The 72089-nt window shown below is 34.6% G+C and overlaps 3 protein-coding genes across 5 annotated transcripts in view; 2 read left to right on the top strand and 1 right to left on the bottom strand.

The window, feature by feature from the left end:
* LOC139690219 (inositol polyphosphate 5-phosphatase K-like) overlaps positions 1-4114 on the bottom strand; it is an 18200-nt gene extending 14086 nt beyond the window's left edge. Inside the window, exons 1-5 of the mRNA XM_071587529.1 lie at positions 3770-4114; positions 1622-1738; positions 1449-1526; positions 1073-1220; positions 770-945 (exon numbers count right to left, since the gene is read on the bottom strand). Of these exons, the coding sequence (XP_071443630.1) occupies positions 770-945; positions 1073-1220; positions 1449-1526; positions 1622-1738; positions 3770-3783 (533 nt within the window). The 5' untranslated portion in view covers positions 3784-4114. The remainder of the gene's footprint in view (positions 1-769; positions 946-1072; positions 1221-1448; positions 1527-1621; positions 1739-3769) is intronic.
* A 2384-nt stretch (positions 4115-6498) lies between these two features.
* LOC139690852 (mitochondrial sodium/calcium exchanger protein-like) lies at positions 6499-33827 on the top strand. 3 transcript variants are annotated; one of them, XM_071588456.1, is made up of 15 exons: positions 6499-6944; positions 15749-15907; positions 16033-16085; positions 21165-21325; positions 21428-21595; positions 21760-21834; positions 23403-23501; positions 24288-24419; positions 24610-24728; positions 24808-24940; positions 25226-25362; positions 27327-27480; positions 28484-28564; positions 32854-32921; positions 33085-33827. In XM_071588456.1, the coding sequence occupies exons 1-15, from the start codon at positions 6891-6893 to the stop codon at positions 33295-33297; spliced, it is 1806 nt and encodes a 601-aa protein (XP_071444557.1). In that variant the 5' UTR covers positions 6499-6890; the 3' UTR covers positions 33298-33827. The 3 variants fall into 3 exon arrangements, with proteins under 3 accessions (XP_071444557.1, XP_071444556.1, XP_071444558.1); XM_071588455.1 differs by having other exon boundaries at positions 24607-24728; XM_071588457.1 differs by lacking the exons at positions 6499-6944; positions 15749-15907; positions 16033-16085 and adding an exon at positions 19435-19547 and having other exon boundaries at positions 24607-24728.
* Positions 33828-37034: 3207 nt separating this feature from the next.
* LOC139690984 (NCK-interacting protein with SH3 domain) lies at positions 37035-67462 on the top strand. Its single transcript, XM_071588678.1, has 13 exons — positions 37035-37129; positions 37706-37895; positions 37995-38236; positions 41974-42047; positions 43433-43577; positions 44813-45097; positions 45925-46117; positions 46320-46522; positions 48605-48708; positions 53253-53537; positions 53899-54080; positions 56791-56976; positions 57673-67462. The coding sequence occupies exons 1-13, from the start codon at positions 37116-37118 to the stop codon at positions 57703-57705; spliced, it is 2136 nt and encodes a 711-aa protein (XP_071444779.1). The 5' UTR covers positions 37035-37115; the 3' UTR covers positions 57706-67462.
* Positions 67463-72089: the final 4627 nt, after the last annotated feature.

The raw sequence follows: 72089 nt of genomic DNA, 5'->3' as shown, positions 1-72089 counted from the left end.
ATTAGCAATCCACCAGCAGAGAGAATTTAAGCACTTGATTTAAAAAAATATATATGTATAACCGCATATAATGACAGGCACTAAAGCATGGTTCTGCATTACAGAATTCATCAGTGATAGGTGTTTCAGATTTGATCAACTAATACTATAACATTTTTAGCCACGGGACAAAAGAATTTCCCTCTGAAAATGAATCACAAAATGATATTCTTAACTTAGCACTTGCTACACACGAATTAACGCACAAGTTCTTCAACACAATTTTGAGACAAAATATAAACATTTAATTGTTTCTATCATGTATTTTCATTCTATTTTAACAAGGTATGTACTCTTGTCAAGCATCCAATTGAATGTTTACATTTCTAACCCCATTTCAAATTGAAAATATGGTCTTAAATAATTGTTTAATTACAGTAATTATGGTTATTCAAAAATCTGGATTAGAAAACCATAGAAAAAGAAAAAAATAATACGTGAATTATTACAGAGATGCTACTCGATAGTTTATACTAGATAGATACTATTATGATTTTATATTCTCCAAATGCAAATTTTTTAATGTTTTTACCCATTTTAGTGATTTATACAACACCAGTACTTGGCTGTAAGATTGACATTTTCAAAGTGATATAATATTTACATAAAAAATATTATAAAATTAATATTATTGTGCATTTATCAATAGCTTTATCAAAACAAGAAAATTCAAAATGCATTTCTCTGCCTTCACCTTCCACAAAAAAGTAAAAGCAATTAAAGAACTCACTCATGAAAGAAGATATTTGCAGTTTCTTGATTAGAAAACACTTGCTCATCTAGGATATTGTTATAATCAGAGATCCTATCAGCAAGTAGGTGATCATGAGGGGTTAAGTGGCAGTTGATAAGACAGAGTGACACTCCACTTACACTTAACCTTATGCTAACAGCACCCTTGTTGCCCTATAAAATACCAAAAGGAACAATTTAAGCTGCATACTGACTGATGTTGATGTGATACTCTTCATTTTAACACATGAACTCCAAGGACTTCTGATAATAAGCATGTTTAGATTAAATATAAACTCACCCACATTCCACCAAAGCCTGTTTTAGTGTAGAGAGTCTCTATGTCACGTATCCTCAAAATATGTTCTCTTAAAATAAATACTGTGAGAACAATTCCTTGAAGGCGAATAGTTCGGGCAACTATATAACCACACTTAGAGAGGGGATCCCTGAAATAGAAAATTGTACAAATACAATACCTTTAGACTGAAATTATTCCTGATATATTGTGTTTCCCAAGGGAAAGAATTTGAATATCCCTTCCCTTATCACTGAAGTTCCTAAGAACCAAGCAACTGCACCCATTTCTGAGTTAAAATTGCAACAGGTGGTCTTTAGGTCAGTAGCATTGAGATTAAGGACATTTTAGCTTTGCTAATTATGTTACCTAGCCTTACCTGAAAGTATGAGTCCACGGATTACCCATTAATGCATCCATTAGCATATTTTGAGGCTGCGACTTCACTTCCTGGAGGCTAGAAAATTTTTTAAATGTAAATTCATAAAAAAGAAGTGTCTAGGTATAGTTTTACATCATTCAAAGTAAGTACAGGATAGATGTTAAACTCACCCAATGACATATACATCAGGTAGTTTAAAGTTGCCAGTCTGTTCTCCAAGACCAAGCATAGCAGTGACATCCTCCTCAGGGGGCCTAGTTGCAACATTCCATGTGAGCATGTATAGTCTATAAATCAAAATAGGTAAATTAAAATGGGGTCATTTGAAATCCATTACCAAAAGCAATTTGGCTCCATTAACTCCAAACAAATGAATTAAAATACACTTCCAAATGCCGGACAGGATTTCAAATTTTAGTATGAAGCCAGTGATTTTACCATGCTGCTAACACAGCTACCAAACACAATTGAAAATTTTCAGTCCCATATTTGGCAATGCATATTGATATACAGTAGGCTGATTGATGGCAATTTAACTTCAAAAATTCACACTATCCTAATTTCACTTGGTGAAATAACTCTTCAATTGAATGTGTACTTACCACTCAATAGTTTAAAAAACCCAAACATGATTGGGAAAAACTACTACAATGAATTTTTTTATTTGGATTAATTTTTAAACTGGTAATTTTCAGGTACAATTTCATAACAAAATCATTGCATGATTTATAATCGATTGGTCATCTATTGTTTCACTACAAAAGCTATCATAAATGGCATATTTAATGTATTCATCCATGAGCAAAATTTTACAGATTTGTAACATGTATCTTTCTCATAGCCTTATCCCATGTCTCTGGAGTCACCATTCCCAACCTCAAATTCCTTGCAAACACACTGTTAACCAGATCAAAGAGAGATACTTCCCGGACATAATTATAGTCAACTGGTTTTCATGCTTAATTAGGTGATTATAAGCAAAAATTGTTTTAAACGATTAGGGGAAGAACTGAATAAATATATGTACCAACATGTGTATTTAATTGCCAGCACTTATGCATCTATTGAGAATCCGATGTTAGGAAAAGTTTCTGTGGCAAAATAGGACACGCAATAGCATAACAACCCTAAGGGACTAACTGAAAAAAATATTAACGAGAGCAGCTCAGTGTAACCATTGGCCATTAAAAGGAGATAAATAGAAAATAAAAACAAAATTTCTCCTCACGATGAATCAAATTCAAAACAGAAGTTGCTATATCACAATCAAACTAGACTGGCATAGTGATACTTAAGGCATGCAATGGGAAAACATTGCACTGCACTCTTCCAAGACAATTAACATGAACAGTTATATCTAACAGGGCATTCCAATATTGCCTTAAAAAATGAAGAATTCAGTAGTTTGACACAGTTGACATTAGCAAAGCCTTTTTATCAACAATAGATAAAACCCATTTGTATATACGCTTGTAGTTATCGCTTGTAAAAGAGGTACAAAAATGATAAGAAATTTTTGATGGGTAAGCAAACTCATTACGGTAGAGCGACAATGAACATGCCGTTTGCCAGTATATACCATGTTGTACAGTAGTAAAAAGTCTATTAAAGAGTAGTCTTGTCCATTAAGTTTATAATCTGGTCAACTACGAGAAGAATACGGAGGAGTAAATAATTAGGTATCATAGTTTAGTATGTGGTATGGTTAATCAGCATAACTATTCATAAAAGATAAATATGCTGATGGCTGAGGAAGCAGAATTGTTAGAATCGTTTCAATAGTTATAAGCACCGACAGTTAGTTGACACAGGGTGAAGTGTAAGTAAGACATCTTGGGACATTTGTTCCAAATAAAAACATTTAAGACACTTTGACTATGCTACAAACACAATATGGGTGTCTAATTTAAGTTACAATATTCTGCAGAATTCGCTTGATACGTAAACGCAGTGCAGGTTCGTCTGTCATTTGCTTATGGTTTTACTATTATGGGCGATTTATTTCATATTTTATCTTCGGTCTAATCGCAATGCAAAGGGAGACGTAAGTACTGAGGACACTTGGGTGAGTCCCAAGCATGAACAATATTGCTTCACATTCAATTGCGTGGTAAACACAATATAAAAATAAATCAAAATCAAGTCAGAGAAGAAACGGATGCTGGGAGTACAATAAAATATTAGAATACTTCTAACGTGCTGAACTATGTTTTAAGATCATATACAACTGCCAAAATGAAACTGATCAGTTGACGGTGGTTTACCAGCAAATCGTCAAGATATTTTGACCGTACAGTGAACGGGAATCAGTCTATTACCTAATGGTTTCCATCGTTGTGAATGATACAGGTCTTTCTCCACGTAGATATTACGACGATAACTTCACAGCCGTCAGAATAAAACAAAAAACGTCCTTGTACGTCTTTGGTATCATCTCCTATATTATCAATCTAGATATCTATGCAACTGGAAACCCCATTCGTTAAAATCACGATGAAAAGCTCATAATTGGGCACAGTAATGCAAAACGCACAGATAAAATTTGGCGTGACTCCAGCCGTAAACAATATGTACTCAGCAAACTTTGGCCATAACCGAATTAAAAATACAAACACCTATTGCACAAGCAGAATGATAACGCAACATAAATACAGAACAACTTTCCATTTCGTCTTGAATTACGATCCTCAGATGTTATTGATTTTGGCGGGAACAGAATGGAAACACGTCTTGTTAACAAGGCATATCATAAGTTAATTTTCAATCTTTAAGGGGTAATAACTTAGTTTCTCGATATTTTTGTTGAGATAGCACTTATTTTCAATTATATACACCTGAATTACCACCACATTATTCTTCTATTGGTAATTAAATAATTTTAATAATTCTTTTTTCAGCCAACTGATTAATAAAGGGGTGACCAAAGATGCAGGTTAATAAGAAAGTTGTGATCGATGCCATTAGACCTAAAGCTCGAGGAAAGGCTGGAAATATATTTCGAAGTTATCAGTGAGAAGTACGTGAGTATTGTTCTTCATTATTTACCTTCCGACTGTACTAAACATATATAGATTACACCAATTTATTTACGCTCAGATTATAGAAATTATCAATTCGTTATATGAATAATAATATGCGTTATTTCAAAATCATATACAATGTTTCTATTTTTTGCTTTTACATCTCAAGGACCTACAACTTTAGAATCAATCCGGCTTGGTTAGTCAGGCTTTAAACGAACATACCTACTCACTCGAATGTCATAACTGGTGGACTTAACAATAGAGCGAATTGAAAATCATTATGCCGAAGTAAAAATACTGCTACCGTTTAATCGCCTACTTATGAATATTTCGTGAAGATAAGAATAACCATATACTTAATTCGCTAGGTATTTCCTTATTTATCCATCTTTATGTACTCCAATCAGAACCTATAGAACACGGCATTAAAATTTTTAATTGATAAAATAGTAAATTATTTATTCAAGGAATGGTTTCTTGGTACTCCATGTCGTGTCCAGAAACGGAATTCGTTATTTTGGATGTCTGAATCTGGCCTGAACATCGGTATACCTTCTGTCTACATAAAAATTGCATTTAACGGAACTGTGGATATCGTTCATTAAATTAAATCACGAGCAGTTCTAAATGCAAATAGTTGAAGATTTGCAAGCCTTTCAATTTGTTACAATAACTGCTGAAGGTAGCAATGCAACAACTTTTATTTCTTGTTTTCTTTCTGCGTGCTTACAGTTATGAACCATACAATTAAAAATGAGTAAGAAGAATTCTTACATTGATGATTACTTGAAAACGTATGTATATGAATTTTCTATGTTAGATAAGCTGCGAATAATGAACACCCTCGCCAAATTTTTGAATTAATCGCAATTGAACTTTTTATATTAGTTGCAGTACGTGTCACCGAGTGAGTTCCAGTTTCAAGGCTTTTTTCGGATCCACATTTAGTGTAGTGTATATAGTCTACTTGCCTGCACCCTGGACCACCAGAAACGGAAAAATTTTTACCATTCCCTCATACCTATGTTGTGCGAATGAAATGGACATACAGTCCAAAAGTAATAGATTACTATACTTATACATGGTGATGAAGTCATTCTGTAGCATTGGATTTCAATTGCTTTCGTTCATTAGAGTGACGGATTAATGGCCAGCATTTAAGCATCCAAAGCACCTAGAGGTCGTCTTCATAGTACTATCTCCTGTCATCCAGTCTACTCTTATCTTCTGCACATAATTTATTACTTTAACTCAGTGCTCTCGGCACGCCTCAAAATCTAAGAAGCGTACAAATATTGGCTATACTCTATTTTCCTTTCAACTAATGACCTTGCTATTACTATGGCATCCCTCGTACTCATTCTCTTTCTTTATCTGATAATTTTACCCAAGTACTCATTTACTCTCTTCTCCATACTTTTATTGAAGATCTCAAGCAACATCTGAAATCAAACTTATAGTCCCATGCTCCTCAAACACTGCTGCTTTTCCCTTTTTTGTGATTGTACCAGCAGTGATCTGACAAAGTCTTCCGACCAAATTCCTCCCTTATAAATTTTAAACATTACCCCATAAAAACTGCCTTCCCCTTTTCCTGAAGTCCTAAGTTCTGTAGGATTTTTTCTGTTCTCATTGCCTTCTTCGATTACATATCCTTTTTTTCTTTTCTATCTCGCATTTCTCTTATTCCTGGTCCTAAGCTGACTTCATTGACATAATATTCCCTCTCTATATCCAAATCATTAGCCTATTATCTTTACCATATATTTTTTCTCTATATATTCTATCCATCTTGTTCAGAATACTTCCGCTTCGATTAATGCTTCATAAATATCTCCTTGCTAAGTTGTACAATTTAAATATGAAACTTTTCTAAGTCGTTCTCGCTTTTGCGTGGGTCATAGCACGCGCCTCGAGTGGCGAAGGCTACCATTGGCTGAACGAAACATGACTTTGCAGCAGATACAGCGCCGATCTTGCGACGTGAAAGAAGACCCATAACACCAGCGGTGCAGGCGATTCGACAGTGCCTGCGCGAAGTGCGATTAGAACGCGCGTGGAGTCAATTCACTTGTGAGAGGGACTTTTGAAAGAAAATAGTTTTCTTTTCCTAAGTTGTGATGTTGTTGTAACTGCCCGGTGTATCAATGTGCCATACCATTAGCCCAGTGTCTCTGGCCTGTTTCAGTTGCATTTTGGCTTCAAGAAATGTGATTCATCAATTCACCCCACCGCGATGCCCCAATATTCAGCTACAAATCTTCTTGCATGTGGATAGATACCAAATCTCGCATCGCAATTCATTGATGGAAGTGCCAGTTTCTTTTTAAACAATTGCTTTGGTGGTCTGTCCTAGTCTTTCCAAAAACATTGTATCCTATTCAGTTCATATCATATTAGTTTTATACCATCAAAAATGAACTCAACGCCAACGAATACTATTGGAATTAACGCTTCTGGTCTACTAACGGTAAGTTTTTTACATGTACTATCTCATTCAATCAATGGTTAAAAATACTATCACCAAAGAAATATTTTTTAAATTACCAGTAAGGGAATGTTGTCAGCAGGATTTCAAATGTCGAGTTTGGTTGATTTGAGAAACATTTGTTGCAGTATAATTTTGTGTGTATGATAGCATCACCGAAAAGTGAAAATCAGTAAGGCTATGCTGTCTTAACAAATAATCACATCGTGTTTTACTTATTTTAGGGCTCATTCCAATTCAAAATACAATAAAAGGATTAATGGTGAGAAATAAAATAGATTTTTACTTATTTGACATGCTCATATTGGACGAAACATATCTCTGAGAGGCAGTAGACTATGGACTTGGTTGAGTATTTTGACCGGGCAGAGATGGTCTGCCTCGAAGCCTACGATGCGCCTAATCTTTACCTAGAAATAACCAGTTACTGGTGGGTTGAGTTTGATTTTTGGGGATAACCATTCTACTGACAACAGTGTATGTTCACTGTAATGGGCCAGTCAATACGATGTTTGTGTTTCTTGCAAGATAACCACTTCAGTAGTTCTGACATGGCAAACTTATTTACTTCTCTGAAAAGCTATGCAAGCGTTACATTTTTGTAGCGACATCGATGTAAATTAACTAATTTCAAAATGTTTGGTTTTTAGCAGAGTTGCTTATCTACGAATTTAACTTGTCCAACAACACCTTAAGTATACTTAATGCGCATGACCTGGCGTTAAATTAAAAACACCGATATCTCACCTTGAAAGAACACAAAGTTCATCATTCCATACTTTACTTAACTTTAACTGATCGCGTTCTTTCTCTCAAAATATTTTTCCATGTGTAATTTAAAATAAACCCGAAGATACAAGAAGGAAATAAGTTTAAAATTAGGTAAATTCTAAATGAACCAATTCCTCGTAAATCCAGCCATTCCTATTATCGATAAATTATTCTCTGCAATTGTGGCGATGCATTTTCTTCAATGGACAGTAATGTTTTGGCTCTTATCTTGTTCTTTTTAATTTTAGGTTGGGAATTATTGTTTAGGCGTGAGGTGGGAAATATTTTTCCAGGTAGGTTTCCCGGAAGATACTTAGCTCTCTACCCATCTCATCTGTTCTATAAAAATCATGTTAGGTAATGCTATGTCAAATGGTCCAATAAGTTCAACATTTGTAATACCGACGACATTTTTATTTATACACTAATGTTTTTCAACATGAATTTCGATCTATATATCATTAAACTTAGTTTTTTTTTCAAATATGCAATTTTTAATTCTCTACGTGTGCCTGTGACCATTTTCTTTTTTCATGACAGTATGCCCTTTGGTTTTTATGGTTGGCGCAACTTTAACAAGATAAATATTTTAAAAATTTAGAGCGTTATAATTGCTGCACAGTTCGTTATATCCAATTCTTGATTTGTGTCACAATTCTTATCGTGATGTATCGTATCATACAAGAAAGCTCTTTTGAGCAACCGGCATGCCTACATATTTTCAGGATTATTAAATATAAATTTCATTGTAAGTTTATTAAATAAAGTTTTCATTTATTCAGGAGACCCATCAGCTAGGACTTTATTTGGAAACACTATATACATAGCATTATTGGTTTGTACCCGCCAAACCAATCAAGCCATCATCGTAAAAAGCGCAGGCATGTCTATGAATTTTATGGTAGAAGGAATACCCTAAGTGCCACAGAAAAATTATTGCCAATGAGACCACAATTACATCAAAGTTTGCGTCGAAGAAAATAGTTGAAAAACCTCACCACGAACGGGAATTCGTGCATAGCGCCGTCATATCGTGCTTGAGTCATGCTACAGGGACATATTCTGCAACGGATTTCTCTCTCCCGAAATCACGGCAATTTTTTGATAGGATTGTACTATGCCTGCTATTGTCACCACCCTTGCAACTCTTTTCCTTGATATCACTTCAGTGCTTGCCCACTGGGATGAAACAATTCAGCAGAAGTATTCATTTCCTCAGCATATAATGTGGGTTCTCCGACGGGCGGATTGATACATTTCCCTACCACGCCCCACTTCGGCACCAAGCCAAAATAGTGAAGAAAGAAGAGTCGGAAAGCCGTTGTGCAAAATATTTCGCCGATATTGAAGGGCTATACAGGACAAAATTTTTGACTGTCCCAGTTTATTTCATTTTTAAAGGTGCTCCAATTTCTAAGGTTATATGTATGAAATCGCGACTACGGCAGGCTAATGGGCAGAGCGTTCATCTCTTGACCAGGAGGACCCAGATTCGTTATCTGAGTGATAACTTGGGAAACTCCCAGCTAAACCCAACCTGTGTGATTTTATGGGCACTATACTATATTTGGTGGACGTGGTAGTACAGTGGGGATAACTCCGAGTTACTGACCGGAGGGCTCAGGTTCGATTCCCGGGGTCACCTACAGCTTCTCTAAAGCTGTGACATTTTTCGTGTGTCAGATCTTTCTGGGAGGTCACAGGTGGCGCCAGGAAAGTAACTGGCTCCACTGCTCTGGTGTGTGAATTTCTCACGTCATTAGGAATATAGTAGTATTGGGTGAACTCTACCCTCACCTATCAAACCGACCTTCGGATAGATAACTGGTTTTTCAATATATCTTTCATAAAATGCACTAGCGAAAAAGCGGGAAAGGCATCCGTTTGACTTCTCTACCATGATGCATTTCACCGAACGCTGGGGTTGGCTTGACATGAGGCTATCACGCCAATATTCGGGGTGATTATTGGGGCTGCTTCCAACCATTTGAAACAAATCACCGATTCTGGGAGGAAGATAATATCTACTCGCAGGGTCGAATTCGGACCCGATCGCATAATTTGCCGTTTCTACTTATATCACTGTATACCCCGCATGTTCTTTCAACGGTAAAAAAAAACCTCTTCATCGTAGGCTAATTTATAGTTAATGCCTATGTCAGGACATCATACATGAACCTTTCCTGTCTACGGAATTATTTCGATTTAAAAATCGAAAAGTATAGGTCAAATAAAGAATCATATTTGCTGGAAAGAATGCACTAGCCCATATCCCAGACCGAATCCTGCGGGCTGTAGAATAAATGTACGGACTTCCAGTTATCAATTGGATTTGTACAGCATGTGAGATCGATCTAGGGTGCCTGATTCGATCCGTTGAGTTGAGAAATTTGATCAGTAAGTTTTGTTGCGAGTGGGCCATTGTCAACCTTGTATTTATCTCTCTAACTCTCGCTCTCTTTTATGCCTATACTGACCTAGCCTAAATTTTACAAGTGGCCTTAACTTTCGGATTGATATTCATTGAACCCTACCAGTATTATGGGAAGGGTAGGCGTAGTGGGATTATCAGTTGCGTCTTTTTCTGAGAATGATGCCGATTATGCTCGATTTGAACAATACGGTGTCAAATAAGGAACTTTTAAATTCTACTCTTCGAGAGATATGTCATATTTCGTGGTCAATACCAACCTCATGGCCTTAAACTCGAGAAAGAGGATCTTTGCTTGCGTGTAAATGCGAATAAGGACGCCATTTCATGCTATGTTAATTCGCTGAAAGGATGAGTGGTGGTCGTCCAGATCCGGAAAATTGGTACCTATTTAGTGGAGTTACTTCTTTTTCAGGGGCACTGCCCAAAATGTTTTAATGGCAAAAGTATACTTGGGTAGGAGAGCTTTTTCCTAAAAGTTTAAATACCAATGTTATATCCACCTCGAACTGTTGTGATTTACGGTCCAAATTCTAACGATTAACACTCTGGGTCTTTCAAGCTGTATCAAAGCTATTAAATTTTATATAATTCATAAATAAGTATAAACAACATTTGAAACTGTAATAGAATTGAAATATTATACTGTACTTCCATGCGCAAATTTTCAATTCGTGGATTTCGCACGCCTTAGAACTACGAGTACTCGTAGTACCCTGTGAGGTCTATTCTCAACTTTCAAGTAAACTTTCTGGTTGAAGACGTATGGTAGACGAAGAGGTATAGTTTGTTTTGGTTAATGTATGTATAAAGTAAGCTGGCATGATGCTATAAAAATCAACCAGATATTTATTAAAACATAATTGCTTATGGAATATTGTATCATGATAATTTATTTTTTCTTAACCCCAAATAATTTTTCCTAATTCAGTATATAAATGACCTTCGTAAAATACAATCACAGTGGTCTTAGTTACTGATAAAGTATACGCATATTATGACGTGATATATCACTGAACTAAAAACGTCAATTGCGTATATTTATTCATTTTCGTACTATTATTTTCCATCTCTTTATTATTACTGCCCCACCGATTATCTACAGGACGCAGCTGACAAAAGATTGTCTGGAGGGTAAACGGTAGGTTATAGGCGATTTAGAGAAGTAATGCGTCAAAATTCCAATGAAGAATGAACATCACAGGCTCCAGATTTCTATGTTGTATAGAACAAATGGGGGACTAACTCGGGATCGCGTCAGATTGGTGCGCGATCCCTACTGCATCGGATTTCATATCCGAGAACCCGATTCCGATATTTTCGCTGTCTTTTACTCGAGTGTCATGTGTGGAGAGCGGTACACCTTTCTTCAAGGGCAGCGTATGGTGCGCCGCATGCGACCCGATAATCGAGGTTCTTTTCGTTAATCATTGTGAGGCCCATTCCGATGCCGGATTTCTCTAATCCTCTCTATATCTCTTATCATTGCCGTTCATATCATTATAACAGAGAAAATGACCTTACTCTCGATAGTATTCTACACCGACTAATTATTTCAAAGTAGAAGCGTTTGCCGATCGGAGGTAGGTTTTTGGGTGGTCTCAGTAAACATTTTATATAATTTTGTATTTCTGTAAGGACGTTCTTCTAACCGCTGTTAAATATTCTAATAATGTCTACTACTTCTAATAAATTCCTAAGCCATTGGTACAGTGTATCCATCGTTTCGTGCCATCAAAAAATCTTATTAGTTTCCTCCTCGTACTTCCTTTTACCATAGATTTATTTTCAGTAGCATTCCATTGCCTATCAATAATTCCTCCGTCTCCTTATTCACGTCACGCCTTCTTGGGGACTTCCACTCTGTCAAGGTCATGGTACATAAAAACGATGTTAAGAATAGGCCACAAAAGAATATGGGCATGAACTTTATGAAACTGCTTTTTTTACTGGTCCAATAAGATAGGCAGTTCTTCAAAAACAGTGAATGCCTTGACTTGTTGTGGACAAGACCACTCTCGCATATGTGTTTTGATTTCCTGGTGATTTGACTCCTTATCTCTTTCTAGAAATTTGTATCCACCCTACTTAACCCATGGCTATATCCAAATGCACGAATTTTTTCATCGATAATTGGTCGTACATGATTCATTTTATGTTTTCTTAATTTCTATATAGTAAGAGTCACTATTAGGAAAATCACTGTGCATCTTTTTTAAATGCATAATAATAATCGTTTTAATTTTTTCTACCATATATCTCGAGCTTGATTGAGCAATTGTATCGTGTTTTAGTTTGTTTTGAAACTCAATGCTACGATAATTACTGCCCCGAGAGAACTTTGTTGTGAAGTATCCGCCTAAATCCTTGAAAAATTATTCTGTTTTCTTATTTGCATTTAACTATGGCAGCTGATAGTTAACCTCGACGGCAGGACGTAAAACTGTCACGCTTGAACTGTCCCCCATTGGTAAGACTTCTGAGATGTGAATAAAAATATGCCTTTGTTCCCTTGGTGACCCCCTCTGTTCAGAAGGGATGAATAGGAATGCCGATGACGTTCAACATTTCTCGACCCTACGCACAGTGAGCAACATACCTAATGCGAGCGGCAGGGATATCGTTTTCATGAGTGCGATAATCCTCCAAGGGCGCGCGAAATGTTTTGCCTCCATCCCTTTCAATTGATCGTGTCCTTTTCATCAGTGAACAGTTGTTCTCATCCCGCAGGATGGGCGTGGATCGAAAGTAGAGATGATAAATGTTTGTGCCTCCGCCAGTTTTGCCAATCAAGGGGTCAAGGAGCCGACACTCCCTAAATTTGGCCATGCTGTTTTGGTTGTCTGAAGACATCCTTCGGAGAAACGGATCAAGCACTTCAAGGATATACTACGATAATAAATAATAAGTTAAAACTGAACTCATATTGTGCGGGGATGGGGATGCCGAAGGCAGGGTTTTTCGATGCGAGGAGGAAATTTAGAGGAATGTTTCATTTATTTTGCTAACAGCATAGCATAGGAACCCTATCAAGCACGTAGAAGCTCAAATTTTAAAGTTGTTTATGACGAAGGAGCAATTGCTGAGGTAAAATGAGTGACTTGCGTGAAGTGTCAACTCTTTGGGCTAGAGTAGTGGACTATGGAAAACGCAGGCCAGAGATAAAAAAAAGCATAGGTAGCCTGTACAATGTATGGCAGCTGAAGATCGAATCATTGATTAAGTAAATGAAAATAATGAAGTGTAAAAGAGAGAAAAAAATGTGCCCACACAGTATCATTAACAAAGACCGGACGTATCGAGCACTACCTTCGCTGGACCTAACTTTTTGAATTAGCTTAGATACAAAGATTATCTGCCCGTTTCTTGAAAAAATATTATGAACGTGGGGAAGCCTCACACGATGAAAGTCCTCGGTGTGAGTCAATTTAATCACGACGATTACATATTGGAACCAACTTTGTTGAGGTCAGTGCTGACGCAATCGTTAAATTATCACGTGAAATGGTACCCTCTATGCCACGGAAGGGTTTGTGGCACGGGGTGATTCCCACACCAAGCATGCATCATCAAAATTAAAGGTTATTTCAATGTTATTTGCCAATACTCAAGTAATTGGGATAATGTTTACGACTGCTAGATGCATCAATGTAGCCAGTGTAAAATGCTTCTCTGCGCGTAGGAAACGAGAGCTGCTTTGGATAGAAATAATTTTTCGAAACCTGAACAGCGACATAAATCAGTGAAAAAAATAATTTTTGGAAAAAGTTCTTTTCGTTTTCTTCCTATGCAACAACTTCAAAACGTAACCATGAAACAGTAAATCTTATACCTAACCGATTGTAACCCATCGTTCAATAAATTCCGGGATGATGCTTAATTTTTTCCGGGACTCGATATTTCTTCCTTTTTCTTTATTATCCCTCAACATCAATTTTCGAAGACTCTGTTTCCTTGAATGATGCTGAGTAATCCACTGTACTTGCTTTATATAAGCAACTGAGAAAGAAAATTACCTCCGAGTGTACAGCTTTGAAACTCATTAATAAATAATGCACATTGCCATTATACTCTTTACGGCATCGTAAAAAATGTATTATCATTTTAAACTTGATTGGTGGCGTCGCTTTTGAAATAGATTTACGGTGGCTAATTCTGAGACTTTCTATTCCTGAGTGTCATATCGAATCGGATTTAATAATTCTTATTTTTCTTTATTCAGAGTCGTAACAAATTTAATGTTTTGCTTAAATTGACGAAATCATATCGCATCCTAAGCACACGTTAACGCATCTACAGTGCAGTGCATCTCCAATGCTGTTGCCCTGATTTGTTATGAGTAAGATTTCATGGGCAATTGCCCATTTTAAATTAGAATGTCCCAATCACTAGTCAATCAATCGAAAGAGAGGATTTCGCTAATGGCGTAAAAATGAGTATGGCACAGTGAGCATCAAAATGAGATACTTTTATTTTTTCTTGCTTTATTAATATTCAAAGGCATTTTGACGAGTTCCAAGAATTTAATGAGTTGTTGAGCTCATAAAATGTGAGTTTTATTATACATGAATGTTTTTATTTACGAAGTTGTGAGTGCAAGCGGTGCTGACACCAAGGGAAATTTTGAGCATGTTAATACTCCTAAGTTCCTCTTTGGGGCCGGTTAGCTGTTTAGATCAAAGGCTATTTGTGATATCAGAGAGTCACATTATCTAGACAATTAATACACGTACATTTTTACTTGCTAAGAGAACATGACTTTCTTATTGACTGACGGTTAATTTAACCTCTTGAGAATGGCCTGCTCCCTCAAGTGGCTTCTTAAAGAGACTTTAATACGTATCATTATTCCAGTCTACTGATATTCAAGTGAGTGTATTGCTTTGATGAACGGTTAAGGTTAAATATGACCTGAATGGTAAGGAAAGTGTTGAATATTAGACAAATGTTTCAACGGTTATGTTCATTTAAGATGTAATTTAATGTCAGATAAAACTTAAATAGTAGTTCTTCTAGGAGGCCGACCAATACGTAGTGGTTGTATTTGAGAAGTAACTTTCCTTAATTGGTTTTGCTACTTTAATCTTTTCTGATACTGTAAGAGAAAAACGTTAGCTGTAACTGGTAAACAAGTAATGATGTACGGAAATCCAATTTACACCAGCGAAATCTCTACGAGTGGCTTGCCGTGTATCAAGATACGAATATATTTATTTATAAATTGATTTATTCATTGCTCATTATGCCACAAATATATGGTACCTATTTCATGGCATTGTGCTCATTTTTATATCATTTATATCTATGCATATTTCTGAGCCAGTGTAAATTTGGCAATGTTTGTAAACATTCAAGTACTATTTTTAATATTCCGAGTATATTTATTATCAATACTCCTGTATTTATACTTTCGTCCTATCGCATATATATATATATATATATATATATATATATATATATATATATATATATATATATATATATATATATATATATATATGTATATATATGTATATATATGTATGTATGTATATATCATCAGTTATCAAATAACGTCTTTTCTTTGTCGCTACCTTTCTTACAGGAGAAATGTTTATCCATCCAAAATGTGACACCAGAATTGCAGTGCGACTTTGTGAGGACAGCATACGACTGCACTTTTGGAGAGGCGTTCATTTCGTATATTACATTTATTTATTGCTCATTTGAACCACAAAACCAGCTCATTGGATTGTTTGCTATCGTACGTATGATGATATGTTTGCATATAAAATGCTATAAATGTAAATTTGCTAATTTCTCTGACCTTATATTTATATTATCAACCCTTTCAAAAGTAAACTATAATATATTTTCATTGTTTTGCAGTTGTTTTGGATGTTGATTCTTTTCATTGCACTGGGAACAACAGCTGATAGTCTGTAAGTATTCATATACTCTTGACGTCTCACGATGTTTTTGTTTGTTGGCCACTTCCGTAGGCTTTACAAGTTACCCATTTAGCGGGACACTTAAATTTTATGATGCAATAGAAGAGAATCCTGTGGAAATATTCCACTGTTGTGGTGAAATGTATCCAAAACATTTTTCTTTGGCCACTGAATGATAAGGTGGTCTCAATCGGGTGGTTTTTATTTACTTCGGAACACTTATACGCCTGAATTTGGACGACGTCAAGTTAATCGACGACATTATTTCTAGGTCGTTACAGAAAACACTTGAAGATGTTTGTCAAAATTTGAGGAAGCAAGGAATAAAGATCACCATTGGACAGATAAATTCTTCTCGATCCCTGTTGTTGAATGTTGTCTTAAATATTCGATGTTGTTTGTTATCTGCTGGGAGAGGTCAACGTCCAGATTGTACAACCCTTACGTTGAACAAAGGAAGGCGATGCCTATCTGTCACGTAGGACAACAGACATGGAAACAAGCCTGACCCCAATGGCTCCTTTCCCGTATGCATCAATTCCACCCGTAATCATTATGACGCGCCTACATTTTATTCGCTAGCAAAAAAGGAAGATGACGCATAAACGCTTCGGGAGCGGATTTTTTCCCGTCATCATCGTGATTCGAGTTTACTTCATTAGTATTTTCGGCACATTCCATTTCGTGCAATTTCTTGTCGGGGGAGGCTGGTATCACACAACGCGTGCGTAGTCATTCAGCAGAGATATGTCTTCTTCATTGTCATTGAAGGTGAGGAAAAGACAACGACACGGTCATCAGGTTCCCCATTACACATACGATGTGATGGTGGAAATTAGCCCTGACTTTTCCACTTACGCACTAACGTTCTTAGAGGATCGCAATGCCAACTGAGTTATGCAAATTTCAAATACCGGAATGCTTCCAACCTATACAATTAAACAATACATCAGTACAATTAAACGGGAGACTTTTCGTTCGTCCTATTCTCGGAAAGGGATGTGATTTCCGTGTACTTCATCAGGCCGGGGTGAACAGGACCCTTCGAGCGCTCAGTGGTGTGTGTGCTCCAAGGCGACTACAGCCGTAGAAGTCGGTCGTCGGGTATTTAAAGTTTATTTGTCACGGAGAATCCGTATTGCAAAAAAATGAGGGAAGTGCGTTCTGTAAATTTTGTGGACTTCATCACTGTTGGCGTGGCCTAAGGCACTGGGAGCCCTGGCCATCGCCTTTAAATGTGCATCATGGACGTGGGTCGCGTTCAATGCTCTATTAAAGCCGGCGCCTATGATCTCACAATCTCTGTGCCATCGTCATCAGATATTTACTGGCAATATTCATAAAAGGAGATAGGAATCAGTCACTCAAGTTTTTCCATATGATAATTTTTCCTCGCTAAATGGCACGAAAATGCCATCCCTTGTTAAATAGCAAGCTAAGGACGCAATTATCTGATTTGGCTCGCGTATAGCGGTCTATTAAGGTATTGGATCTAAATCCTAGATGTGGCGATTTTCCCATATTAATTCGAGGGACCGGTGTTAAGGGTATCACACTCCCCGTCCGTTGGATGGGGATGACTCGCGGTATATTTCCCTCAAGTCGTTCCCAGCGTCATCTCCTCTCACTTTAATAGAGAATTGTCGTCAATTACTTATAAAATATTTCTTTTCCTTATCCCTCAGTGGCATGCATCATCATTGGTTGGTCATAACCCACTTTCCCACCTCGACTACTGCACACTTTTCGCTGAAAACCCCTCTAGCCTTTGATTGTTCATATACTCTTAACCCCCCTTCCCCGACAATTCGAACTCAAAATCCTCTTGTTATTTTATCCACCAACGAAAAAGGTTCAGAATAAAATAACGTCTGTCCGACCGCGTTAGGAGGGGAATGTGTTTTGGATCAAGGGTAATCACCACACACCCTAGTGGTGGCTTGCAGGGTACTAAATAAAACTAAAACTATTATTACACTCACCTCGCAATCGAAATTTTAGGAATTTGGGATCTTGGTCATGTATTGTCAAATGGAAAATTTTATAGGTACCCAGTTGAACGTAATAGACGATGTCGGGTTGAAACAAGTAATGCCACTGCGTCGTTTACCACTTAGAAAAGGTAACGCACGATCTTATGAGGGACATTCTATATCTATGTTTCGTCGCCTATTATTTATTCACTCATCCTATACTGCTACACGTCGCAAATTCGTAAACCACCTACATTTGTTTATTTACTCCTGCCTATTTACTTACTAATAAGTTTAAAATTTGAAATGATTTTGTCAAGTGTTAGTTAGACTATTATATCGATACTTCAAGGGCCTGCAGTATGATTATAACAAATGTCCACTCGTCACGTTTAATATCCAAAAAATTGAATGGTTGTGTCTTGCTCCCTCGATGTCACATTATACAGGGCTCCTCTCATTCCGGCGGGGGTTTGGCAAAGTATATGGATCAATCCTAAGGAGTGAACCAAAGGGCGGCATTTACCCAACTACCGTGTGAGTAGAGCAATTCGAGGAGGAAAATTTTTTTATGATCAAACTCGTTGCTAATATTTAAAAATGAGTGTATTAGTGGGGCGTGGTAGTCCAGTGGGTAGGACACCGGGCTACTGACCGAAGGGCTCGGGTTCGGTTCCAGTTGAAGCATCTGGGGACTTAAAGCTTCACCCAGGCAGAGTGATATTTCGGTCACCATACATTGCTTGGAAACCACAGGCGGTACAGGAAATGGAACCAACCCCCTACCGCGACACACGAATTTCGCACGGACTTAGTACTGGGTGAGCTGAACGTGTATCCTCCCCTGTAAAACCAGCCTTGAGGTTTTCATACTGTGATTTCTGGTATGTATTAGTAGTAAAAGACACACTAGAAGCCTTGAAGGGACTAGGCATAGTTCTAATTTGTGCCCTTGACTTAAAGACCTCAGAATGTTTTTGGGTGCCAAATCTTAGGTGCCTTCAACAGAATGTTGTCCTGGGACCTTAAAAATAATATCTTCATTCTCTAGTAGTTTTCAACTCTCATAATATGTCCGGAGTTTTCATCTGTCCGATTCATTCAGCTCCAGTTAACAGCTCCCGAATCCTGTTTGTGACGTGCGAATAACGGGTCTTCCATGAGTGTAAATTATGCTTGAGAGGAATAGTTTCCCAACCGTCATGCTTCGCGTGCTCATGCCTCTTTGAAACGACTTCGCAACACCGAGAAGTATCGGTGTCTGTGTGAAGAATAAATGCAACACTGGCCGATGCCACCGCCAATATTTTCTTTTTTATAACGATTGAATGTATTAATTGGATTGTGTTAGGCGAGATGCGGTGGAACATCGCGTTAATGATGATAAAGTGAGTGTAGATAGAGTTGCCACGAGGCGTCATGCTGAGGCGCATAAGCGATGCAGGTAGCCACAGATTACACAAAGGCGTTGAAACACGAGGTGAGTACGAGTGAGATGGTGAGAGTAGAATACACTCAAATATTCAATTAAGAGTACAACCCACGGCCACAGCCAGCTGCAATCCGAATTCCAGCTACAAGAATACTTGCTCCATTATCAAAAAGAACCTCCTACTGTTGATCAGCTCTTGGTTATCTACTTGTGCCATATACTTTTTACAAGAATGACGTATCTTTAAAAAATTATCTAGATAATTTATTTATAATTCAATGTAACTGACATATCTACATAATACCCCGCAGGCCGCCGTATGGGTGCTAGGTCACCATCCGTAAAAGAGAATAAAACCACACGCAAAACCAAAAATTCATGCAAATCTACACCCACAGAGGCGTATAAATTCATGCGAAAACCTTTAACTTACACGCATGCAAATGCATATACTATCAACTGATATGCACATGCACATACAACTACGAATTAAGAAAAAATCTTTCAAATAAATGTTTCTGAACGAGGGTCTAAATCACCTCGCGTGAAATGGCTTTCATCAAGCTTAGAACACATAAAAAGCAATGTTTCTTGCGAGAAATAAGCAAAGCAGCTTAAGCAATATGTCTTTCTGTTATATATGCAAGGAAAAATCAGTTGGTAGAAGATAATCAATTAAACTGAATATATTAAAATTCTGTGAAAATGCGGAAATCGTGCTTCATGCGAATACATTTCTTGTAAAACAGTTCTTACTCTTTTTGTGTTCATTCATTGTATGGACATTTTAAGTGACTTTGAAATACAAGGATGTTTTTATCGTTCTTATGGAGATACAAGAATGCACTTAAGAGGCTGGGGTCATATTCTACCAAATTTGCAGTTCAGTGTATTCGATTGCATCGTATTTCATTTGTACAGAACGATACGCAGATGTTAATTTGTGGCTAGTGAGTTTGTCAAAAAGCTCCCCTCTCACAGAATCAGTGGTCAATCAATGGGGTAAAGCAGGCTAGGGGAAATATCCCAATGATGATCTTCGAGCAAATCTACGAGCCATTTTATCAAACTCTTACATGCCATTTTATTTTACCACAAATTACGCTTAGTTTGTACTCTAATTAACTGCATATATCCCTCACGTCGATCACTCTCTGAAAAGATAGTCAATGAAAGGTTACAGCTGATTATCAGTGATGAAGCTCTTTCTTATGTATTTCTAATTGCCCAATCCTTGCCTGCTTCTAGCCAGAAGTCTTGTGAATATATATCGTCGGGTTTTGCATTTTACTGCACCTACCCATTTAAAGGCTTCCTGAGATATTTTAATGTTTATACAAATAAAATTCAGAGATGTTGAACGAATTATTTTTCAATTGTAATGATAAGAATCCGATGTGATTAATAAAAGTATACTATGAAAGAGAGCATGAGCATTTTAGATGCTCTGTAAGCTTCTTTCTACTAAATATCCTTTTATAACCCATCGATGAGTAATTTTACCTCACCAATAATCATATTTTCAAGGAATTACTTCCTTTGTTAAAAGTATGGAATCAAGATCCAGAAAAAGTTATTTAGTACAATTCCTGCATTTGATGCTTTATGTCCACAAGTAAGACTATTTGGTAAAGTGTTTCTTTATTTGCTTCATATCTTTCATAGGTTTTGCCCTGCCCTGACTGTGATAGCCAAAATGCTAGGACTCTCCGAAAATCTTGCCGGGGTGACCGTTTTGGCCTTCGGTAACGGATCTCCTGATATATTTACTGCCGTGGCTGGAGCAGCCTCAGGACGCACTGAACTTGTCTATGGAGAATTATTTGGTTAGATCACTTAGCTTTTGCTGAATTATTTTGTCCTTTTTGGCACAATTTTTTGCTTGTCACGATAAGTTTTCTATCTAGCTTTTCTTTCACACGTTACAGGCTCAGGAATGTTTGTCACTACTGTGGTAGCAGGCTTGATATGTATAACTTGCCCTTTTGTGGCAATGGAACGCCCATTCCTTCGAGACACAATATTTTACATGGGAGCAGCGTTTTGGGCTTTTTATGTATTCTACAAGGGGAAAATCTCAATGTGGGAATCCATTGGTTAGTAGCCATTGATTTATTGCGTTTTTGACTAAATAATGTTTGCAACATATAATTTTTACGTAATAACTACCCAAAAAATTTCAATAATTTAATCTATGATATATTAGCTTTTTCACAAAGACATTTTCCAGGTACTATATTGAATTCTTTTTCTTTTACAGGTTTTGTTGCTCTTTATCTTTTCTACATTATCGTAGTTGTGGGAGGAAGAGCTTGTGAGCGCTGGAGGAGTAGAGGTAGGTTACTATCTATATATATAATATACACACACACATGTGGGTCGCAGTAGTCCAGGGGGTAGAACGTTGGAATACTGACCGGAGGGTCAGGTTCGATTCCCGGGTAAGTCTGAGCTCCACCAAAGCATCTGGGCACCTGCAGCTCCACCCAAGCTATGTGATTTTTCGGGTATTAGATTTTCCTGGAAAACCATAACCGGCGCAGAGAAAGAAACTGGCCCGCCTACTTTGATCTGTTAATTTCACACGCCGTCGGAGTTAGTACTGGGTGACCTTTACCATCACCTACCCAACCGACCTTCGGGTTGATTACTGTATTTTGGTTTTTATGTACAGATATAGTATAGTACAGAGATATATATATATATATATATATATATATATATATATATATATATATATATATATATATATATATATATATATATATATATATATATATATATATATATATATATATATATATATATATGTATGTATGTATAATCATTTCATTAGTCCCCTAAAACATTCGGCACACTATTGAAATCCCACTCAGTATTCATTCTAATGCTTTGCACAAATCTAAGTCATTTCTATTGTTTTCATTTTCGCAAGCAAAAATGAAACAATCTTTTATGGTTGGAAGTCTTAGATGGTATGATGAAACCGCCTACCAAATTTAAACTACTATTTAATAGTAACCGGTTACATTCCATTAACTCATGATAATTACCATTACGACATTTTCTAGAACTCAATTTCGTACAATCTATGGATTGGAGAAGTAGCATTTTGAAAATTATCATAAACCTTACACATGTCGTAAGAGTGATTAGTGATTGCTACTCTTATTCTGGGATCCTTGGTTTGACTCCAAATCCATCTGAAACCTCCCAGTCTTCTATTTTTTAATTCCCGTAAAAATACTCTCGTTCCACTTTTGAGCATTTTTCTTCGCCATATTCAACGTGACGTCTGAACTATTTTCGTTATAGCAATCTTTAGAAGTATGAGGGGCATAAGCGGAATCCATGTTTCATATACGCCACTCCATATTTCTATGCACTAGGCCACCCTCGATACGCGTGTTTCGTTTTAGAACGTGGATTCGTTCTAAATTCAGCCCGTTTCTCTGTGCAATATTTTTTTCTAATTTTAAAGATCCATTCAAAAATTCAATAATAACTACGAAAGTATCAGTAATTTATGTCATGCATTTCAAAGAATCTCACAGTTAGTTTAGTAATTATCATATTTTTATATTTGTCTTTCCATTCCAATTTTGGTTTTATTGGTTGGAAAAATGTATTAAATCCATAAACATAATGATTTACCCGGATAAATCAGCATGCACTTTGAGATATTACACGAAGATGGTTTTCAGCTTGCTTCAGGTAAAAATTGTGCTTACAACTGAAGTTGCATTGGATGGAAAAAGTGGAATTGCTGGAATGCATTTTGTTGAACCCTAAATCCAGTCTTTCTAAGTTCCTTTCATGTTTGTTTCTCTGCCATGATTTTTAGTGCATGTACATTCATACTGCTTGTTATTTAACCATGAGTGAATAGAAAATATTTTCCAGGAAGGTATTCTCTGGAGCAAGAATTGGAACAAGATAAGAAGAGAGCATCAGTGGATAGTATTGGAAACATACATCATTCCTCAAAGTCTTCAGTTTGTGGTAAGTTTGTTTCATAATAGTTTTGGTTGGTAAAAGATTAATGATGGAGGAATAGAACAGTTAGGTGCAGTCTACAGATTTTGAAGTGACACCATAAGGAAGAAGGAAGAGGTCTAGAATTCCACAGATTTGTGAATGGGTCAAAAATTAATGGAATGCTGTGAAATGTGAGATTTATAAAATCATTTAAGAAATGTGAAATTATCAATGAACTTAATGGTACAAAGGATTATTTGTTATCAAAGAATCAATTTCTCAGGTATGGGTTTGAATCCTGGAGACGGTAGATCTTTTTCAGAGGGATCCTGATCCCTACTTAGAGGTGCTTTGTGGAGGGCGCTTTAAGTGAGTATACCATCCATCAAATTGGATGTTAAACTGTGGATCCCTTGCTGCCTTTCGTTAAGAGTTAGCTAATGCCAATGCCAGGTTTCCTCTACCCTCCTCCTTTTCCATCCATCTCCAATTCCGATCCATCTCTAATCTCAGCTGTCAGTCACTTCCCCTAAATCTACTACTACTAGTACCACTCAATTTCTGAGGAAGAGTCTTTAATTGATTCTTCATTTAGCTTTGGAGATTAATTTCTGGGTTTAGAAATAGGCAAGTATAAGTATCAGGCACCTAGCTACAATATTTCCTAGTTACATTTTTATAGACATATATGTGTATAGCCATAAAATTACAACAATTAATCATTGTGGAAATTCATTAAAAAATGTATACTTTTAGGCATAGGTAATCCTTTATGAGCATAATTTTGGTGTTATATTTCTGTTTTTCCAGTGGATCTTGCACTGCAAGCGGAACAAATTTGTCAGTTAGCTTCAATTGCAAAGACACATGAAGGGGAGAAGCTGAGAACTGAAGTCGTGTTGAAAGCTGTTGAGTCTTGCACCACCCCTTTACTACAAAGACGTGAGTGAGCAAATTTTCTGATTTTATATTATCACTTAAATCTATTTTCAGAGAATAGATAAAGTACTTCTATTTTTTCATGCTTATACATTGTTTTAGCGTAATTGATATTAAATAGATATTACATAGACTTGCCGCATGATTTGTCAGAATAGTAATATGATAACTCATTCATTTTTATTTTAAGAAGAAGAAAGTGCTGAAAATTTCTGTTCTTTGGTAAAGGATGCAGTTAGGGAAATCAATCCACTCAACATGGAAACGTGGTATGACTCCAGATGGTATTCCCGTGTAATTTTAATTATAAAGGTAAGAGAAAACTTTTGAGTGATTTTTTTTTCCCCTAAAACAAATATGACATGATTCTTATGTTTTTTTTTAACTCTAGATGCCTGTTTTCTTCATTTTAAAACTAATTATTCCTGTGGTTAACTACACATCCGAAAGAGATGGATGGTGCAAGTTACTAAATGTATTCCATTGCATATCAACACCACTATTTTGTGCTTTTGCTACTGGCTGTAAGTATATAAATTAAAAACTTAAGTCGTCACTTGAGTTTTAAAATTATTTTACATATCACAATTTTAGTAGCAGACACACATTTATATATCTGCTATTAAATACATTTTTGAAAAATATCCTTTGCAGCCTTAGTTAATAATACATGCTTTGTCATATTACTTGATCATGTTCCACATATATATTTTAAAGTAAAAACTTACTTTATTTTCTTTAAATATATTTCTCCTTGAATCAACATTTGACTAATTTATTTTTCTATTTCATGGGTTCACCTTTTTTAGTTGCTCAATACAATCTCCTAGCAAGTGTTGAAGGTATCAATCTTCCATTTGCAGTATTGCTGCTCATAGTGTGCATGGGAATTGCAACTGCTGTCTTCTGCACATCTCAACAAAAACAACCGCCTAAGTATCATTCGGTAAATTGTAGAAATTAAATAATATGTCATTTATTCAATATTTGGAACGCTGCCGAGTAGTTAATGTGTCATTATAAACTGCAATCTTATTCTTGAAGTTAATGTCAACTTTTAAAAGTAAAACTCAGCAAACATAAAAATGAACTTTAATCTATTCATTTTTTTCTCATGATTTTCTAGTACTCTACTGGGTTTGTTCAATAAGTATCAGGACTGGTTCCACAAATCAAAATTTAGTGCAGTCATGATTACAATTACTTTATAATCTTCAAAATGCATTCCTCCTGCATCGATACACTTAGTTTGGTGCATCTGCCACTCCTCAGAAGCCCGCTGGAGGTTGGTTACTGGAATACTGTTGAGAGCCTTCGTTGTCGCCGCTTGAACTGCCTCGATGGAGTCGAACCGATATCCTTTGAGCTCCCTGTATTTGCGGAAACAAGAAAAAGTCAGGTGGAGCCAGTTCAGGGTTGTAGGGGGGGGGGGGGTGAGGCAACGTTGCCATGCCAAATTTCGTCAGCAGTTGCCACACAACAGTGACAGTTTTTGTTCCTTGCTCAAGACTTTCGGCACCAGCTTTGTGCACACTTTCCTCATCCCAAGATCCTCTGTTGCAATGGTGTAGATGGTTCCGACTGAAAGACCGGTCTCCTCACTGATATAGGCAATGGTTAAAAGCCTGTCAGAGTCTAAAACTTTTTTCACTTTGGCCACCTGAGCATCGCTTCGAGCGGTCGTCAGGTGTCCGACATGGTGCTCGTCTTCGACGAGCTCCCGGCCTTCCTTAAACATTTTTGCCCCTAAAAAACTCTTGTACAGCTTAAGGCATCCCTATAAGCGTGTATAATGAGTTCAAGGGTCTCCAATGCAGATTTCCCAAGTTTAACGCAAAACTTCACAGCGTAGCGTTGCTCGATGGTGTGCTCCATGCTGGCCCGATGACACCACAAACAATCACACGTCACAAAAATCCACCTCCTGTCTCGACACATGCCCAGAGATGATTGAACTAAAGTGCACCTGAGTGGTGGGGGACCCCTCTACCGAGCAGACCGGTTGGAACCCCATCCACAGCTCTGTTGGGGCTACAGCAAACCAGTCCCGATACCTATTGAACGGACCTGTATATTTTATCGGTGTATATTTAAGTTATGCATGGTAAAGTATACATATTAATTATAATTTATATCTTCAGTCTTGGATAATATTTGAAAAAAGAAATCCTAGAAAAATCTATGATATGTAACTATATTGGAAGGACATGATTCAAAAGAAATTTTTTAATTAAAATTCAAATTTTTTCACTACATTTCCTGTAAAATTAGGATTTTTTTCTTGAATAATTTTCCATGTTTATAAGAATATTTCCTAAAACCCATTAAAATCATGCCACATGGAAGGTATTGAATGTTTTTGTGGATCTTGTGGGTATGAATGGAGAATTTCATGTGGAAGTACCTGTGATAGCTAGTCGGTGGCAAATAATAGCATTGAGTTTTTGGTAGCGGAAGTTGACTTTAAATACAATGAACTGCTTTTCTTGCTTGGCTTTGGTTTGTTCATAACTACATTTTGTGTGAAATCGTTTGTAGAGCTTAGTCAAACAAGGCTGTTTGCACTAGCCAATGCATTTCATGTTATCACTCACTATTGGATGGCCTAGAAGTTTGCATACATTTATATCCATAATTTTTATTATTAGGTATTCATTGCTAGTGTCAAAGCTTCTCAGAGAATCTTAATTTTTATGATATTACTCATAATTAAAATAGATCCACTGCCAGGTCCAAATGTGAAATTGATATGCTATAGCCACAGTACTAATGAATTGATAGAAATCATTTGGATTTGGGAAATATCTGACTGAAGTACATCATTTTAAGATTATATTTAAAATTTATGGTGTAAAAAGTAATTGAAGTTAATTTTACTAATTCTAAACTTGATATTTTTTTCAAAATTAGGCTTTTGCATTCCTTGGTTTCATTGGATCTATCATTTTGATTTATATGGTGGCAAATGAAATCATCACCTTGCTTCGTGCAGTTGGTATTTTCTTTCAACTGAATGAAACTTCATTGGGTTTGACTGTTCTTGCCTGGGGCAACAGCATAGGAGGTAAGTTCCTATATATAAATATATTAATTTATGTGCACCAAAGCAAGAAACATACCACATATATGCCACTCAAAGTCATATGGATGTTACTTGAGGTATAGCATGCTAGTTTGGAGCAGGGAAGTAGAAGAAAGAGTTGAGCATCAACATTTTTATTTTGGTATTGATATTTACATACAATATGATGAGATATTAATATATATATATATATATATATATATATATATATATATATATATATATATATAAAATATTAATATAAATATGTATTATACCCATATACTACAGATGTACATCTAGATTATTTAAGGCAATAATATTTGGATGACATTAGACATTAATTCATTATGACCTACGGTTTTTAGTGAAGGTTTTGAAAAACTTGATTTTGAACCAGACATGATTTGAAAGCATTGAAACCTTTTGGACCCAGCCATAAAAATAGTGGTCAATAATGGCCATTCAATGGGATCACCTCTAGAAAGAGGTGGAGTTCTTTCTGGAAGAAGGATGAATCTAAGAAATAAATGGCTTTAAATGCTTGACTTTTTGTGACATGAGTATAAAATATTTTAGCTATTCATTTACATTTTTATTTCAATTCCATCCCATCCAGATAATTATTTTAAATGAAAACATTTTTCTGGTTTTACACTCAGAAAAACCAGGAGAAACGTTTTTCTTGCCTTGGATGAAGGTTCATGATACTATTAGCCATTGAAATCATTTAAAATTTTATAATTATTTCTACAAATAATAGTAAACTAAATAATGGAATAGATATTACTTTTCTGACAAAATGGGATTGGCCATTAGCTTCTAAATATGCTTGCTTGGTTGTATTAGAAATAAATTTGGCCCCAGACAAAGTGAGTACTTAGTGGGGGTTTAGGAGGAATTTTCACAGTATCCTGCCATCATTAATTTCTTTACTAGCAATTGTGCTCATTTTATATAAACTGTGTGTACACCATATGCTTCATAATTATTTTTCATATTTCAGATTTTGTTACTGATCTGACAATTGCTCGACAAGGTTATGAACGAATGGGCTTCTCAGCATGCTTTGGAGGGCCATTATTTAGTATCCTTCTTCTACATATATATTGTGGGAAAGCAGCAAAGGGAGGATTGTTAACATTTGGTTTGTTTCAAATCTCATGATTGACTCTTGAAAAGATAATAGCATTATTAAATCATGCATTAAGAACCGACCCATGTTAGTACTAGATATGGTAGCCTACCTGCCTAGGGCAGCTACCTTTTCTTTGTCTTCTCAGTATTTCATGAATGATTTTATTTTCACTCGTCCACTGATATTTAAATTCCGTGTTTCTGGAATTGACACTGGAAGCTGAGAAAATTATTTTTACGTCAAGTAGCAAGAATTTATTATGGTTTTTATTTAGTAAAACGTTGCTTTCCAGTGATCATGCTATTGAACAGCAGTATATTACTTTTTTCAACTGCATTAGTGAGCATTGTCTTGTATATTCATGATTCATTCATTATTTTCATAATATAGTAGCTTTAGACATTCTAGCACCTTTTTTATATGAATGAAAATTACTAGTGATGTTTCATTTCTTCTGAAAAAAATAGAATATTTTACTATTCAACAAATTAACTGCATATATATGTATGTTTATGTATGTATACATATTGTATGTATGTATACATATTGTATGTATGTATACATATTGTATGTATGTATACATATGTATATGTATGTATGCATATGTATATGTATGTATGCATATGTATATGTATGTATGCATATGTATATGTATGTATGCATATGTATATGTATGTATGCATATGTATATGTATGTATGCATATGTATATGTATGTATGCATATGTATATGTATGTATGCATATGTATATGTATGTATGCATATGTATATGTATGTATGCATATGTATATGTATGTATGCATATGTATATGTATGTATGCATGCATATGTATTTGTATGTATGCATGCATATGTATTTGTATGTATGCATGCATATGTATTTATGTATGAATATGTATGTATTCATGCATATGTATGTATTCATGCATATGTATGCATGCTTATGTCTCGTATATGTATGTATAAATGTTATTATTAAGTAATTTTCTGGTTAAGGTAGATTTTGGATGGACAAAACTACCAAATAAATATTTTGCGACTTCTAACAAAACAAAATCCAGCAACCTGCTCTACATCAAGTCCCTCTTCATCTCTGTGTACTTCCTTCCTCCCTTCATTCTGTCTAATATCCCTATACTGTTCCTGCCCTTTCTTCATTTGCCTATCATTCTCCTGTCTATCTGTCTTCAACACCCCACTGCTGATCAATAAGCCTTTCATCAAGTGTTCCTTTCTCCTCATGATTGTCACAATAATCCCCCCTCCTTGCCTACCATACACTAGCACCTAGCATTTCATTTATTTTCCTTTCCTTCCATTTTACCTCTTCCATCCTCCTCCACACCCACATTTCAAAAGTCTCCAATCTATGTCTATCCTCCTGCTTTAGTGACCATGTTTCTGCACCATATATATCTACGCTCCTTATCAAAGTTTTGATGAATATCTTCTTAGCAGCCTTACTCAACATCCCTGTTATCACCTCCCTCCTCCTTATGAAATCCTCTTTGCCTAGTGCAATTCTTCCCCTTATGGCCCTAATACTTTGACCATGTTGATCCAAAACACTTCCGAGATACGTAAACTGTTCTACCTACTCTAGTTTTTGCCCTCCTAATTTAAGGTTAACTTTGGCCTTTTTCTTTGTGGAGAATCGCATAACCTTTGTTTTACTAATATTAATTCTCATCCCATATATATCGCTCTGAATTTCCAATTCACTCAGCAATGCTTGCAACTCCTTGGCTGACTGACAAACTAAAGCTTGGTCATCAGCGAACCTAACTGATTTTACAAATTCCCCGCCAACTTTCATACCTATCACCAGCTCCTCGCAAGCCTCTTTTAACCATTTCCTCCACATAAACGTTGAACAGCACCGGTGATAATGGACAACCCTGCCTTACACCTCTTCCTAACACTGCCTGTCCAAACTCTCCATTCCATACTCTCACCTAAGCAGTCTGAGACATGTACAGGTTTCGGATTAGCCTTCTATCCCAATATACTATATCTATTTTCTGCAATATACTCATTAGTTTTCCCCAGTTCACTCTATCAAACACTGTTTTGAAATCTAAGAAATAGGCAAATACATCCTGATTGTATTCTATATTCCTCTCGATTAGTGAACCCATCACTGCAATGGCATCACGCACACCTCTCCCCTTCCTCAACCCCTACTGATCATCCCCTAAGTAATCATTTTCCCTACTTTCAATCCTTTTGCTGATGATCCTGAGAACAACTTTAGCCAAGTGGGAAATCAAACTTATTGTTCTGTAGTCCTCACATGATGCAGCCTTTACCTTTTTTGGAATAGGAACTAACACTGATTTCACAAAGTCTTCCGACCAGATTCCTTCCTCATAGATACTGCGAATCAGTCGATATAGACTCTTCCTCTCACATTTTCCTAAACCTTTCAGTAGTTCTGCAGGATTGTTGTCTATCCCCACAACCTTATTTGATTTCATCTACCTTAATGTCCTTTCTATCTCATCATCGAGTATGCCTGAACCTAAGCTATCTTCCTCTACGTCATGTTCCTTTTCTGTGCCTAATATTGGTGGCCTGAGTTCTTTACCATACAAGTCTTCCGTATATTCCTTCCATCTCTCTTGGATCAATTGTGTCAACTATTATCTTACCTGACTTATCTCTAACTGTTAGAAGAGAACTTTCATTCTTTCTTCCCGATATTGATTTAACCTTGCTGTATAGCGCATTAATTTCATCCTTCCTCTGCAAATTTTCCATATCTTCCACCATGCTTCTTTTGCTTTATTTGTTGGCTGCCTCAATTTATTATTTTAATCTTTGCACTTCCTTTTGCCCAGGTCTGTGTTTACATTCTTCCATTTTCTTCTCTCATCCATCTTTGTAATCATCTCATCCATGATCCATTGTTTCCTTGTCCTTTTCCCATTAACAGTTCCTATAGTTTCTTTTGCAGCTTTCGATTTCCCTTTCTTGATACATTTCCATTTTTCTTCAATAGTACTCAGCTCTTCACCCTCCATGATTTTCTCTACAACCTGCTGACTCTGCTTTGTTTTAAATCCATTTGATGCTTCTACATTCTATTTCCTAACCTACAACCCCTGTCTTATCTTTTTGAAATGGGCACTACCCTTCATAACAACTTAATTGTGGTCAGAGTCTGCATCCATGCAATTATTATTATCACATTATTCCTGAATCTGTGCCGAACCATAATATAATCTAACTGATACCATTCTGAGTCACCTGGCATTTTCCATGTATACCTACGCCGTTTTTGGTGTCTAAAACAAGTATTGGTGATGACTAACCCCTGTCTCCTGTGGAACTCAATTGCTTTCTCCCTGCAGTCATTCCTCGCACCTGAACAGTAGTCCCCTACCTCATCACCATCTCTTCCTTTGCCTATCATCGCATTCCAATTCCCCATCACTATCAAATGTTTCCCTGCAGGAACACACATGATTATGTCCTCTAACTGATCTTATATCCTATCAACTTCTTTCTCTTTATGATTGCTTGCTAGCATGTATACCTGAATAATGACCGAGTTCATTGGTTCTGCTTTTATCTCTACTAGTAATATTCTATCCATTGCTTATTCTATGTTTACTATGCTTCTTCCTACCTCTTTATTCAATGTTATGGCAACCCCTCATTGGCTCTCATTCCTGCCGCTGCATATTATTCTAGAACTATCACTCCAGTAATCTTTGCCATCCATCCATCTCACCTCACACAAACCCAAAAGATCTAAATTTTCTCTTCCCATCTCTTCCTTAATATTCACTAATTTTCATGTCCTCAACATTGTATGTATATGTAATCGAACTCAGACCCCTAATATATATATACATATTTGTGGGTTGTGGTAGTCCAGCGGATAGAGCGTTGTACTGCTGACCGGAGGGGCCCGAGTTCGATTCTTGGGCAAGGCCTGCAGCTCTACCCAAGCTATGTGATTTTTCAGTTACTGGATCTTCCTGGGAAACCATAACCGGCAGAGGGAAAGGAACTGGCTCCCCTACCCTGATGTGTGAATTTCACACGCCGTCGGGCGTAGTACTGGGTGAACTCTACCATCATCTACCAAACCGACCTTTGGGTTGATTACTGTTTTTATGGTTTTTAAATATGTTTATATATATGTTTATATATATGTTTATATATATGTTTATATATATGTACACATACATTTTATTTCATATAGCATTTCCTTAACTATGTGAATCTAGATTCTCTCTTAGGAATTGGCATTTCTTTTACCATTGCTAGTGCCCAGAATGATGGAAACCCAATACTGGTGAGTCTTGTAATTTATTAAATTCCCTTCACCAAGGTCTAACAAAACAAATCTTTTATAATGTCTGTAAAGTTAAATATGTTGATTTTGACATTGAGTTTAGTTAGTATAATGGAATATATTTATGTTACCTCTAATGCCATTATTGTTTTATATATTTTAGTTGACCTACGGAGGGCCTGCTCCAATTCTTACAGCATTCATATTCATTAGTTTGGCTAGCTCTTTTATTGCATTTCCTGCAATGGGATTTAGAGCAACTCGTTATTATGGATATTATTTAATTAGTATTTATGCTCTTTTTGTGACATTGACAGTGATTTTTGAATGTGGTTATCTACCTCTGCTCACCATGTTTAGTGATCCAGATGGTTAAATAGTTGCAAGCATTACTTTGTATGAGGTGATCTAATCATTCATTTAGTCTGTTATCCCAGTGCATCAATTCATGATGAATGGTCATGAAATATGCCTACCTCATTTCAAGGCAATACTGGTTGAGTAAAAATTTTTAGAGAGGTTTTATCGGGAAGAACTCGAAGAAAAGGCATCTGTGCCAAATTACAATGTTGATTGGCTTGTGGCAATGGTTATTAATTTTTGTGACTACTCTTATCTGTGTTTGCACAGTTAAATTATGCATTGACATACTATTTGATGGCTTGAAAAATGTTTGAATGCCTGCATTTAATGTATTTTATTCTCATGTAAATCATATTTACAAGGAATAAAATTAATGCAGGAGGTTGTAATTTCTTGAAATGTAATAAGCATTACCATCCCCAAGCCGAACAAATTGATTATTTATAGTTGAAAGGTAACCATTACAGATCAAATTCATTGTACATTGTAACATTAAATTATTTAAAGTTTATAAACTTTGAGGTCTGTTTTATCGTTTTATGAAAGATGTCTTAACTTTAATTGATTATGAAATAAATTATCTTCTAAACATTGTTTTAAAACCTACTTATTTATGCTAATGAAAATTTTTACTGAATAAGTGGATTTCCAATATCCTAACCATTTAAATTAGTAATCAGCCATTTGCAGTGGATAGGTACCTATACCCTGTTCAGGATAAACTGGCCAACTCTGCATTAAAGATTGAGTGGAGCAAAGGCGCAGCCTATTGTGCGAGTGAGTCTGGTCTATCTTGGCTATTATTAAAAGGGGATTTAAGACCCACTTGGAGAAGACACATGCAAAAATGGCGATTGGTAAAGAAAATAGTAAAGGGAAGGGGAGTTTCAAGAAGGCTGATTTCCTTCCCTCCATCTGTACAGGTTATCTTTTTTCCACTTGGTGTGCCTAAGAGAATGACCTCCCCTTGATGGCGAGTATCTGAAACTGAACTCAAATGAACCAAAATCAGCCCTTCCTCAAAATTTCTAGCTTGCTCATACCCCTGAAGCTAACCTATTCTCCTGCACAAAAAATACCCTCTCTCATGATGTTATCAGCCAGGTTAATACAAACACACTACTCCTCAATAAGATATTACATGAAAATATTGTTTTGAAAAATATTATTTATTGACATTGTGCCATGTTAACTCTATATACAGGATGCGGCGCTTAAATATGGACAAGCATGCGTTTTCTCAAATGAGATTTCCTCACCAGGTTAGCGAAACCTTTCCCAGACTCCTCCAAAGTATTAGACTTAGCCACAATGTCGTAAACAGTTGATCTGGGGTACCTGATGAATTAAACTATTTCACTGGGCGAATACCCAGCACGAACACTATCAATAATAGATTGATTGATCTCTTCGATTGCACTCTGCAGTTGTACGTAACATCTCGGCCATTTTGAGGTTACAACTGTTTGCTAGATGCCAATAACTTTCAAGAATACCAATCGCAACCTCCAGTGGAACTGCGATATGGTTGGAATATCAAGTTGAAATCATTCCAGATTTAAGTGCCACACCCTTTAGAATCTTATTCACAATACCTTATTTATAGAAGTAGTTTGGTTTGGTTGGGTAGTTTGAGGGTAGAGCCAACTTCATGATGCCATACCTTTGGTATGTGAAATTCATACATCACACACAGGAATGGGCATACTAGTTCCTTTTTTATGCTGCAATTGTCTTCTTATAAGAACTTATGTATTGTATATAGATTCTTTACCAGTTCATAACCATAGAAAATTATTAGGGTGGTGACTAGTGGCATTTATCTTAAATCAATACTTGAGGGTCACTTATGTTCATATTTGCAACAATGTTTGTTATATATTTCCAAAAAAGTAAGTTCAATGACTGGTGATTAATTATATATTAGTCCACAGTGAGTGTCCTGAAAAGGTATAAATATTATTACAATATTTCAGTTTCTCCTCCTTTTATTTGCTGATTGTATTATTACTGATATATCATTAATAAGGAGTACTTCAATATTTTCAAATAAAAAAGTATGTTCAACTTTTGTTAGGTACATTCAAGTAAGCCACCCACAAATACCTCTGGGCACATTTTGTGTTTGCCTAATTATAATGTTGGGGAAACACTGTTACATAAATAGTCTTGAACATAAATACGATATGTTCATCACAATGCTGAGATTATATCTGTTACAAGAGTGAGAGTCTTAGGTTAGGTAACTTAAAGCAAATACTAACTGAATATGTAGGTAATTATCCATGTAATATAATAATGCTGCCATTCTATTTGATCTCATATCATAAGTGATGCGGGAAGGGAAAAATATTAAACCACTGATTCTTATCAAAATCCACTCATCTTCTCATCAAGGAGTATTGACAGTGTAAATAGCAGGGGATGTAACAGGTTTACCAAGACATAGGTATATGGAATGAAGAACACAATGTATTTTTCCACTTCTTTATTTTGGTACTACTAGTTTCTACACTTAATCATCATCATCAGGTACAAATTCAATCAAGTTCAACACTGGGGAATAAGCAGTTTTACTCAATTGCATGTACTTTCACTAACCTCATGTGATATTTTGTCAAAACCCTTTGTGCATGACCGCATTAGAATGTCATTAAATAATGTAGTGCTCATTAAAGTATAGCTTGCTTTGCTTTGTCTGTTTTTAAAATTTCCCTTCACTCCCTCCTCTTTCTGTGGGGGGACCCTCTTGCTACCTGCAGTGTTGGGTCACATTTCCTACCTGTCCTCTTAGTGAAGTAACCTATTATATGTTGCATGTCCATGAGGTAGTGGAATTTTGCCTTCTTACTCGGCAAATTCTAGCTTGCACCTTATTGGATAAATATTTGCTACATTCCAAGGTGCAATTGTTTGTTAGTTGATAGTATACGTATTTGCATGCATGTTTGTTGAAAGAGTTTTTGCATGAATGCATATGCCACTGTTGGTGTAGGTTTGCATGGATGTGTTGATATAGTAAATGGTTTAGTTTTATTTTACAGGTGGTGACCTAACACCCCCCGCCACAGGCCCTTGCGGGTTTTGTATAGATGTAGATTTGTAGCCTGACTGGGATCATTCATAACTATTTTCTGTATCATCAGCATATCATCTTAGAGTACACAGTTCTGTAGTTGCTGTAGGTCGTTCATTGTTTAAAATAAGTTGCCCAATCACAGAGCCAGATCTCAGTGCACCTAAATTAAAATCAAGAAATTCCGTTTGCCATTAACATGTACAATGTATTTTCAATTGGACAAGAAAAATGTTATTTTATTGTAATTCTTGAAAATTATGCCTGAGAATTACATCGTTATATTCAATCAGATAAAGGCAATAAATCGCGAAGGGTGGGTGTCAGGCAAATTATTTTCAAAAGACTCTAGTACTTTTCCTTTTCAGTACTCGAGAACTTTCAGTAGTGTAGTCGTTGATACGCCTTCAATCTTCCGGTTTCTCACAATCAATCATTAATATATTGGAAAGTTGCTAGAAACTAATAAAGAGGCCAAAATGTAATTTAAACCGGCAAAATAATTCGAACATTAAAAACTTTGAATATACTATGACAAATTATCAGAACATTGATCGTTATTACACTCTAGACATCATAGAGAAGACATGACTGCTACAAATGTTTCTTTGAACTGGCGCATCGACCCGTATGCTGTGATATGACGGGTGTGAAACTTCTAATGTTTTAATTGAGCAAAAAATTGGCAAAAATGCATCCGTTCTTCGCATTAGCGTAAAAAATATTTTTAAAAATCACTGTGATGCAGAATTTGCATGCACATTGTACAGTAAGTTAACTGTGGTTTTATAATGTTGTTTGATTGTGATAGATTATTTATAGTCGGATTTTTAATCGAAAAATTCTCTTAATGGCTGATGTTAATCGGCTCCAAGATGTTTTAATTTAAGATACACTTCATTCTGTCGCATTACTTATTGACTTGTACTACGAAATAATATATTTCCACCGAACTGTTAATCAAACTTTCGCTGAGCTTAAAAGCAATGCTGTTCAATTGTAGTCCACTTTTAATTAGTCTTCTGCTCGATTGGGACATTCATCCTTAAATTTAGACAAGAATCTTTTTAAGGGCTCTGTGCATGATATTTATCATTCGGGTTTTAGTTAAGAAGGATAAACGGTTAATTTTTCGAAGTGACCGGTGCACCTCCACAAGTACTGCGTTGTTTCTAGAGAAGAGAGGCGACATTGTTTCAGAGAGAATTGGATCTTAATCGTTGCAGGAGAAAATAGCGATATTCATATTCTCTGTACAAAGCATTGTTCAAGGATCATGAAAAATAAAGAATTAACCTTGTTTAATGGCTTACTCACTGGAAGTAACCTTGTAAATTGATTTCAGGAAAATTTCTGTAGAAATGTTGAAAGCCTTATACGACTTCAAAGCATCGCTTCCAAAAACTTTAAGTTTTCGCGAAGGTGAATTGTTCGTCTTGCTGCAATCTAATGTGAAGCAGAAAAATTGGTGGCAAGTTGTCAATGCAAGTGGACATGTAGGCTACATTCCGTACAACTATGTTGCACCCATTGAGGTACATACCTTTGGAAATTGAGTATAGTTTAATTGTTATGATAATATTATGTAAGATCATCCAGCCCCATTGTTGTTTTAAAATAAAATCATATTACAGGTTACTCCCCAGTTCTTCAAAGAATTTATAGATAAGTGTTTAACCAATGTCGATCAAGAGCCTGATTCCAATGAGAAAGAAGCTGTTCAAGGAAATGAAAAGGTTGCCAATTCTGAGGGAGGATCTGGGGAAAGGAAAGAGGTAGCTCGCAAACTAAGAGAGCGACTTGAAGCTCTAGTTGTCGATGGTGATGGTGAACAGAGTGCAAAAAAGAAAAAAGCACCTGCACCACCTCCACCAAGGTATGCTTTATGAAAATCTATGATTTGACTATTTTTTATGTTGCTCCTGAAGCATTTATTAGACTTTGATAAACATATGATAAGGATACTTAAGTCATTGATCAATAATTATCAATTAGTGAACTCTTGTAGTTGTCATTCCAACAATTATGTTTAATATTTTGGGTGTCCCACTTGCCCAATTTTGAATGTTACTATTGTGATTTTTACTCTTATGGACCAAAGTTTACAATCTACCTGTTGGAGATATTGGTTGTTTAATGCCATTTTTCCAAATTGACAACATCATGAGAAAATGAGAGATAGATGTGGCAACTTATAAATTCAGAGAAAATTAGGGAAAACTGTTAAAATGGTCAAAATTTGGGAATACCATGGAAATAATAAAAGTCATGATTGGCTCTGTCCAATGAGTCAGTCATACCCAAGTGTTTCCCACAGTGATTTGTAAGCCCACTGTCTTGTTATTAAGTAGGGATTTTTGTTGATTTGTTTTGATTGCTACCCTATTAAAATTATTTTTGCCAATTTATGGTAAATTTATAGGTAAGGTGCTAAAATGTAATGTTGCATCCTGCCTTAATCATTTCTATCCCATTTTCTCCACTCCTTAAATGGCTCATTTACTGTGGAGCTTCTACCAACACTAGGGAGACTGAGGACAAAAAAATTTCATTTATTATTGATACGAAGATCAGCACTTAGAAATTCTGGGCAACATCTTATTCTTGCTTCCTTGGTACATGAATAAGAATTTATCCTTGATACCATCAATATGAAATGCCTCAATTAAGCTCTGTAACTTTCCTGGAAACTGGAATATTTTTATCTCCTTTGCTGGGGTGTAGCCAGGTATGAGCTCAAATAAACTCCAGGTAATGACTCAAAATGAGCAAACAACAAATCTACAGGATTAAACTTCTAATTAGATTTCATTACATTCATAATGACAAAGATGGAACTCATCAAAACTTAGATCTCAATCAAACTTTTTATCCTGGCGTTGATAAATGTAAATAACTACACCTTTTTGTACCTTGGTGTTTCAATGCCACAACACCATGCCTGAATCTTCTTCATTTGTTTAAGTTATTTATTTTATTTATTTCACATTAATCCAAAAACAGCTCTTTGACATTTACATCGGACAATTAACAATTTCATATCAATAGAAACAATTACAAACACCCAAGCCCTTGATGAAGAAAAACCCACCTAAGTGGGAATCAAACCGGTGACCTCTAGGTTGGCAGGCAAGGACGTTACCCCACTGCCACTGGGGCCGGCAGTTACACCCTAGAAGAGCTCTTATGCATCTTAAAAATTTTGGCTTTAATGCTTATAGAGAAAGGAATTTGAAATTTTGGGATGGTGTCAGAAAGGAACAAAATTTCTTCACAATTCCAAGTGGGGAGGAAGGAAACATTTTCATAATTATGATATGACTGTACTTGATGTTAATTTTGATTACATTTTGTGCATGGCCCAAGAATAAATTTCACTAATTAGGTAATACAAACAAATTTATTGGCACTCAAATACTTCCTCCAAAAGTGAATGGAAAGAGATAGAAAGAATCATTATTTCTGAAAGTTGAAGTTCTGTTAATTGAGGCTACATAAGATAACTTAGCATATTCAACATTTTTGGTGACTTAATTTGAATCTTGTGAAGGATGTTAGAAGCAAAAGAATCCATTTTCTCCAGTCTTATTTGCAGGTAAGACTTTTCTTGTTCTTAGGAAGACCAAAATGGTCAAGCTCAGCCTTCAATATCTGCTCATTCCTTGTTGTATGCCCCCAAATGCTAGTTGCCTAAATGGCCCCATTTCATTTGACAATTTTGAATGAAATTGAACAATAAAGATATTTTTAACTTGGCAATGCTTAAAAACAAGGTGCATGAAAAATTGAGTTGCAGAAGTTAAAAATGTTAAGTGATCATTGAGTGAGTGAAGATGATCATTTAGGGCAATTTCACTGCATAAATATTGTGTATTTATGTAGATATTCAGGTATTGATGTGAAAAAAGAGGATTAGGTAATCACTAATTCTGCTCAGGACTCATTGGCTCAGTCACCATGAATATAATGACTTAGACTCAGTGCTTCATGACTGGGTCCTGTTGAAGCATTGAGAATGATTCCTTTTCCATTTATTGATAAATATTTTGAAAGGACCTGCAAACTGTTAGCAGTAACAAATTTATGTCCTTTGAACAGAATAATGAATTATGCAAGTAAAAATCTTGTCAGATTATTGAAAAATTGGCTAGGAAAATAATTAAAGCTGGCATTTGGTATAACCCTTGCAGGGAAGAATGAATTGTAACCCAGAAAGGGATATGAAACCAACATTTTTTCAGTGATAATATCTTTGAAAATGTTATTGAATGTAAAATTCTTGTTTCAATTCTATTCATGCATGAGTTATAGATCATTATAAAAATTCTTGAGTCCTGAAAATATTCTATATCTTATTGAAGGGTTAAATGACCCCAGTTACAGTTCATAGATATGAAATGGAGGAGCAGTTTGTTTTGTCACATACATACTTCATACAGAAGGTATATCACGTCTGTGACTTCTTTGTTTTGATATACACCCCTCTGCAATTCTGTCACACCCCAGATGCAGAATTATGGTGACTCAACAAATAAAATTCCCTGTTTCACTGAAAATCCAGAACAAAGTTTTTTATGAGCGTTGATATTTTTGGAAAGAGGATCTCACAGGTATGAGTTAGAACAAATGGCTTTTTGATACTATATTGGCTCTAAAGAAATAGTACATCCTCATTCTGTGAGCTGTTTTTTAAGCACAAACATTATTGTTAACAGTTTCTTATAAATAGTTTGGTCTGTTGGAGTTTATTAATTTAAACACAGATGTGCCCTAATGTAAATTAAAATCATAGCAATGTTGCTTTACATGCAATACTAATTTGTTTACCCCAAAAATCACATATGTTCTTAACCTTCTTATAATTTCTTCAGAATAATTCAATATTCTATATTTTATGCTGAAATTACAGGTATATTTCATGGGGTGACATGAGAAATTTGGAACCACAGAATGTTCTAATTGCAGTAAACCTTAAAATCTACCTCAGGATAATTGAGCTCATGTGAAAACCTATGACCTTCAATTATGAGTAGCAATTGAGAGACTTGTCTTCGAGCATCTTTTTTTGCAAAACATGCAATTTGTTAAACAGGTCTGTTCAGGTTATCTGATGTCCATTAATGAAATGGAATTTGAAATGGAAGATGACCTTAACATTGGAGTATTTAAAGAAAATATCTACCAACAATTTCTTTCAAAGTTTAAAATCATAAATTTTATGGTACATACGTAGGTAAAATGAAATTTGCTTAAGAAAAACTATGTGAATAGGAAGAAACCTTAGTGACTCAGTCAAACCAAGGCCTGACAAATAACTGAAGGGAGGCCAAACATTATGCTTTACCGTAACTCTGGTTTTACATTGAATTGTATTTTTAAATGATTTTTGTCTCAAATTTTTATGCTGGTTATTAGTACTTTTATACTCCCCATTCTTGAATGTATGCCCTAAAAATTAAGATTCTCCATAGTGAAATAATTGTTAATTTGGAGTAAATTGCTTTTATTTTTTTTATATTTGTGTTATTGGTATTTACTTTCCTAATTATTAAAAATAATTCACTTCTTTTATCCGCAAATATTTGTACATTAACAATGTAAATTTTATTTCAGGTCGCCACTTAGCAGTTTAACTCAAAAGAGAACATCCTCCTCAACCTCACTTACAGTTACTTCTGTTCCTGATGGTAACTTAATTTGTTTTTTAATATGTATTTTATTACTGATTCATGCTTTTCATTCCTTCAGGCATCAGATAAAACATGAACTATGTACGTATGCATATTCACTTATAGGGTTAAAGAGTGAGGAAAATATTAAATAAGAATAAAATTTGACATGCATCACATACTAATCAGATCATTTTCATTCGTCATTTCATACTAATCATCAGATTTTATGCTCAAACTATCTCATTTTTTTTGCTGATATTTTACCTCTTAGAATTTTTAACTTCACAGCAAACAGAATAGTGGATAAAACTTGGTGATGCTGAATGCATTTTTGTTGAATTAAGCCAAAAAAATGAATTTCAAGTTAATATTTTTAGTGTCAAATGTGTTGATGAATACCCCCTAAGGTGCCATGGAAAATTTGGTAATGCTCTAAACAACTCTCCAGATATGCTTGGTAAATAGACAATCAGAGTTATAGCATTCATATTTGACAACCATTTCTAATATTCAACTATTCAGAAATGTTAATGGTCTGGAATGAATGCACCAATATCAAACTTATAATAATGTAATTATTTTGCATGAATAAATTTTCTCTAAAATGAGAGGTAATAGAATTTATTAGTATTGCGATGTAGAGCTTAATTTACATACTCTGGAAAAGTCATTAAAATTTAAGGAAGATGCTGTTTGAAGGAGGCTATATTTTCAAAATGTAATTTTAGGCCGGAGAAGAATTTTTTTTGATCAGTCAGATTCCAAATCTGAAATTTTTAATTTGTAGCCAGTCTGCTCTGTGGACATGAATTTGATAGTATCATTTTTAGTACTGACTTGTTGTTTTTAATTATAAATAGAGGATTGTCATTGAGAAAAAAATGATGTAAAATTAATGAACATGAATATCCAGATGAAATACCATGAAAAGAGATGAGATCTTGGGTAACCATGGTGTGAGCATTATGCTTAGATTTATTCTTTGACGGGACATATCAAACTACATCATTTTCTAAGTTTATTGTAGTTCTCAAACAGGTGTCTCTTATTTTCTTAATTATCAACAATTTGACTTCAATTCTATGATCCTATAAATTAATTATGTTGATTACATATAACTTTTTTGTTCGCTAGCAATATATGTTGAGTCTAATAAATACGTATCTACTCAGTATGTGTAAGTCATATGAATGTTGTACATTCCACCCTACTCTTAATGACTTTGGAAGTGGCACACATTTGATCTTCAATATCTTTCCTCATTCACAGAACCTTAGTTGGGTTGTTAGCAATAGAGAATTTTGGTTGATGTTGAATTTTTTATCTTTAGCTCTTTTTGTAGAAAGTTGAATAATGTTTATTAATACTAACAAATAATGTCTTATGTAAATACCTCTTAGGAAATTGCAACTCAGGAAGTGGTAATAGCCAAAATGAAAGTGAAGTTAAAAAAATTGAAGCAGTTAGCAGTGCGCCTCAGGCAGGCAAGATAGAGAATGATTCCAGTATTCTCAGTAGAGTTGATGTGCCAAAGATTACCTACAGGTAAGCAATCCTTTTTAAAAAGAAATTTTTGGTAATGAATTATATCAATTTTGTCTGCAGTATAGTTTTGACCATATGTTACCAAAGTAAAATGGAACCTGATGCATTTTTATATAAAAAGTTATAATTATCCGTTTATGGGCATTCCAACACATGTTATGTGCTACAATGGCTTAAGATAATTAAAATATGGTGCAGAATTTCTCTAAGAATATAGGCCCAATTTTTCTTTCATTTTCTGGCATGGTCTTTCATACTGGAAAGATGAAAATTTGGGTACAAAGCTGCATTGTCATTCACAAATTATGATAATTACCTGTTATCCCTGAACGTGTTAAACAAAGACATCCTCTGTTAGTCTCCCCTTCCTTCTTCCTAGATGAACTCCTTGATATTAATTCCTTACTCAAAAGTGCAAATGATATTAGGGACCATATAATGAAGTGCCTTGCATCTATTGAATTAAAACCTATATGAATAACTGTGTGCAGCAATAAATCACCCTGTACCAGAGTATTCAATGATACATGTGCTCTTAAAAAACACAAAAAAATGCGCTCCAGTCCATAAAAAAATTCAATCCAGTGATAAAGTATTAGAATAGTATTTAGTTTGTCCATTTTCATTTGAAATAGTTTTTGAGCATCATTTGACCTTCCCCATCCTGGCTTTCCTCTGCATGAAAATTAAGCTGCCTTTTGATGAGTTTCTAGTATGAAGACGAAAACCTTACAACTTTTCATTTCCTTTAAACAAAGAACACTATGCCAAAACATCAGTTTATATCAGAATTTCAAATGCCATTGGGTTCAGTATTAGGTGAGCTTTACCTCTGCCAAACTAACGCTTAGGTTGATTACTGTGGTTGTTTGGTGTCTGGTATAATAATTTTTTTCTCATTTTTAATTGCTACCAAGGAAAAGTGAGAACATATTTTTTTCACAGCATTTATAAATAATTGAGAATACATTATCCCTTATAATTGTGGAATGTATACATCATACTTTGAACTTAGGTATTCTTTGATAGTCATGCTGACCACATTGAATTCTCACATATTTTTGAAAATTCATTGAAATTTCTTTGAAGCTAATATACAAGAAATCCACCAACATTAACACACATTCTCTCTTCATTTAATTTTAATATTTAATGCCTATAATGTTTTTCAATAACTATATATTGTATAGTGTACCTCCAGATGCTAATGAATGTTATGCAATGATTTTATTTAGGCTTGTTGAGGAAGTGCGCCACCAGACACACCTCAGTCACAACTTTTCAAAAGTTGCTGTACAGGTTGTAGTTGAGGAATTGGAGCGTCAGCAAAACCTTTTGCAAGAATCAGCATCCCTAAGTCATTCTTCCCAATCATCGTCTTCCTCCATTTTGAGTGCTGTGCTGGATTTGCTTACAACTCCTCCTCCAGCCTCATTGTCCAATTTTGGCTCATCTGAAAGCACGACTGAAAGTGAAACTTCTAAGGATGCCCCTACTGTAAATGATGTTACGGGTCCTAGGTAAGCTAATTTTTCAGCTTGAACCTTTGTTCATGTATGCTGAATAAAGTGCTTAGGAAATTCTTGAAATAATGTTTAATTCTATCCAAAAGACACATTGTGTGTACAATTGATTTCAAAATTTTGCATTCAAAACATAGAAAGCTCTAGTGTGTTTTTGGTTAAATTGATAATATTTATTAATAGAACAGTTCATTTGTGTGAAGTTAACAGCAATTCTGTAAAGCAAATTCATGCATAAATAAGCCCCTCTTAAAGTGGTGTTAATTTTGAGTTCCTGAATTAACAGGAAATACTGTTATATTTGCATGAAAGTTTTTTTCACATCAAAATTAATTCAAGACAAAAATAGCAATCAAAGAGGCTCTAAACCTTAGTTCTACAGGTGATAAGCTTTTTCTTTTTGGGCACCAATGTTTTAGAAAAGCCCTTGCATTGATTCACACTACTCCAGAATATGTTTAGATAAGGATTCAGGAGGAAGTTAGAAAAAGGGGTCAAACACTTCTCATTCAAATTAAATTTTGCTTAAATGTTACTAGTATTTAGTATGGAGTACTTGATTTAGTCCACCAGAAATTATATAGATAGTGTTTTAGTAGTCCTGTGCTTCATACCAGAACTTCGTGATTCTAATGCCTCTGTTATTTTTATTGGTCCAATTGCTTGATTTTGTTTTTAAGAGCGTCAATTTAAATTATTAATTATTTTTTCACACTCCAAAAATTAAAATGGGTGTTGAATTCGTCATTGTACAACTTTTTTATTGGTTTTACTTTTTCAACTCAGGAAATGAAAGCCCTTTCATGTATCTTTCTTCTCTACAGTGATAAATCTACTACTGATGTTTGGTGGGGTCTGAGGCCTGATCTACTTTCTGAATCATACGATGCACATCGTTTGCGCCATCTATTGAGAGAATTAGCTGTTGTTCGTGAGGATGAGCAGCAGAGAAGTTGGGCTGTGCATGAAGATGAAATACCTATCATACAATGTGTGACTGAGCTCATCTCAATATTGGTAAATATCAACTCAGTATGCCTTTTTTTAAAACTTCAAATTATGTCTTTGGGTAACTTTTCATTGGGCTTTTTCCTATATATGCAATTATTATTATATATCTATGTGTTCTTCATCACATTATGTAAATCATTTAAGCTTCAGATAAATATCCTACCTGATGAGTGAAGAATTTCAGTGAGAATCTTTCATTAATTTCTAGGAAGATGCAGATGCAAATGTTTGCAGATTGGTTCTTTGTGAAGGAGGGTTGAGTAGAATATCATCTTTAATAGAGTACTTTCAAATGGAGACAAGGTGGTCAATTAGGAATTTGCTGTTGAAATCTTTTTCTATAATGTGTGACCTTCACAGGACACCAACTATACTAATGCTCAATTCAGTGCTTCCAATGGAATTGGGAAGGTTAGTTAATATTTATTCTTCATCTTTTCTATTTATTTACATTTTCAATACATTTTAAAGCATAGTGTAGTATATAATAAAGAGAGAGTAATTTTGACCTAATAATGTTTCTGTAAGTTATTTTTCTAAAACTTGTATTTGTAAAAGAAATAGTTTTTAAAACTTTTCATTTTTATAATAAAGCTATAATTTGAATTTAATTAAGAGTTTAAAATTGCTCAATATTTATGTTGATGCCTGAGATTTAATTTTGAGTGAATTTTAAGACTGAAGTTGTTTTAAGTCAGGGGATTAGTATGAGGAGAGAAAGGAGAAGCAGCTGCTGCAGAAAATCCCCTTGCCAGTTGTTAGTATCTAATAGAAAACATGACTGTAAAATTTTGATGCAGGTTTGTCTATGATTAGCCGAGCAGGCATTTTGCTAGGTTGCCTGAAGATAGGGTCTGGGAGATATATGTACACAATATTTTTGTGTCATAATTGATTAGTCAAGAGTGCAGAAGGAATTATATCAATGACCACCAAGTTATTTTCCCATACAAATTTTGTGCAATATATAATTTGATAGGTATGTATTTGTAGTACCAAATGGATCATCATGGAAAAAATCTGGGTCAGTTTGAAGATGGTCCTTCAATGCACGGCAAGTTCCAATTTGATTCTCTCTTTGCTGTTCAGTCAGGACCTTAGGCATGAATTTTGCAGTGATCCTTCTCATCTTCAAATCTTCCTATAAAATTCACCAAACCAATCTCCATGTTATTTCAGATAACTTACTAATCTCTTCAATAGTCTGTTGTTGGTCTTCAGGCATGGTTACATTAACTTTTTCAACATTTTTGTCAATTCTAGAAATTGATGGATGTCCTGAGCAAAGTTTGTCAATGAGTGACATTTCAACACCTTTGAAATGAGAAAACCATTGGTACACTTTAGTTTTTCACATAGCACAATCCTTGTAAGCTGTTTATAACATCACAGCAGTTTCTGTGGTATTTTCCCCGAGCAGGAAGCAAAATTTCATTGTGGTGTGCTGTTCACTAAAATCCACTCTGATGAAAAACAAGGAGCAAGGGAAGCTGCTTATACAAAATGAATTGTTGTGACTGAACATAACCCTCCCAGATGGCAACAATACCTTTCTAGAACTCTTTGTGCTGTGCTCCACTAGTGGAAGGCAGTGTATTATGTAAGCTCTGCCAATTGCCCTGCTATTCTGGTTTTGGGTACCCCCTCCTACGTATGTATAAAAAGAGCAAAAAATTCTATAGTATATCTAAACAAAACCTGGTAATATCCGAGTAACAAATACTTTTGGGAAAAAGCTATAAAACTAATGAGGAGTTGTAAAAGAATCTAATTGAGTTCTATATGATCTTGACAAAGTCAAATCAAGGGATGAGCCAATAAGCTTTTCTTTAAATTTTGAACACGAATTGGATATAACTATTGGATTACTATTATGTCTAATTTACCCTAGTAACTCTTATCATCTTTCATGATTGTGCATTATTTGCAAAATTCTTTGAAATTCACGATGAAATGTCTACCACAGTAAACATTCTCAAGAGCGGAAGTGGAAAAGTTTACAGTTTGATTCAAAATAATACAAATATAAAAAGCATAACTTATAATAGCCTACAATCGCACTCTCTATCTTATTCTTGATTTATTTAGAAGAAGGGAAACTCAATTTTTCTGGCATTGAGTATTAGATATTCAGAATCAATTTTTCTTATTCCAGGGGTGGTTAAAATAATAAGAGCTTTCTGTATCAGTTGTCTTTAACTACAAATCCTTGAATGAAACTATTTTTTAATGATATTTATGATAAGTAAGAATAAACCCAAGTATCAGATAAATTAAAAAAAAATGTATTTTAAGATTAACAAAGGGACCTGTTTAATACACTAGTACTTGTCACAGTATCCCCTGCATTTAATTTAAAATATTAATATTATTATTATTTCTATGACTGCCCATAATAGGTTTATCTTAAGGTTACTTCTTATAATTAGACCTAAAATAGTTATAAGTTAATAAATACTAGCATTGCATCCATTTTATACTTAATTGTTACAGAGATATGAAAAGTAATCCAAAAGATGTTCCACGGTTAAAACTAAGCTCTCTCCTGCTCATAAGAATATTTTCAATTGGAGAAGTCATGCCCATTTACCATTTTGGTGAGTATACCTTCAATAATTTATTATTACGTATGTTAAGTTACACTTCCTGATATAGTTCCATTTACTCCTTGGCACAGATCGTCAATCACTTTAACCTGAGCTATTGGTCAGGTTTAAGGTGATCAAAATTCTATGTAATTAGGTCTTCCTGAGCAGGTTGGACCACCCTTTGTTGTTCTAAAAAGTATGACACTGTATGATGTATCTATTTATTATCTGTTGTGTATCTCAAGGAAAACATTGTCCCCTCCAAAAGGGTGCGTAATCATAACACTAGGGCTAAGACTAACATAGATATTCACCATTGTAAGTTAGCAGATATACATTAATTTGAACAATATGTTACCCAGTTCTCCTGGTAATGTTGACAGTGAAATACTTAGAATGGTGTTAGAGAAATGACTCATTACCATGCCTTTATACATATTCCCTAGATGAATATTTTGACCTCAATTTTGGAAGTATTAATGTTTCATCTAACGCTACTTTTATTTTCTTTGCATGTGCAACATGTACAAATGTGTATTTTTGACTGTATTTGTATTTTTAATTGCATGTATTTATGTTATCTAGTTCAATTTATTTTTATGTTCATTCATACTGATAACATCCGTCGTAGCTGAGTGCTATGCCATGGACAACTGAAAAATGTCATCATCTTTAAGTTAACTTTTTGCAGGTATTCTTATTTCCCTGTGGACCTCATGAAGAAATCCCACAAAAATGGCTTGAATGTGAATTGACATATGGTATTTTCTCTCCATAAGACTTGGGAGAGTGAATGGAATTCGTGTCAGTTTTGTGCAATCAAGGGTTTAAAAACTGAAAATGGAGCAATGACTAGCAGATTTTGCTCTTTAATCAGTTAATAAGGAAACACCAATGTCTGAATATGTCCTATCATGAAGTTTGTGGTGCAGAATCTCCAATAATAGTGAAAAGGTGAAGCACATGAGGAAAGTGCCACAATGATAATATATCATGTGCATGTATTTGCTTTAGTGCCTAAATGGTGCCCTGATAATGAATCCGTAAAAATGGAAAAAATTGTTTTGTGTGTTATTACATTGCAGAACCATAAATTATGTATTTTCCTTGGTACCGATTCCCCATGACTTTTCATGGACCATATTGTTGCTCAACAACTTGAGAAATGTATTCATTTTTTCTACTCCAGACATCTCTGAAGTCTGTATGCTCATGGAATACTGATAAGCCAATCTTTGATTTACATCAGGCAGAACCCATAGTTACAACAAGACAATGCCCAAATAAGACTAGTCTTTTACCCTTAGGATATGGGACAGGCTTATCCAACTGACTAGTCTGGCTGCCTGTCACTGAACTGATTTATAATACTTGCATTGGTATCCGAGTTAAATATTTGGTGTTACAGAGCAAAGAAGATTTTGGCACATATGTTGGACTATGACACCACAGTGAGGGAGTTTCTTTCAAACTAGTTTTGTATGGAGTATAAAATTGCCTATAATTTGTTGGTACTCTTTTAAAGGTTTACGGAGTGGAGGTTGAAATTTTTTCTCAAACAGAAATTATCAGCTTAATTTTGGGCAAAGCTCATAATCAAGATATTTCATTGGTCTCCCTTAGTTTGTTCTCCATCTTTTCCCCAACCCACATGTCAAATGCCTCCAATAAATGTTTATTCTCATATCTCAGTTATTATGTTATGAACTCTCACAAAATCATGCTCTATGTCACATTATTTTCTGTCTTTTCTTAGTGTCTTTAATTACAATAAGTGAATCTGTCATCATTACAGTCCTTTTTGTTCATTTGGAGGTTTCCTCAGTGTGAATTTGATGATCTCTGCATTTTTCTTAGGTTTTCTCCTCATTCGTTGACTTGGATTGACAACAGTTTCACCTGAAATCCAGCTGGCATCTTCAGGGCAAATGTTGATGGCTGCAGTTTTTGCCACCTTTATATGGGCCATCCTATCTTGGCAACTTTCCATGCACTATGTAGTGGATATTTGTATTGTTGGTGGAAATTTTTTGATGGTCTTAATATTTTAATTGCCTTCTTATAATTCTAGAATATTATCGCTCCTCTTGGATATTATTAATGCTGCTTCAAATTTGATACCATGCCCTGGTTCACTTCACTCATGTTCAGAGGAATTCTTGTCAGCCCAAGCCAGAAAACTTAATGAAAGCCTGAAAAACCTGTGGAGCTTATATAGTTCTTTTTGTTATGCCCTTAATACTGTACTTATCATTGACTGTAAGAGCCGTCAAAATACATAAGCTCTTTAACCTGTTCAGATTTATGCTTTCTCAATTAGCTTTAATATTTCTTGAGAAATTCATTTCTTTTATTTTCTCATGATTCAATTTCATCCTAAAACTCTTACCGATTTTAGAATGAGCTCAACAAAAACCTAGGTGACCCGCTAGCTATTGACTAACCATCAACAAATCTCATCAATTTAATTAACTTCCCACCTTCTTGAATTCCTTCCACAAGCCTTTTCCATGCCTCTTTGGCCATTTCCTCAGTGCTTGTTTCAATCTCCAATCACTACCCTTGTGCAATTTGAGTCATGGACAAATTTAAAATGAAGCGCTCAAGCCTCCAGCATACTCTGGTAGTTTTGCATTTCTTTCACCCACTCTTCCCTGTGCTGTGGCTGGTGCATTTTCAAAATCCTCAAGAAAGCACAAACATGACTATATATTCATGTATTTAGTCATTTACTTTCTTTTATAATATTTGTTAATATTTGAATTATACCTCTGATGTGTGCAGAAGTAGTCTGATGGGTCTGAAGTCCATACCTGCTGCTGCTCAAATTTTTTTCAGAAAGGGATTTAATAGGGATGAAATTAAAAGATGAGCACCAAAGAATATCTTTTGGTCACACTCCTTCTGCATACCATGAGAGTTGTTCAATAAGTCCTTGGAAAAAAATAGTAAAACAAATTGTTTTTGGTAGATATTTTTCAATAAGGTCTGCTTTTAGCCTGATGCACTTTTCCCAGCATAAAGTTTTTAAGCTGCCCAAATAGTAGCATTTTAGAAGATCCTCAAAACAGGCTGTGTGTTGGCAATGACCTCCTTGTTTGAGGTAAATCGTTTTCCCCCCCAGCCATTTTTTCTAGGGTGGAAATAGAAACAAGTCACTGGGGCTAAAATTGGCTAATACAGTGGATGCTGTTGTAATTCGTACTTGGAGTCCATGATACTTGCCATTGAAACTGTGCAGGTGTACCCCCATGGATTGTCATGATGAAAGAGAATTTTTTCATTGCAAATGGGGACATTTTTCCTTGATTTCTTTACTTAACTAGTGCAATAATGTGTCTTTTGCCAGTGATCAATGTAGATGATTCTGTGTGCATCCCAAAAAACCTGGTTGGCTGATTTCACCATCTTTACCTTCTTTGAAGCCAGATCGCTTTTAGAAACCCACTGTTTTGACAGTTCCTTTGTCTCTGGATTGTAATAGTGTATCCATGTTTCATCCACAGTTATATATCGATTCAGAAACTCATCAGGATTGTGATGGAAAAGTGCCAAACCAGCCTCCAAATTGACGACATGGCTCCATTTATTCTCCACAGAGAGCAAACGTGGCCCCCATCTTGCCAAAATTTGTTTGACACCCAATTTTTCATGCAAAATTGAAAGCACTGTAGTACCTTGTGATATGAACGTGGCCTCAACTATTTCATGAACTTTGATTAGTCGATCACTTAAATCCATATCATGGATTTATCAATCATTTTGGACTAAGTGACTTCTACTGGACGACCTGAACAATGTTCATCATTCGTGGATGTACAATCATGTACCCAATTGTAAACACTGGGGAAGATGTGCCATGAACTTCATCCAACTTGACTTTAATCTCTTTCATTGTTAAAACTTTTGAAAAGAAGTTTTGAATCACCTCCCAAAGTTCATTTTTTCCATTTTTCTTTGTAAAAAAAGTTAGTTGCTTCAATTGACTATGCAAATGTAACCATATGATGGATATGGCTGAAACTTTAACAGCAGTGTACTGAGAGACAAGGCTTACTAAAAGCAAACCAATTATGATACTACAGTCCCTACCTCTTGGATGCTCTAAGGAATTATTGAGTGATCCACATACCATTTAGTCTATATCCTTTTCATCACTTTGTTTCCTTAACTATTGAGTAATTTTGTGAGGAATATTATCTATTCTAAATATGTTACTTACTATAATGCTTTCTCTTCTATCTTGCTCTCTAGTACTTCTGGATGAAAGTTATATTTTTCTACATTGTCCATTTCTATTGCTTAGCCAGTCATTTGGAAAGATTTATTTCTTTTGCATCATATTTGCCACTGATTTAATTGTAGATGGCAGTTTTATGCCAAGTTTCAATGGTATCTGTGGTTGTACCTACTCATGTGCTGTTTAACATGTATGTATATTGTAAAATATTTTAGTAACTGTCGTCTCTGCTGTAGAAATTGTTCATTACTAGTTTTTATTTTTCACATTAGTTTTTTTTTTCTTTTTTTTCATGCTTTAAATTTTTCTGTAGAACACTTGGGAGAAGATTTCATCAGTTTTTTGATTGATCGATTAGAAGAGGAGGAAGTTGATTTGGAAAGTGAACTAGGAAAAGAGCCTGATGAAATACCTGATCTCTTCTTGACACTGCTTCTTGCATATAATTTGCAGTTCAAGGAGCAGAGTTTGCAGCAACTTTCCACACCTCAGGCTTCTGTGGACAAAGCTACAAATAATCCTGTACTGAGTATTCTCAAGAATAGAACATGCGCCAAGGCCTTGACTGAAAAAGCATTGCTTCTTATCAACAGAGAAGGTGGTTTTCATTTCTCCGTTTTGTATAATGCAGTGGTAAATTATATGATAAGTTAACATACTGTGTTTTAACGTAAGTGCATTTTGTATGAATTATAGAAATTCCATACATGCTTTGATGATGATAAATATATATTTAAACTGGATTTAAAAATGTTTGTATGGTTCAGTGAGGCATAACTTTTTTATTATTAGTCAGATATGTTAATTTTCCTCAGAATAATTCATTTCAAAGTCATTAATAACTCAGTTGCAAGAAGTGCAACAAACCTTGATTAAGAATACAAATTATGTCATTTAATCCATAGTTATTTGTTTTATCAAATCATTATTCTCAGTTTAAAGAAAATAATTTTTTTCAGAGGATCCTGTTGGTGTTTTTCAATCAGCTCGTCATGCCACAGTACCAAATCATTCAGTAATTAAACTGGTTGGTGACTTATTTGGGGACACTCATACAGCAGCATTGTTCTATACCAATGATACCAAAGTTCTCATAGATATATTAGTGAGGCAACTTTCAGATTTATCTCCTGGAGATCAGGTAATTATAAATTATGGAATACAGGTATATTTGCAGAATTATAGAATATATATAAGAATTTTGGGTTTTATGAGTATAATGTTTTTTATACCGGCAACATCGCATTAATACTTCTTGCGCCATACTCCTATGTTTGCATATTTTAACCATCATTGTCGTTTATTGTAAATACCATAAATGCCAACTTGTCACCATTCAATTTTTTTCAAAATAATTCTCTTGAATTAGCATTCATGCTTCCAGGATTCTATTTCTCTTTCCTAAATGAACAATAAGTATCAACTAAAATAAATTTATAAGTTTACATCAAGGGCAGGTAAGTCAGAAAATGAAATTTATAAAAATGTACATCCATCCACCACTATCACCTTGGCAGTTTGAGCCATGGACAGGTTAAAGATTAGTTACCTATCCCTTTAATCCACTCATATCTTCAGTCACATGGCGGAACCTTGCCTCATAGGCTAATTTTTGCATAATGAGTGACAAGTAGAGGGAACTTCCCTAAAAGGTTGAATGCCTGCTACTTCAATTTGTCCTTAGCACTTGTTCCACTTGTACCTTAGTGTCACTAGTGGTCAAAAATTTTTCCTAACTTGTGTTTAGGCATATTGTTTGTAATTTCTTGTGCAAAGTTGAAAAATATTTTGTGTGTGATTTTAAAAATGTCCTTGAAGAAAAAACTGCGGGAAGATAGCCATAAGAGAAGAAAAATAACAGTAGAAATGAAAATTAAAATAATTGAAAAGTGAGGAAAAGGTATGAGTGTGACTGATCTGTTAGTCAGATGAACTGACTGATCTGATAGTCTAACTGATAACTCTCTGGATCCCTGGGCATTTTCCATTTATGTCTCTGTTTACTGTGGCGCTTAAAACAGGTGTTTATTATGATTTAACCCTGTCTCCTGCAAAACTCTATGGCTTTCTCCCCGCAGGCATCCATCATTCCTAAATCGTATCGCCCTACCTCACTTCAATCTATTCATTCACCCGCTATTGCATTCCAATGCTCCATCACTATAAAATATTTCTTTCCATGAACAACCGCAATAATTTCCTCTAATTGTTCATATAGCTTGTCCATTTCTACCTCCTTATGGCTGCTTCTTGGCATTTAGACAAATAATTACCAATTTTGTTGGTTCAGCAAATACTTCTACCAATACTCTCCCCTCTACTGTATATTTATCTATAATTATAGCTCCAATAATTGCTGTCCTTCCAACTCATCTCTAAGCCCCAACATCTATATTTCTTCTTTCCATCTTCTACTTTATATTTTTGAATTTCCATCCTCAACATGGTCCTACCATTCATTCCAAGTCATTATTCTAATTGGTTTGGTTCTCTTCTGTCTTATTCCTTGCTGCTGCTGTTGATTCTGCTCTGCAAGGATTTCATGTGATGATGACTGTGAAAGCCTTGCCTCTCACACTGCTGGGCTTTATAGATAGCCCTAAAGACCAGGTTCCATAGTTGCCGGGATTCATATTTGTGTTCATCGTAAGGTTGTTGGATGAATAATTGAGGTGGTTTTCCTTTGCTTTCCTCTTTAGTGTTAATAATGTAACACCATTGCTAGCACAATAGATAACTACAGTAATCAACCCAGTGGTAGGTTTGTTAGTTGAGGATGTAGTTTACGTAATATAAAGTCCTACAGCATGTTAAACTCCCAGAGCAGTGTGTAGAGGCCAGTTCCTTTCCCAGTGCCAATTGTGGTTACCGAGCAAGATCTGGTTCCAAAAAATCACTCAGCTTGGGTGAAGCTGTGGGTTCCCAGATGTGTCCCTAGGTTTTAAACATGGTCCTCCAGACAGTAGTCCATTGCTCTACCACTGAACTATCATGTCTCATAATTAAAATATATGTATATATTGATCAATAATTTTAAATTGTTGTATAAAATGAATTGGCGCTCACCAAGGATGCAGTTAGAGTGAAGAAAATTTGGTATTCAGGTTGCCTTTATTCTGAAGAACATGTGAATCCAAAATACATACACCACAAAAATGTACCATAGTATCTCAAGCAGAAGGTATCTTTTTGAAAAAAATGTATAATTTTATTTAGAAATGTGTTAGACTGATATTTGACTCTTCTTGCATAAGAGATGCTTAAATTTAGAAATTTAAGGTTGATCCATTTGCAATTGTTTTAATTACATATTATTATAACATAGGCTGTAAAATATCAAAATGTGGAATAGACTTAAACTTAAGTCTATCAAATTACTACTCTTATGAGAAGCAAAGAAATCATTGTTGAATATTAAATGAGTTTGGATTATCTAGGACTTAATATTATTTCTAAATCATTTGGTTTTTGTCTGTCAAAATTTAAAACTGCTGATTGTATGAAAATGTATTCAATGATGTATTTGAACTTACAGGGTTCTTGGTGTGAAAGGTAGGTAATGTATGGTTCAGGTGAAATAAAAGCCTCAAATTTGGTGCTTTAATATCAGTTTAAACTAAATAAATGCCATGGTGATTTAGACATTAAGATCGGTAAAATTTAGATGAACAAAAACTCAAATGTTAATACCAGTTGTAGCTACTTTTTAATAGAATTTCATGTTTCTTTAATTTTAATCCAGAGTGAAATTGCCTATCAAATAAGTTTTGTATATTATATTTCTAAATATAAGAAGTAAAAGCGTATGTTTTGATGCACTTAACTAATCATCCTATTGATATGTATTACAGAGGAGAGGTCAATGGCTGTGGTTATGTCGTAGGGTGATACGCAATTGCGGCTATGGAGAGCATCTTCATAGGCGTGATGATTTGGCAAGGTGCTTCACACGGATTTTTTGTGAAGACACCACATCTAGTGCATCTGATCAACACCTAGTTCGTGATATAATAAATGAATTTCCAATGTTCTTCAAGGTATAAGTACAGTTGTCTTTTATTTGTCATAGTTACTAGAGGAATATTATTGCACTTCTTATGTAATAAAGTTAGGAAAGAGTTAAGGTTGTAGTACAAATACTTTTTAAAGTGAGAGTACAATTAATTTGTGCCTGTTTCAGTTTTAATACTGCAATGTTATTGCAATGTCACAATGTATTCACAAGTAATGACTTCCATTATCTTTTAAAAGAAATTGGGTACAAGATGTGATATATTTGCATTAGCTTGTAAACTAGTGATCAATACCTACTGCATCACTAGTTCTTTGTCCCCCTCTGTCTAAAAATTAAATGTTTGCAATAAGCTTGGCTTAAAAAAACATAGCACAAAATGCAGCTAACTGCAGAGTATATTTTACATAAATCTCTTGTGATTCTTATCTAAAATGTATACAAAATAAGAAACAAATGTTAATTGGGTTCTAAATTGGTTGAAAAATTTAAAATGATGTTTAAAGATTATCTACATTACAATAAAATATTATGTATCATAAATATGGATATTGTTGGGCAAATTTGACTCTTAATGTACAAATCCGTTCAGTGGCTGCTGCTTATCAAAAGTCCATAAGGTCCTTATAAATTTTGTCCACATTAAAGTGTTTTCATGATAATTTTTTTATGCAACTTAAATGAATCTGATGTGATTATGGATGTGTGTTAATTCTTGCAGAGACCACTTCAAAGCACTCTGCTGCCATTCTGAGTATTGCATCAACCTATTTTATAACTCTCCCTTAATCAAGCATTATTTTATAAAACCATCCACTGTGAATACTCCAACTTAAAGGGGTAATTAGATGATGTATGCTCAGTGTGTTCCAGATGCTTCTATTTTGATGATGCAGTCAGAAATGGAATGGCCAGCTGATGTGATGGATTTTTAATGCTTTAAGCAAGAATTGGAATGCTCTCTAGAACTCTGTATTTGGTGGGGTGCTGGTTCACTTAAAATAATCACATTTGATGAGTTTTGTCATGGATAGAGGTTTATCCTTTATCATATGCTTTTAATATATGCTCTCCTCAGTCTCTTAAATTTTCTTGTTCAAGGTGATGTGTTGATGAGAGTTTACCTATTAATATGTACATACTTAAAGGTTTTTAATCTGCTTTGGGGTAAGTCCATTTACATATACATGATAATACCAAAGTATAAATTTAAAATAATTATATTTTTATGTAAAGTGCATGAATAGTAAGCAAATATTATCTGTGATAGCATTACTTCTTTATTGGGTAAATTTTAAAACAAATTTGTTCATAATACTCAACTATTTTATCGTCAATTATTGGATTTTGTCGTAGAATGTGGTCTTATTTGAAAATACTGTGTCTTCATGAGCTATCATGAGTGATGATTAATGGATATTTTTACCTAAAATTAGTTTTAAATTAAAATTCTTAGCTAATGCATGAACGTTCAACATCAGTGAAATGAATCTCTGTTAAAGGTTTTTGATTCCTTCAAGGCACCAGGCAAATAATCGCATTTATGCATTACTTAACATCCAGCTATGTTTCCCATCCCTTAAAATGAATCTCCCTTTTCAGGGAGAGTTATACTTTGACTTCACTTTATATATTTTCTTAAGTGTCATTATTTTCTATTTCAACTGTGGCACGATTAAGTTGTACTGATAAATATGTAGAAAGGCTTAATTACTTTGTGCTAAGTTCATGTGATTGAAAATTTCAATTTGTCAGTGCCATGGTTATAATGTAGTTGGCCTACATTCGTCAGCTGCGTCAACTCCATATATCCAATGTAAAGATGCTGATTATTTATATGTTAAAAATGATATCTATGAACTGCTAATATGTATTTTACCATATGGATCCAGGCCATGTCCCAAATTTTCCAAGCCTGTTTTCTGAGAATAGATTTTGTGGAGCATGCTAAAAAAATACTATCTAAAACTTGAGAGAAAGTTAGAAGTAAAGAATATCAACTGTCAGTTCAGGAAATTTGTACTCGTTTGTGTTTCTTGATATTGTCACCATATTCATAATCATGGCAATCTGATGGAAAGAAATTTAGTTTTTTGGGTATGAAAAATCAAATTAAATTTTCATTAGTTTTTAAGTGTTTTGACCTAAAAATAAAATGTTGATGTTATTTTGCCAGCAAAATTAAATAATTTTGGTTAGAAAAAGTGGCAATGATTTTTCCGAAGTGGCATTGGTCACAATTACAATGAGAGCGATCAGTTCACAAGAACACATTTGAAGAGGTGACAACGGAGAACAGACTTTGTAAAAGGAAATGGGATAATACTTCAGTTGTGATGTGATGGAATGTTTATCATTAGACAAGATTGCAGTTTAATGCACAAGAAATACAAGTATTTTTATTGTTCATGACTTGGTTGTGACATATTTACTGGAAACATTGTTCTCAAGAGAAACTTCTTACAAATAGATTCAATTGTATCTATAAGAGTGATAGGTGAGATTAAAGAAATGAAATAAATGGGGAGACTGTAGAAAAGTAAAAGCAAATACATAAGCTTCGACTGCAAATTTTCAGGGAAATTAGCCGCTAAGCAAGCCATATCATGTAGTTGGAGCAAAAAACTGCGATCTTTTTCTTAATATTCATTTTATAGAGTTTAGTGAAACATAAAGTAAGAGCCATTACACACAGAATTCACAGTTTAATAATGAAATGGAATTATAGGATGTCAATACCCGACATAGAGATCAGGTTACATTATTTGAAAGTCCCATAAAAAGGATAAAGAAAAAAGAATCAGCATATAAAAAAGTATAAGGGCTCAAAACTAGTATAAAATATGGAAAATTAAACACATTTATTGATAGATAATGAACTACCCCATTCCCTGTGAAAAATCTTTTGATGATATTTTACATTACGATCAATGGCCCTTTATTTTAGTAATGCTGCAATAAGTAATATTGCCTTTGATTTTTTTGAGCTTTCCCGTGAGCTGTGTTTAAAAGATGAATATAATATTGCTTAGTTTGGCAACAATCCAATGTAATACTGATGTGTTTTGCCTTAATCCAGATTGTTCTTTTTTGAAGTCACCAGATTTTCAAATAAGGCACAGTTCTACGCTCATTAATTTGCCATACATGCTGTTTTGAATTCTACTAATCCAATGACTGCACTGATTTCTGAGTTATGATTGTAGAGTGATGTTCAACAACAGTGCCTTTGATCAAAGTATAAAATTTCCCTGAAATAAGAATTTTTTATGCAAAAGTCTGTTAGGAGTGTCTGTTAATGTTTCTGAATTCTTTGTGGTGCATATAATTGCTTCTAATTTAAGTTATTAAAACTCTCACGGAATCAGACGTCATCGGTCCTATTTCATGATTATCAAGATAATTTTTTTTTCTACCTTAAGTAATTGCTGATGCCCAAAGATTAGAATGTCTCGCCATAGTAAAATTATAGAATTAGGTTTCATTGTGCATATTTTTTCATGCATCTATAGAAATATAAAACAAATTCTTAATATCACCCATTATGTTATAAGGCAGCTAAATTAAGCATTGCATGTAAACACACAATTACTTTGACTGAAAGGAAGTAATGCAATTTCTGTTAATAATTTTCTGTAATTATGTTTCAAGTACATTTTAAGCTGTTTTTGATTGCTCTAGTGCTGCATAAAACATATTTAATACATTTTGGTGTCTAGAAATAGACCTCAAAGAAGATGATTGAGGAGACTTGGAACAGAGCTTTAATGGGTTGTGGTTCCTCAAAAATTAGTAACTTTGGGACTTGTGATATTACAGGAGTTATGTTATGTAATATACCAAATACATAGTGTGAGATGAGTAAAGTGTTGCTTGCCATGAACAATGAGGGTTATAAATTTTCTTTGGGATATTTGAAGTATTTGAGTGAGTGTTGCTATTAGATATTCTGTTTTTTCTTATGTCTTTTTGCCATAGATTAAGTACAATTATTAAGTGGAAGACGATTTTGAAGTATTTTTTGTGAATTGCTGACATTTTTAGAAAACCTTTTACACCGTACAAAAATTAGAAGTATGTCCTAAATATGATGTAATGGATAAGAGAGTATGATAATATAAATGTAGGAGGTTCCGCTAGATGTGATCACATTAGGCTTATATCATTTATGTTAAACATTGCAGTTATTAATTTGATGGATATCTAAGAACACAGAAAAAATATTTTACTTCATCTCAATTATGTTATATACACACCTTATTACTTTTATTGTAAATGAAAAATAACTATTACAAATGACTTATGTTATCACCCTTATGTAGGTGGTATGACTCTAAGAAATCAAACCCTTGATTATAAATAGTTTCGTCTAAAGACATTATTTAGAAAATTGAACAGAAAATTTATTTTGAGGAAAAAAACAGTATACCAAATTTAATTTACTTTGCATAATATGTATCCATAGGTCATTCTTGCTCCTTAAAGTTGATATTATGTGTATAGTTACTCATTTTCTATACTGAAACTAGTATTTGGTTGCCAATAGGAACTTGTCATGTGAAGTGAAGGAAATTGTGTTTGGTAAATGACCAACATTTTTCTCATTAAGTGTGATTGTTGAATATAAACAATGACAAATCATTTCTGACATTAGCCAGTGATCATTCGAAGCAACCCTACTTATATGAATTTGAAGAGTAGTTGATGGGTGAGCACTTTACATAACACCTCAAAAAAACATTTGTTTCTGTAGACTTATGTATCATTTTTATTTCTTGAGTTGTATTTCAGTTTTCTCAGGTTCACTTCTTACAGTACTACTCAAAGACTTTTGCATATTTTAAATTTAATATTACCATTCTAATAATATGTGCATATGATGTAATTGAAGCCGGCCACCTGATGTATACTCCCAGTTTAATTAATTTATTTAATTTCCTTCTAATGATTTTGTTAATTATTATGGGAGATTGTTCATCAATGTTTTTGTTTACACTTTTTGTTTTAAATATATTTCAATATTAAAAATTATTTATTTTCTCTGCTTTTCATATGGAAGAGGGAGTGATGAAAAAAATCTCAGTAAATTCATGCTTTCTATTATTTTTGCTTTTCGTGTCTTTTCCTCAATTATAGTTTGGCATCTTCAGACTTACCATGCATACATATTTTTGCTAACACTAAAAGTGTTAAATGCTTGGACTGATATGAAATAAAATGTAGCTGATATCTAGTTAAAATTTCTGTTGTTGTCAAATTCATATATTAGTTAATGAATACTATTAAAATCCCAGCAATTACCCATTTAAAAATAATCTTTGACTTGATTCCACATGGTCCTATAATCTCTTTGTTTATTTAGTGTTTTTCAATATGTGTAAAATACAGTTAGTCATACAATGAAATTGCATGTCCACAGCAATATAGTAATTATGATAATGTCTACTGCTTTCTGAATAAGGTAAAAGCTTTTTCGTAATAATTCTGTTTGAATAATATTTTTTTCCCTAAGAAATTATGAATATATTTTCAAAAGCTGTGGTTTCAGGCTCATATAATGTATCAAAATAACATGTATCAAAATAACATATTTCAAAATAGTTACATAATAACTCAACATTAATTTATAGCCTTTTTAAATAGGTAACTCATTTTTTAGCAAACTTTTTATCACTATTTGACATTTTGAAACTAGAAATTTTTGTCATTGTATTGTAGAATATATTATGATAAATCCTCTCAGGCCCATTGAAATATAACTCATGCCATAGTTTTTGTGAAAACATTGATAATTTCTCCTGAGGATATAATTAACCAAGTGAGGAGTAACTAGAACACCAATAATCAAATAATGCAGCACAAAATATATGATAATACCTTTCCTAATTAAGTAATTCTGAATTATTTAACATGGTACTGACTTCATGATGGAGCACAAAGCATTAACATTGGAATTATCTTATTCTCTACCACATTTTTAAATTATTGAAAATATTAATTGTAATCACGTTACTTCAGTGTGCAGCGTTATTTGTTGCAGGAACTTAATAGTAATCATGCAAATAATAAAACATTAAATTTGTTGTCCATTCCTGCTAACAAGTATACTTATATAGTTATTAATCTATTAATTAGTAGTAATTATCTTTGCCATCATGTATTATTTAAAAGTGATATTACAGCTGGATGTTGTTTACAAAATGAAAGTTCACTGGGATAATCATGTGCCATGTAATTCCATGGCCAGCTGTCTGATAACTAATAATGTTATATTATCAAATATAAATAGTTTGTATGAATCTTGCAGGAAAACAATAATGCATGTGTTCTATTCGTCTATAGCTTATAAGAAATGTACGTAATGATATATTATAAAAATGTTTAAATTTTTAGAGGAGTGTTTTAAAATGTATAAGAAATTTTATGGACTGCAATGACATATCATGAAATGATATGTTTATTACTGTATAAATTATTATATATGATTAATTATCTGCCGATCTTTGATCTGATTTTATTCTGTATAATGTCTAAATGTAAACTAAATTAATTTGATTCAATATTTCATTGCATAAATCCTGTTATTGCTTGTTTACAAGTCTGTGTTGTTATTAATTCTATGATTTAATGGCTTTGTGGCAGAGTTTAACCTCATAAAATAATTTTGGTAAAACCAGGCATGCTTCAACACTTATAAAAATTGCATGATAACAGTACTTTTTGCATTAAAAATGGTTTATGAGGTTCATTAAGTTAATCGAAGCATAATTTACTTAAAAGCTTTTAATTCATGACTATAGCACTCCCACATCTTTTTTATGGCATTCATACAACAAGCCTTGCAATGATCATACCTCACTGTGAAGTAGAAGTGGTGCAACTTTAATTTATCTGATAAAAAATATCATACCAAATTGCCATTTTAATATGATCAGGAGTGAAGAATTTTTTAATGTATTAGAAGCTTTTGTAGTTTCAATAAGACTGGAAAGACTAAGAATGTATTCTTGATGCCTAATGTAAAGGTGGTTATATACTTTAATTATTCTTGCATTACCTTTTCCTGAAGCCATTTCATATGGTGCAATCATGGAGTGAAAACTGCTTCCTATGCAGAGCAGAAAAATGTGGGACTTAACTTGAGTGTGCATGAAAATTAGTGTTGTATTCTAATTTTCAAAACCTTGGTTCTGATACATTATCATTTTATCCAATTCATTTCGATTTCATTGTGTAGGTCACCAAAATGTTGATTTTGATGAAAACAAATTTTCTTTCAATCTATTAGCTAGCATGAAATTTTTGTAAAAATAGAATAAAAATAAACCTTTTCTTGTGAGAAGCCCAAAATACAACTATTATGCAATAATTAGGACAGATATGATTATCAGAGGAAGCCTCTAAACCGTAAACTCAAAAGAAATGTACTGCTTTTTAGATTTTGTTTTCCAGTATCTTGTGATATTTATACATAATACAGGGTCCATACGACAAGTATTCGGACTGGTTCCAAAAATGAAAATTTGTTGCTGTTATCATTACAATTAATAATCTTCAAAATACATTCCTCCTGCATCGATTCCCTTAGTTCAGCTCATATGCCACTCGTCAATAGCCCCCTGGAAGTCGGTTTCTGGAATACTGTTGAGAGCCTTTGTCGTCATTGCTTGAACCGCCTTGATGGAGTCGAACAGATATCCTTTGAGTTCCTTTTGAGGTAATAACATTGTCGAGAAAGTATTCTTCTGCCGTGACGCAGTCCAAAATTTCTTGCAAAATTTTCATACAGCATCTTGCAAAAGTTTTTGTTCCTCGCTCAAGACTTATGGCACCAGCTTCGTGCACACTTTCCTCAGCGCAAGATCTTCTGTTACAATGGTGTAGACGGTTCCGACTGAAAGGCCAGTCTCCTCATTGGTAAGGGGGATGGTTAAACGCCTGTCAGAGCCCAAAATTTTTTTCACTTCATTTTCCACCTGAGCATCGGTTCGAGAGGTCTTCGGGCATGCGACACGGTGTTCGTCTTTGACAAGCTCCCGGCCTCCCTTAAACATTTTGTGAAACTCAAATACTCTCGTGCAGCTTAAGGCATCATCCCCATAAGCCTGTTTAATAAGTTCAAAGGTATTCTACGTGGATTTCATGAGGTTAACGCAAAACTTCACAGCATAGTGTTGCTTGATGGTGTGCTCCATGCTGGCACAACGACACCACAAACAATCGCATGTCACAAAAATCCACCTCCTGTCTTAACACATGCCCAGAGACAATTGAACTAAAGTGTGCCTGAGTGGTGGGGGACCCCCTCTACCGAGCCGCCTGGTCGGACCCCCATCCGATGCTCCATTGAGGCTACTGAAAACCAGTCACTATACTTATTGTATGGACCCTGTAAGTGGGCAGCAACACATTTGTTGAATATAAATATGCGTCAAATTTATCTATCAATGTTCTATTTGGTCTTCATTTCCAGACGTCTTCAATATGCATTTAAGATGCTTTTAAATGGTGATGCTGCATTTAAAATATTCTTAATTACACATTTCCGATCCATATTGTAGTATATACAATTCTGGGTACATGTTAGATGCAAAAAATTATTTTTTTTGTTTTGTCATTACTTAATATTCTAATGCTACTGACATGGCTGATTTATGAAAAACAAACCATTCCTTGTTTGCATTTAACTTTTCCATAAGGTACTTGGGAGGTAAATACCTTTGCCGAGAGATTTTCCAACCTCTTCCTCCATAGCCCATTGTCAGCCAGTAGCTTCAGTTACCTTTATCTCCTAGGAACATATATAATTTACTTATTTACCTCTCCTGCGTGCATTTATTTTCTCTGATCACAATTTCTATCTGTAAAATGTTTTAAAGAATAATTTTTATTTAACTCTTTTCACTGGAAAGTATCAGATTATGCATTCCATATGTTTAGATATCAAACTCCTGTTAATTCACTACATCTTGCTGCCTACAACGGTATCATGATCAATCCCCTTGTTCCTTTTGTGTTTCTCTATTGTTGCACTCAAAATTCAAAGCGATTCTGAAAAAATTAAATTTTAGCATGCCAGAGGTGATTAATCATCATATCTACCATTTAATGTATATTTATTATTTCTTATTTTAATATTCATGCATGATCAAAGATTATACAATAAATATGAAATGGTATGGTGCTATTCAAGGACTCTAACATTAAGTTGAAAAAAATGTCAACAACTGGCCTATTTAGAAATTTATTTTATATTTATGAGCAAATTTCATCAATATTATTAATTTATACCAACAATTTTTATTTTAATGCATCAGTTTATCATTAGTGGGGAACTTTTCATACTTTGCCAAAGAAATCTACTTAAAATTTGATTATTAATGTGGTTCTATCTAGTTCTCTGCATTGCCATTGCAACTTACACATCCCGTTTAACTAAAGTCAAACCTTAAAGAGAAAAAACTTCCACTTGGAAATGATGCCCCATTTGCATGAGACCTCAAACTAGAGCAAGCTTTATTGGGTATCAAATACTGAATTGGAACATCACTGCTAAATATTTCTTTTTCAAAAAGTCAGTTCTTGTGATTTTGTGCTTTTCATCAGTTACTGATGGCAATGCAAAGTTTAACTTTTGCAAAAAATGCAAATAAGATGATAATGATTATGTTTCGATTAATTGCCATAGTTCTGTATTTCTAACTTTTTCCATTGTTTTCTTATTTGCATTATTTGTCATTTTGTTCCTGATTGCTACTCTTGAAGTCATATCTTGATTAATCTCAAGAAAAATATTGTACGAAATGTATGATGTTAAAAATATGTCTAATCAGCTGATTATTATTCTCAGTTTTTACCGAGGGGAATGTAATTTTCACACCGTTTGCATTTGCTTTACTTCTTTTTGTAATTTAAAACAATTATCACAATAAATGAGTGGTGACTGGTGAGGTAAAATATAATTGTGAGTACCAATGAAATAACTGGGCCTAATAGTGTAGTAATTTTGATCTGAGATTGTGGTGAAGGTGTCATTACTTGAGCTTACTAAGCGTGCTATGTACAATTTAGTCATCAGCCTAATGGTTCATAGTCATTAATCTACTTTTTGTGATCATTTTTGTTAAACTTAGTCTTCCTGTGTTGATTCCTTTGTCCTAGGTAGGTAAATATAATGCATAATGCTTTTCAAAAGGCAAATGTTTTTGATTTAATTATTTTATAATATTTATTGTTCATACATCAAAAGAATTTACTTTGGTTTAGGATATAGAATGTTTTAAGGTAATTGCATATTTGTTGACAGAGAAAGTTATGTGTCAAAACGATTTCAATTGCAGGATGCCACTCAATGGAATGATGAACATTGGTAGTCAATATTTGAGTTGTACTCCAAATAAATTACTCATCTATACCCCATGCTCTTTTTTGTATACTTCATTAATTTTGCTTAACTCTTTGTATACTTTGGATATGCATGTATATATTGCAAATAAAGAAAATATGGGAAATCTGAAAAATCAGCACTTACATAATTATATAACCTAATTTTTTTGTTATTTAATTAAATACTTAGAAAGGACACTGTAAGTAAGAAAAAACTAAAACAGTGTCAGTGAAAACAGTTGATAAATCTCTATCATGAACTCTAAATTCATTTACAATGTGCAGCTATGCAATAGGCATTGTAATCAAATTTTTTAAAGCTGTTTATATTAAAGTGGTTCAATTATTTTTGTCTCGATAACTTCTCAAAAATGACATTAATAAGAGAAATGCTGAAGATTATGGGAAAAGTTATTTTATTGCTACTTTTGACTTAACATGTTGATATACTTTCATTCTGAATTTATAATTCATTTGTTAAAGTTCTGAGTTCTCATATAAATATTTATTTACGTCATACATATACACACCCAAATGAGATGTTCCTAGATATATTGTACATATGTTTATAATATTATACTTGCCCTGTTCATTCTAGTGCCGTAAATAAAGTTTTTTTTCTTCTGGCCAATGGTATGTTTGGTTTACTTCCAGTTTAGAATGCTCTTTTTGTGGCTTTTCCCTGGACCCTGTGAAGTTCTTTGGTATGCCATAAGTTTTGTTACTTTTTAAATTATTGTGGGTAATAGTTCAAAATATGTTTTAAAGTCAATGATGAAAAGGAAAAATAATTGAAGCATGCACGTAATTGATAAGGTAGTAGAAAAAAACCACATCCATAAGGAAGAAGAAAACGCAAAAAATATTCTCAGTGAGATAAAACATAATGATTGGCCAAGAGGGTGAAATTAAAAATACCATGTACACAACTGCGTACATGGAATTTTAGCAAGGTGTGCGACGGAGAAAAATTGGTCAATGGATGGACTAAGGTAAGCTTCAGGATGGGCACTTTTAGAAATGTAGTTTATTTTCATATACACGTCCTAATAAAAATTTCGCGAAGAAGAGAATATCATTAGGGAAAAAATGAATGAGTACGAAAGAAATATTTTTTAAATAAATAAAATTTACAGGTTGCAGCGACGTAGACCCCCCATTGATGGTAGCCCTACCCACGCGATGAAAGTGGACCCTCGTGGTAATCCCCCTCTCACTTGAGGCACAAGCATACAATAGATGCCTCCTCTCCCCAGGATAACCACCGCTTTCGTCACAACATAATTTGTTATTAAATTATCTGTTGACTTTTCGATGGGCCCGGATTAAACTAATGAATCTCAACATGTCATGACGTAATTATTTTGTGCCAATGAGAGCTGTGTGCCGAACAAGTGAACAGCTAAAACCATTATAATGATTGTGATAATTGCGATCGATTATTATGATCGTTGGCGAAATCCAGCTAAAGTTTCGTCCTGGAGCATTACATTATGAAAGGTGATATTTCATTATTGAACTTAAAGTTACTTTCTTCGAGTTTTATAGCATACTTACTTTGATTTTGTTTTGAAACTAAACCTGTTAATAGATTCCACGAATGATTTCTATATGTTCAAATGTATCTCCTTAAGAATTTAGCGAAATTCATGAAAATGTGTCGGACGTGAACTTAGTAAGATCGTATCGCTATTCAGAAAAGGAGCGCAACAGGTGTGATTGTATTGCTAATTTCATATGTGTTATTATTTTAAAGTTTCATCGCGAACGATTTTTTAGTTTTAATGTGGAGCAATATGTTAGACGCTTCATCAAAAAAGTTATAAACCAACCGTTACTTTTTGTTATTGAAAATAACTAATTTAGTCATAATTACTGTTAATTTTGGAATAATATCGTTTATTAATGTGATCTGACGGCAAAATTTTAGGAACTAATTGTGCGGTAACTATGCGTAACACTGTGCCTATTATGATAAAAAATAGAGAACGCCTAAAAATATTTCCCAGTAATAGGAAGACGGCCTGTCGAGCAATATTCAATATTATTGGGTCACAATCTAAATAGAAGAGAACCTGGAGTGATCTGACTTTTGTTCATGAAGGAAATGTACGCTGCGTAGAATGGTTGTAAAACGTTGGAATGTGACGTCTAGGGTGTTTTTTTGTGCTGATTACGGTTGGGTCTGAAGTAGTAACGATATCAGTGTCGCTGATTGATTGAATTTATGTAGGGTACGGTCTTTTACATTTGGTTGCAAAGCCCCGTAAGTTATGCTTAGAATTTAAGTCGCCTAGAGCAACTTTGCTTCGGAAGGTGGAAAAATTAATCGCAGCTATTTCTTGGAAGGGAGATGTATAAGGAGGTAATTTTTATGACTGAAGTTTTGGTATGAAGTTCCATTCGTACGGCCTCTTATATTTTGTGAATTGTAAGGAGTGATCGAGTATGTTGGAGGGATGCATTTTAAATATAATTTAAACATTATTATGGAACAATCGGCGATTTGGAAGTTTTCAAAATGTAAACTACTATTTTCTTCATTATTCTTAATGTAACAGATCTTGAAATATCATTGTTTAATTTATAAAACTTGAGGAAGTACGCACGTCGTCAGTGCGAAATTTCGATTCTACTATCTCATGCCATATCTTTCGAAACCAACTCGAGCTCGCCAAGCTGAAGTTGTCGCCCTGCTGCCTTAATTTAGGGAAGATAATATCGGTATGGGTTTTTGAGGTTTTAATTGAGGTTTAATAATATATTCTTTTTTAAGTTAGTTGTAGTTATTTATTGGATTTTCTTGTGCCACATAGTATCTTTCTTATCCCTCATATATCTCCATATATTACTAAAGACTCTTAGGGTGTGTAGAAGGAATGGAAAAATTCAAATCAATATGAGATGGAATCACGCATTTTGGATTTCACTTGAGAAATTCAAAAAAATTGCTTTATTTTCCAAAGATATTTCCACTGATCGGTCACGCCCCGCAGTCGTGAGCAGTAAAATTCTCGCCGCGTCGCGCCGAAAGCGAGGTTCTGACAGATTAAATACCGGTGGGAAACTTTGCAATTCCGTCCCATAAAAAGAATTTGCGGAATGCAAGATCGTCAGTAATTTTTCGCAGAGATATTATTCAATCTGTAATTCAAATATATGTATCGAAATTCATTTTGGTGAGTCACGCAAACGAGCGGATGTAGAGTAAAATAACGAGATTATATATATATATATATATATATATATATATATATATATATATATATATATATATATATATATATAATATAATATATATATAGGTTGTATAAACTAAGCAGAGGAACTATAAAGCGTAAATAAAGTAAGTTTATAAATATTTAGCGTAAATTATTAATTGAACTGGATGCCCATTTGGTCTAATAGTTTTACTCCATTATACCGTCTCTTGCAGAATAAACAATGCCATTACAAGCAGTCATATTTAAGGTTATCACACTCTTTGGCAAGATGTAGGACATAGCCACAGAACGCGGAATATAAAAATTACATTCAGAGTGCATGTACTGAGGCCACCGAGGAAAAAAATGTCATAATAGTGTCTTAACCTAACTACAGTGAATATGCCCACATCAAATCTAGACACTGATTCTAAGGATTTTGTAGGAGAATATGAAATATCAATGTAATTCAATGAGTATTAGGTTCCCCCACACGATTAATTCAAATCCCTTCCTGTTTCCCATCCCTTTCCATAAGTATTCCTCGCTTTTCTATTAATGGCTAAGCAAGTTGCAGAGTATATTTGCAGATGGGATATTGCCCCTAGTAACATAAGTTAGTCCTCTAATGTGACAACAATGTTGATTTGTGGATATAAAAAAATGTTTCACCTAATGCTGACATGGTTTTGTTTATGTTACTGGCACCTGCTTTCAGTGTACAAAGTTCTTATCCCATGGCATTGTTATAGTGTTAACATGACACCGCACATAAAACAATTTTTGAACAGGTGATTTCCACATTTTTCGGGCTGCGTCCGCGTATGTCGTTTAAATGTACAACAGTTTCGCCAGCTATCCTGCTGGCGTCCTCAGGTCAAGGATGAAAAGAAGCTTGTTGTCCCGTCTTATATAGGAAAAATCCGGCGCCAATACCGGGAAATTTCTTGGCCAATCAGGGAACGTCCTCATATTTGCGCGGAATTATTCGTTTCCACGCACTGTGGAGTGGATATCCATCCTCTCTGTTAAAATTTTTTGGCCTTTTAACGATTTCAATGGCCTCTCTGATTATTCTCTGGAAGTATTTTCCTTCTTTCGCTATTATTTTAGCGTCGTCGAAGAGAATAGAGTGTCCAGGTTCACTCCAGGCGTGCTCAGCGATGGCCGATGCTCTAAACTGTTTGGCCTTGGTTGCCCTCTGGTGTTCACTCATGCGTGTTTTCAGCGCTCTGCACGTTTCACCGATGTACCATTTGCCACAGGAGCATGGCACTTGGTACACGCCTTCTGATATTAACGGTGAAATTCCATCCTTGGGTCCGGGTAGGGTGTCAGCTATCTTGGTGACGCAGTTGAATCTGGTCACCACATCATGTTTCCTTAAAGCCCTCGCGATTCTTTCCGAAGTCCCTGCGATGAAGGGGATGGTGACGTAAGCCTTCGGACGTGGTCTGGAGTCTTCCTCTCTGTCAGGAACAGCGGTGGTTTGTCTCTTCTTTTCTTCCTTCTCGGCCCTTTTTTGGATCATATGAGCGCTGTATCCATT

Source organism: Hetaerina americana, unplaced genomic scaffold (assembly GCF_022747635.1).
Source record: "Hetaerina americana unplaced genomic scaffold, ioHetAmer1.1.p SCAF_3, whole genome shotgun sequence".
Classification (NCBI taxonomy): domain Eukaryota; kingdom Metazoa; phylum Arthropoda; class Insecta; order Odonata; family Calopterygidae; genus Hetaerina; species Hetaerina americana.
This window is presented reverse-complemented; position numbering and strand designations above follow the sequence as displayed.

What these genes read in the sequence shown, in the direction of transcription:
- LOC139690852 (XM_071588455.1), top strand. Translation starts at nt 6,891, where the DNA reads ATGAACTCAACGCCAACGAATACTATTGGAATTAACGCTTCTGGTCTA. An exon ending in CTCAAAGTCTTCAGTTTGTG is followed by an intron (nt 23,502 to 24,287) that starts GTAAGTTTGTTT and finishes CTGTTTTTCCAG; the next exon opens with TGGATCTTGCACTGCAAGCG. An exon ending in ATGATGGAAACCCAATACTG is followed by an intron (nt 32,922 to 33,084) that starts GTGAGTCTTGTA and finishes TATATATTTTAG; the next exon opens with TTGACCTACGGAGGGCCTGC.
- LOC139690984 (XM_071588678.1), top strand. An exon ending in ACTATGTTGCACCCATTGAG is followed by an intron (nt 37,896 to 37,994) that starts GTACATACCTTT and finishes ATCATATTACAG; the next exon opens with GTTACTCCCCAGTTCTTCAA. An exon ending in ATTTATCTCCTGGAGATCAG is followed by an intron (nt 54,081 to 56,790) that starts GTAATTATAAAT and finishes TATGTATTACAG; the next exon opens with AGGAGAGGTCAATGGCTGTG.